Source organism: Hyperoodon ampullatus (assembly GCF_949752795.1).
Source record: "Hyperoodon ampullatus genome assembly, chromosome: X".
Taxonomy (NCBI): domain Eukaryota; kingdom Metazoa; phylum Chordata; class Mammalia; order Artiodactyla; family Ziphiidae; genus Hyperoodon; species Hyperoodon ampullatus.
Window position 1 is genome coordinate 97,738,952 of NC_136913.1, and position 72,089 is coordinate 97,811,040.

The window sequence follows — 72,089 nt, forward strand, 5'->3', positions numbered from 1 at the left end:
TGAACTCTAATAGGAATTTCAATAAGGAACCAGCAGAAACATCCTTGTCATCATCATTATGAATTTATGTTTATTGAGCACACAACAAATGCTAGTCTCTGCTCAGAACATCTGATGAACACCATTGCTGTATCTATAAGGGACTAGGGAATACTTGCCATTATTTTGATGCCAGTCGCCCAGCCAGAACACAAAATGAACTTTTATGAATATTCTAAAGCATAATGAGGAAGGGGTCTTAGACTATACGCAAGCATCCTTGATTAGTGTTTTCCCCATTGGGAGTCACCCTCCCCATAAGCTTGCTCACAACCGGCAAGGAAGAAAAACAGGAAAAAAGAGGACGAGTCAAGGTATAGTCCTGAGAAAGTCACAAAAATTTGGGCAGTGGCACTCCATAGATGTTTGGAGATGGCAATAAGTATCAGGGGATGACCAAAGGAATGGAGTGGTAGGAACCATCCCTGTCTATCTCATGGCCCCTTCATGCACAAGTGTTTTTACCCAAACTTTAAGCTTTGGGGTAAGTGATAGGAGCTGTAGAACTCTGAAGAGCTGTTTGACTGTGCAGTTACCTTTCAACTGAGGATCTTTCTTATTATTTTGTATGAAGGAGCACTTTGGGAGTTGGGGGCTAGTGGGCACTCACCAGCTAGGTAAACATTAGAGAGAATTATTGTTCTTTTTTTTGGCCACACCGTAGGATCTTAGTTCCCCAACCAGGCATCGAATCTGCGCCCCCTGCCTTGGAAGCACGAAGTCGTAACCACTGGACCACCAGGGAAGTCTGAGAATTATTGTTCTTGATGAATTTTGTAAATAGCCACTGACCCACTGGTTTAAGGGAAACTGAAAATGAATGACTGGGGAGTTAAAAAGCATGCAAACACTGGGTTACACTACTGGCAAGTGGGTAGGAACTGGCCTAGTCTTAGTACCTCTTTTCAAGGCTCCCTTTCCTCCTCTTTCCCACCCTCTCCAATCTTCTGCTAAAGCTCAAGGTTTGAGGCAGTGGTCAAGCTCCATGGCATAAGAATTGGTGTTCCTTATGATGCTCTCCACCAACATGGCAGGCTTGGGGTGTCTTCCAGCAAAGCAAGAGAGCCAGGTGCAGATCAACATAGCTGCAGCTGCTCCACCTCCAGCACAGTAATATGCCCAGCCAAGCCGACAGGTACCTGTGGAAACAGGGACAGAGACATGAGGGTTAGAGTGTCTTCTCATACATTCTCTTTGAGATGTTAGGGTTAAAGTGAGAGTAGGAAACAGTGAATGCGAGTGGGCTTACTCTTTCCTCCCTTGCTGATGGCTGGTATTAGCTTTAGCAAGAGGTTATAGGGCTTCCCTGGTGGCGCAGTGGTTGAGAGTCCGCCTGCCGGTGCAGGGGACACAGGTTCGTGCCCTGGTCCAGGAAGATCCCACATGCCGCAGAGCGGCTGGGCCCGTGAGCCATGGCCGTTGAGCCTGCGCGTCCAGAGCCTGTGCTCCACAATGGGAGAGGCCACAACAGTGAGAGGCCCGCGTACCGCAAAAAAAAAAAAAAAAAAAAAAAGAGGTTATAAAATTTTATTCTGTTACAGTAGGAACCTGGGGGTGGTGTTGGTGGTGACGGTGGTGGTGGTGCTAATGACAGTGATGACGAGAACAACTTGATCAAGTGTCAAGTACTAGGCTAAGCTCTTCAGACAGATATTTCATTGATCATTATAGTAACTATATGAGTTAGCTACTCTTATTATCCCTGTTTTATACAAGATGAGGCAACCAAGGCACAGGTTAAATTAATTGTGAAAAATCACACAGAAAGTGGTAGGGTCAGGATATAAACCCTGGCTCATCTTGACTCTGAAGCTACACAGTTTTAACCACACTGATATATTACAGTTCATGGACTGTTTTCAAAGAACTATATCCTGTATCATCAGGAAATTTGCAGGCAAAATCAAATCTGTTGCTCCATACCATGTGTCTCTATCCTAACCTAATTTTTCAACATCCGCGGAGGAAATATGCATTGGAATCAAGGCCAAGCTTCTAAGGGGTAGTTTCAGTTTGAAGGATAATGGGAAAGGTCACCTGCTCAAAAATATCCACCATACAACTTATCATTCATTCTACCAGAGGTAGGTTCTTTCCTTTGAAGTGTTTTGAGTTTTTTCAGAGATCGGTCAGAAAAGGTCAATGCCCAAAGAAAGAGAGCTATTATATTACAAGGGATCAGAGTAATAAATAACTGCTAAAATCAAGTGCTTAAGCAAATAGGACTCCAGAAATTGGAGTAGATGTCCAGTGATACAAAATTGCAGAGGAATTCTGAGAAAAAAAGGTGGGCAGTGACTTTCACCTACCTCACAGTCTTGCAGAATGTGAGTCCTGACTATAGTCAGTCAGGTGGGGATGTCAAGACTGATCTTCATGACAATTTACTTTTTTTAATTGAAGTATAGTGGAGTTACAAGATTATATTAGTTTCAGGTGTACAGCGTAGTGACTCAGTATTTTTACAGATTATACTCCATTAAAAGTTATTATAAGATAATGGCTATAATCCCCTGTGCTATAGAATATATCCTTGTTGCTTCTCTATTTTATACACAGTAGCATGTATCTCTTAATTCCATACCCCTGTCTTGTCTCTCCCCCCTTTCCTCTCCCCACTGGTAACAGAGTTGGTATTCCACATCTGTGAGTCTGTTTTGCATGTATGTTCATTTGTATTATTTTTTTTAGATTCCACATATAAGTGATACCCATACAGTATTTGTCTTTCTCTGTCTGACAAACCACTAAGCATAATATTCTCTAGGTCCATCCATGTATCTGCAAATGGCAGAATTTCATTCTTTTTTATGATGGAGTAATATTCCACTGTATGTGTGTGTGTGTGTATATATATATATATATATATATATATATATATATATATATATACCACATCTTCTTTATCCATTTATCTGTTGATGGACATTTGGGTTTCTTCCATATGTTGTCTATTTTAAATAGTGCTGCTATGAACATTGGGGTGCACGTATCTTTTTGAACTAGTGTTTTTGTTTTTCCCTGATATATACCCAGGAGTGGAATTGCTGGGTCATATAGTAGTTTTTTGAGGACTCTCCAAACTGTTTTCCATAGTGTCTACAGCAATTTATATTCCCACCAACAGAGTACAAGTGTTCCTTTTCCTCTATATCCTCACAAACATTTGTTAATTGTAGACTTTTTGATGATAGCCATTCTGACAGGTGTGAGGTGATGTCTCATTGTTTGTTTGACTTTAATTTCTCTGATAATTAGCAATATTGAGTATCTTTTCATGTGCCTGTTGGCCATCTGTATGTCTTCTTTGGGAAAACGTCTATTCAGATCTTCTGTACAATTTTGACTGGGTTGTTTCTTTTTATGATATTAAGTTATATGAGCTATTTGTATATTTTGGATATTAACCACATGTAGGCCATATCATTTACAAATATTTTCCTCCATTTCATAGGTTGTCTTTTTATTTTGTTGATAGTTTCCTTTGTTGGGCAAAAGCTTTTAAATTTAATTAGGTCCCATTTGCTTAATTTTGCTTTTATTTCTTTCGCCTTGGGAGACAGATACAAAAAAGACATCGCTACAATTTATGTCAAAGAGTGTTCTGCCTATGTTCTCTCCTATGAATTTTATGGTTTCAGGTCTTACATTTAGCTCTTTAACCCATTTTGAGTTTATTTTTGTATATGGTATGAGGAAATCTTATTGTTTTACATGTAGCGGTCCAGTTTTCCCAGCACCAGTTTTTTTTTTTTAACAGTTTACATCTCTTTATTCTCAAAACAAGATCACAAGACATTTGTTATAAGTTACTGAGTAGATTAGTTTTTTTAAACATCTTTATTGGAGTATAATTGCTTTACAATTGTGTGTTAGTTTCTGCTTTATAACAAAGTGAATCAGTTATACATATACATATATCCCCATATCTCTTCCCTCTTGCATCTCCCTCCCTCCCACCCTCCCTATCCCACCCTTCTAGGTGGTCACAAAGCACCGAGCTGATCTCCCTGTGCTATGTGGCTGCTTCCCACTAGTTATCTATTTTACATTTGGTAGTGTATATATGTCCATGCCACTCTCTCACTTTGTCCCAGCTTACCCTTCCCCCTCCCTGTATCCTCAAGTCCATTCTCTGGTAGGTCTGCGTCTTTATTCCCATCTTGCCCCTAGGTTCTTCATGACCCTTTTTTTCCCCTTAGATTCCATATATATGTGTTAGCATACAGTATTTGTTTTTCTCTTTCTGACTTATTTCACTCTGTATGACAGACTCTAGGTCCATCCACCTCACTACAAATGACTCAATTTCATTTCTTTTTATGGCTGAGTAATATTCCATTGTATACATGTGCCACATATTCTTTATCCACTCATCTGTTGATGGACACTTAGGTTGCTTCCATGTCCTGGCTATTGTAAATAGAGCCCAGCACCACTTATTAAAGAAACTGTTGTATATTCTTGCCTCCTTTGTCATGAATTAATTGACCATAAGTGTGTGGGTTTATTTCTGGGCACTCTATTCTCTTCCATTGATCTATGTGTCTGTTTTTGTGCCAGTACCATGCTGTTTTGATTATTGTAGCTTTATAGTATAGTCTGAAATCTGGGAGGGTTATACCTCCAGGTTTGTTCTTTTTTTCTCAAGATTGCTTTGGCAATTTGGAGTCTTTGGTAGTTCCATATGAATTTTAGGATTATGTGTTCTAGCTCGGTGAAAAATATCATGGGTATTTTAATAGGGATTGCATTAAATCTGTAGATTTCTTTCTTTCTGTGGTATGGCCATTTTAGCAATATTAATTCTTCTAATTCAAGAGCATGAAATAGGTTTCCATTTCTTTGTTTCATCTTCAATTTCCTTCATCAATGTTTTATAGCTTTCAGAGTATAGGTCTTTAACCTCTTTGGTTAAGTCTATTCCTAAGTATTTTATTCTTTTTGATGCAATTTTAAAACTGATTTTCTTTACATTCTTTTTATGATAGTTCATTAACAATGTATAGAAAAGCAACATATTTCTGTATATTAATCTCATATCCTGCAACTTTATAGAATTCACTTATTAGTTCTAATCGTTTTCTGGTGGAGACTTTAGGGTTATCTCTACGTTGTATCATGTCATCTGTAAGTAGTGACAGTTTTACTTCTTCATTCCAATTTGGATGCTTTTAATTTCTTTTTCTTGTCTGATTGCTGTGGCTAGGACTTCCAATACTATGTTAAATAGAACTGACAAGAGTGGGCATCCTTGGCTTGTTCCTGAATTTAAAGGGAAGGATTTCAGCTTTTCACTGTTGAGTATGATGTTAGTTGTGGGATTGCTGTAAATGATCTTTATTATACTGAGATACGTTCACTCTATACCCACTTTGATGAGAATTTTTATCATGAATGGATATTGAATTTTGTCAAACGTTTTTTCTGCATCTTTTGAGAAGATCATGTGATATATCCTTTCTTTTATTAATTCATGTATCACATTGATTGATTGATTTGTGAATATTGAAGTGTTCTTGCATCCCTGGAATAAATCCCACTTGATCATGGTGTATGATACTTTTTATATATTGTTGAATTTGGTTTGCTGATATTTTGTTGAGGATTTTTGCATCTATGTTCATAAAGATATTGGCCTGTAATTTTCTTTTTTTTTTTTAGTATCTTTGTTTGCTTTTGGTATCAGGGTAATGGTGGCCTCATAGAATGAATCAGGGAGTGTTCCCTCCTCTTCAATTTTTTGAATAGTTTGAGAAGGATAGGTATCATCTTTTCTTTATATGTTTGATACAATAGAATTCCCATGTGAAGCCATCAAATCCTGGACTTCTGTTTGCAGGGAGTTTTTAAATTACAAATTCAATTTGACTACTAGTGATCAGTCTGTTCAAATTATCTGTTTTTTCTTCATTCAATCTTGGCAGGTTGTATGTTTCTAGAAATTTTCTTTCTTCTAGGCTGTCTAATTTGTTGGCATATAACTATTCATAATATTCTCATTTCTTTTTGTATCTCTGTGGTATCAGTTTTTATTTCTCCTCTTTCATTTCTTATTTTGTTTACCTGGGCCTTCTCTCTTTTATTCTTGGTAAACAAATTTTATCAGTTTTGTTTATCTTTTCAAAAAATAGATCTTGGTTTCATTGATCTTTTCTATTTTTTAATCTTTATTTAATTATTTCCTCTCTGATCTTTATTATTTCCTTCCTCTGCTGACTTTGGGCTTTGTTTGTTTGTTTGTTCTTTTTCTAATTCCTTTAGGTGGTAGGTTGGGTTGTTTAATTGAGATTTCTCTTTTTTCTTGAGGAAGGCCTTTGTTGCTATAAACTTCCCTCTTAGAACTGCTTTTGCTGCATCTCATAGATTTTGGAGTGTTGTGTTTCCATTTTCATTTGTCTCAAGGTATTTTCTGATTTACTCTTTGATTTCTTCGTTGACCTTTTTTTTTTTTTTTTTTTTTTTTTTCTGAGCTGTGTGGCATGCGGGATCTTAGTTCCCTGACCACGGATCGAACCTGTGCCCCCTCCATTGGGAGTTCAGAGTCTTAACTACTGGACCACCAGGGAAGTCCCAACCCATTGTTTTTTAGTAGCATGTTGCTTCATCTCCATGTGTTTGGGCTGGAGATGGGGGGGCTAGAGCTGGAGCCAGTGTGAGGTGGGACTTCCCCTCTGCTCAGTGGCTGTCACCACCCTATCAAGGGTGAGATCTGATCCCATGTTGCTGGAGCAGAAGCCCTGAAGTTTGAGCCCAAGCTGGCTCTGTTGCCTTTATGTGTGTGTTTTCCCCTCTCCCCAAACTAGGACCCTCGCCCCAGAGATGGGGAGTGCTGAAGCAAAGGGGCCCTGTGCAGGCTCTCTGCTCAAGTCAGCCACAGACAGAGATCCAAGTTGTCTCCGATGTGCTGCCTGTACAGGCGCCTGCAATTGTTTCCTCTCTCTCCTCAGACACAGCCTCAGGTGTAAGTCCCCTTTGTCTCTCATAGCTGCCACCCATACCCTGTTGTGGAGCCACACCACAAGACAGGCAGGGCCCATGTGAACTGTCAGCATATACTGGGGGGTGAGCTATAGTGGAATGGCCACCATCAGAGGTCTAGGCTGCTTCTGATGCACTGCTTGAGTAAGCGCCAATGGTAGCCACTCCTGTTCCAGCCACTGCTGTTCCACCGAGGTTCTGCCCTGAGACCTGATCACCTCTGTATCCCATGGTCAAGTCTTCTCCTCGGTTGTGGCTGCCCCAGATCCAGTGCTGCACTATGATGTGGAGTGGGTGGGGCTGGAGTGTTTGCTTAGCTTGGGCTGGGAAGCAGAGGGGCAGTTGTGGGAAACTCGGCAGCCACCAGAGCAGACCTCTCTCTGCCCTGCTTAGGGGGCAAGCAAGTGTGCATACACAAGCACATGCTCCTCAAAAGCAGAGTCCACGCTTCCCACTAGCCCTCCTGTTAGCTCCTTTGGTTTTCAAACCAGCCAAGGTGGCTTGTCTCCTATGCATATGATCCTGGGACTGGGGCACACAATCTGTGGCTCTCACTGGTCAATCTTCAAGTTGGGTCTCCATCTTTGCATTCTCCCTTTTCCTCTGAGTCCCTTCCCAGGGATGTAGGTCCTGACCCGATCACTTTTCTTCCCTTCCTACCCAATTACATGTGTATCTTTCATACAGACTTGGTTGTGCAGGAGTCCTTCTGCCAGTTTCCAGATGATTTTCAGTGAGAATTTTTCCACATATGGATGCATTTTTGCTGTTTGTATGGGGGGAGGTGAGCCTCATGTCCTCTCACTCCACCATCTTGATTGATTTCCCCTCATGACAATTTACTTTTCAATAACCAATTATTTCTCTTCACAGGGTTCCCAGGGAACCTTAATTTTCCTTCTTTTAATTGTCTGGTTGCCATGTTATATAAAGAGTCTAAGATGCCCCCAAGTCAGGCTGCTTTGATTTTTCATTAGGGCCAGGCTAATTTATTCCAAATTTCCTACCTCAGAAATAATATTTCTACCACCAAGTCACCACTCATGCTGTCTCTCCTGCCATAAACAGCTTCTTTCCTCTTTTTCACCAATTCATATCTCCCTCAGAATACTCTTCAGGACTCAGCACCTCCAGGAAGTCTTCCCTGACTAACCCCAGTGGGCTCCAGTCACCTCAACCAAGTAGCCCTCCAGGAATTCATCTATATACCCCTTATGTAGGTGTACTTGTTAGGCAAAATGTTGGAAGGAAGATTTTTATATCATGTATTTTTCACCTACTCTTTACCCCCTTCCAGATTGTTGGCTCAACAGAGTGAATGCATTTGTTTCTTTCTTGATAATGCTCCCATGCTCTGTCAACACTGGGTGCTCAGTATGATTTAGCCTAACAATACTTCAAAGATGGATACACTTGCATTTTTAACCCTTAGCACCCAAACTTATGACTTAAATTTTGAATTAAAATTACAAAATCAGCTACTCTATTTGTTTCTGGAATGTACTATAAGGCCTATGCACATTCTGTTCCCTTTGCCTAAAATGCTCAGTGCATGTACACATGTACACATACACTTCCCACCACTCTCTTTGCCTAGTGAAAGTTCAACCATTCTTCAGAGCTCAACTCAATCATTAATTCCTTAGTGAAGCCTTGCCTGACATCCCTAAGTCAAATTCCATCAAAAGCCTTCATTAGTACAGTGTACCTTTCCTTCTGTACCTGAATGAATTAATGAATTCCTTATACTCTCCCATGGCAAGTGTCAAATCTTAGTTCTTCAGAGGAGATGGTACTTTACCAATAGACTTAGGCAGTCATATGATTTCCTGAAGTCCCATAGCCCCACCCAAACTCATGGTGAAAGCAACAACAGTACCTATTGAAACAATGCAATCTTCAGAGAGAGGGGGTAAATCTGAAAGAGAAGCCTTCTTAAAGAAAGGAATCCAACTATCTAAAAAGTAACCTCAATGTGAATAATAATATTGGAACTCTGGGAAGAGTGAACTGAAAAATAAGATGTTGAAGCAAGCAGCCAATAGATCTGGATCCCCCCCCTCCAACCTTGTCATACCTCCTTTTAGACACTGACTCACTCACTCAGTAAAAGTAGGAGGTTTTATATAATGCTTTGTGTATCACAGAGTGAAAATTCTAGAGATGGGCAAACCTTCAACTTTTACCATCCTTGGAAGGAAGGCTACAGGCTGTATTGCACCCACTTCACAGACAAGAATGTGAGGCTCAGTCAAAAGCCCTAGGAACCCTCTCAGAAGCAGAGGTTAGAGGCAGGGATCCAGACCAAGTATCTTTACTTTCAATCTGGTTCTCTGCCCTCTACTGTTTTCCTCATACTCCCAAAAGCCATTTTCCTCTTACAGGACACTTAACCTGTAAGCTCTAAAGAGGGAGCTCCTAAATCAATTTGCAATAGACTCACCTGAGCTTCTCTCCTAGCCTCCTCCAACAAAATTCTCCTGTGCTCACATAGCAGAGTAGACAGGAGCTAGCTCTTGGGGTGGGCCCACTGTTGGGAAGCTTCCTCCTCTCTGGCATGCTCCCAGTCTAGTCTAGAGAGGCATCAGTAGTCTCATTCTGTTTCCTCAGTTGCCTGTCAGTTCATCCCCCCACTGGAGTAGCAGGGCTTTTTCTATTAGGTACATGCACCCTGGGACCAGGGAAAGAGTTGTTTCTGTAAATGAAAGGAATAAATGCTTAGCATGCCATTGCTCCAAAGCCCTAAGCAGGAAGAAAGCTGACACAGTGGGCAGCTCCAGAGTGAAGAGCTAGCTAGAAAGGCCTTAATAAACCTTATTGAAGTCAAGTCAGAACCAGGTATCACTGGGCTAGGAACCAACACCAAAGTGCCCCCTTTGCCACCCCAAGTGCAGAGTTTCCTCTCACAGAGATGTCTATTAGGCCACCGAACAGCATCTAAGCCCAAGGCTGCTGCCAAACAGGAGACCAAAGAGAAACAGTGGAAATACATCTTCTATCCAGTCCTCTCCTTACAACCCTACCTGTTATCTGCTTGAGGGAACAGAGACGTTACATGACTAGCATTGCACAAGGGAAAAAAAAGCAAACCTTTTAAGAACTACATTTCCAAGTTGAGAGCTGCTGTCATTACTCACCTACTCCACAGAAAGCTTGTACACTGGTCTGATGGCCTACAGAGGAACTCAGGTTTTCTATGGAAGGATGCAAATGTAGGCAGTAGTGGCAATGAACTACCACACTTTACCTCCAATCACCTTTTAGTGAAGTCCCATGGACAATCACCAATCCCTAAATTCTATTCTTTGAAGTATAGTTGATCCTTCTATTCATCAGACAAATATGTATCAGGTACCTACTATGTGCCATACATTTTGAATACAACATCTCATTTGATTCTCACAACAGCCATGATTATTTCCATTCAGAGCTGAGGAAACAGAATCTCAGAAAGGTAAATTACTTTACCAACTTACAAATGTCAGAGTTGAGATTTGAATGCCAAGATTAAGTCCATGGTCATCCGTTTCAACCATGCCAGGAGAGTGGAGTCAAGGATACAAATTACTATGGTCCAAGTTTTATGAGACAGTATGATGCCTTCAACTAATCACTTCACTTTTCTTGGTCTCAATTTCCTTTTCTTAAAGTGAAGGGAATTTTACTGGAGAGATTTCTAAAAGCACCTTTTAATTCAAATTTTCCATTGTACTATGAATGTGATAAATGCTTTAAGAGACATATGAGTAAAATAGTCCAGTAACATCCAAGGAAAGAATTATTTGTAGCTGGGAGGATTCAGGCTCAGATAGGGCTTTATAGAGGAGACAGCATTTCAACCAGACTTTAATAGTGGGACGTGGGCATTCTGTGCAGGGGGAGAGGTTGGTGTGAGCAAAGTTATATAAGCAAGAAAGCAGATCACATGTTTCAGAAAAGAAGCTGTAGATGGCAAATAATAAGCTGAATCTAGACCAGGAAGGACCATGAAATCTGTTATCTTTCCCACAAGGAGTGGAGAACAATGGAAAGTTTCTGATCAGAGAATGATATGATACAGCAAGGCTTCTCAACCTTGGCACTATTGACATTTTAGGCCAAAAAAATCTTTGTTGTAATGGGGGGGGTGGGGAGTGTTGTTTTGTGCATTGTAACACCCTGACCTCCACCTACTAGATGTCTGCAAATTACCCCTCCACCACTGAACTGTGGAAACCAAAAATATTGACAGACATTACCAAACAGATGTCCCCGGGGGTGGAGGTGCCGGGTCAGGGTAGGGGGTGGATTGCTTTTCATTAAGAACCACTGAGTTGGAGGTACAGTTTGGGAAGATTAACCTAAAAGCTCTGTGTAAAAGGGATTGGAGGTAGTTTTATGCTACAGGCAGGGACCAGTTAACCAGAGGCCAGGGATGCTGTTGACACATCCAACAATACACAAAGCAGCCTCCCACAACAAAAAATGATCTGGCCAAAAATGTTAATATTTTCAAGGTTTATCAACCATCATTTAGGCAAACACCACATGTTTATACTTTGAATTACCTCCAAAACGAATCTTAGTGACTGAAAGATTACTAGAGCAGAATGGATCTTTCTCCCTTAAGAACAGCTGTGCATGTTTCCTTACTGACCTGGGAAGCTGGCTGAAAGTGGGGCCTGGTCAGCCTTGAGCATTCTAGTGTTCTAGCCCAGGGAAGCTGGAGAAGGTCAAGGAGAGAGATCTCATAAGATATTGAGAAGGAACTACAAATTCCCTGGGAGTCAAGAGATATATGACATTTCTTTCTTTGAAGAGATCTCTTAACCCTACTGGATCTCAGCTCTCTTGCCCTTAAAATGAGAGAAAATAATTAAGTACTTGTGTAAAGATAGAGCAATAGGACCAGATGAGGTTTTGATATACTCTTCAGAAATAGCCAGGCTCACTGCTGCCTTGCCTTTTAGATAGAATGCACTGAATGCAATCCCATGCTAGAATTGTTCAAGGACGTGTGTCCCCAGAAAATACTTCAGTGAGCTGACATCACACCTGGGGATTGTGTCTACATACATGCATAGGTATCTGTGAAGAGAAAGATTGGGTGGCAGGATAGGGAGAGAGTAAAGGTCCTAACTGCAGATTAGCTTTACGCAAAGCTTTTGGATAAGCCCTGAAATAAGCCTGTTCCTTTTTGTGCTCTTCTGTATCATTTCTAACACCCTATCTGTGAGTCATTCTATTCCAGTGTTGAATTTGCTGTGACAAGATCCCTCATAAAAGTTATTAAATCATCACTCAGCAGTGGGCCTGACATTTAAATCAAGACACGTTGCTTTTATTCCAAGTTGCAAATCAAATTGGCTTGGAGTTTGACTCTATTTCCTTTGATTTAGCATTAAGTTATGTTATTATAGCTCTGCTGTTTAGAGAACAAATTATCACTGTCTGCTACTTAAACTGACCCTCCCCCTAGAGCCCCAGTCCTATGCTCTTCAGGGACTTGGTGTCTGGCCAACTGTCAATGGTTCATTAGTGCAAAGGGTTAGCCACTAGCCAATGCTTTTTGTGGGGTCCAACATTGGTGTGGGTGTCAGAGTTGGGAATTAGAGTAAGAATGAGTCCAACAGAGAATATTTCTCTGCAGGAGGCATGGTCATAGTTCTAGCTCAGAAGCCATATATGCCAGAGAAGTAATCCAAAGAAAAGAGTCCTCCTTGGAGGAAGAGGGGAAAGGCATAAAAAGAGAGTGCGCCCATTTTGGAAGACAGTTTGACTGTCTCTTAGAAAACTAAACATATTCATACCATATGATCCAGCAATCATGCTACTTGGTATTTACCCAAATGAGTTGAAAACTTACGCCCACACAAAAACCTGCACACAGATGTTTACAGCAACTTTATCCATCATTGCCAAGACTTGGAAGCAACCAAGATGTCCTTCATTAGGTAAATGGATACATAAACAGTGGTACATCCAGACAATGGAATATTATTCAGTGCTGAAATGAGCTCTCAAGCCATGAAAAGACATGGGGGAACCTTAAATGCATATTACTAAGGGAAAGAAGCCATTCCCAAAAGACTACATACTGTACAACTCCAACTCTATGACATTCTGGAAAAGGAAAAACTATGGAGAGAGTGAAGAGATCAGTGGTTGGAGGTATGTAGGGAGGAATGAATAGGCAGAGCACAGAGGATTCTTAGAGCACTGAAAATACTCTGTATGATAAATACTGTAATGATGGATGCATGTCATTGTACATTTGCCCAAACCTATAGAATGCACAACACCAAGAATGAGCCATAATGTAGACTATCGACTTTGAGTGACTATGATGTGTCAGTGTAGCTTCATCAGTTGTACCATTCTGGTGGGGGATGTCGATAATGCGGGAGATTGTACCTATGTGGGAGCAGGGGGCATATGGGAAATCTCTGTACTTTCCCCTCAATTTTGCTGTGAACCTTAAACTGTTTTATTAAAGTCTTAATTAAAAACAAGAATGAGGTAAGTCTGTCTTTGGGGTTTCTCAAGTCTTCCATTTTAGAGAATCATCTGATGGAATTCTAGGCTCCTGAAAGGTTGGAGGAGGAGACAGAGAAGCAGGGATATAGAAAGAATAATAACCACTAACACCTTGAAAACTGACTATGGCTAGATGAAATGTAATGGAATTTTCAGATACATGAAGTTTTGATTTGATGCAAGAGTTGCCAAAAGTCAAGTTCTGAGAGCTAATACTCCAGAAAAAGGCTTATTTGTGACTTGGGATCAGTGGTAAAAGCCACAGATATTAGTGTGGTAGGGGAGAGGCTGATAGAGGCAAGCCTTAGGGTAGGGCAAGAAGGAATAAAGCTGTTTTAAGGAGTGTAGAGAGAAGACTGAATTCCTATATAAAGATGAGATACAAATTCTAGGAACTCATGGAGTCAGGATGTTGGGAGGTGGTTGAAGTAGAATGCAGAGAGTACCATATTAACATCTGTTTTTTTCATCTAAGATACTCCAATAATCAGGGAATTTGAGAGACACTATTGTAGCCTTAGAGAGGCAAGATAAGGGAAGGAGTGACTACATGAACAGAGGAGGACTTGAAGTGGGAACCAGCATATTGCCCTCAACCTCAGCACCCAGAGCAGAGGGACAGGATAGATACGAGATATGCCAGATGTCTGTCTGGGAGCCACCTGGGGGGCCTTCACAGCCTTCATCATATCAAATCAGGCTGCCCACACTGGCCCTGAGGGCAAGATACTCAGCTACAGAAAGACACGCAAGGTTCCTCTGGAATTCTACAGAGTAGATCAAGAGGGGAAGGACTAGAGAGAGATCAAAGGAGAGAAAGAGACTAAAGGAGGGTCAATGCAGTAGGTGGAAGAGGATGAGAATAAAGGCAGGGGGAGTTTGTGGAGATAATATTAGAAGATTAGAACACTCGAGAACACTGAGGAGTGAAGAGATTGAGCTCTTCAACAGACCTCTTCCTAATGAGAGTCCTATTTTTTCCAAAGCAGACCCAGCTCAGAAAAACCAGGTGCTGCTCCCATTACTGTGGCACCATCTAAGCTTATGAAACCAGAGCTCCAACCCACCACCCCTTGCTGTTTAGTGTGCATGGTTGGTGCGGGGTGGGGGGTGTGCTGAGGAAGAGGGCAGGTTGCTATTTGCTTATTCAACATATTTTTTGCCACAGGGACCTGAATTTAGTGCTAAGCAGACAGCAGGGTTTTGGAAGAGGCTGGTGGTCCCATCTGTTCCGAGAAATCCTGCTGACTTTAAGGTCTACATAGGTAGCAGCACAAAAACATTTTCAATGCAGCCAAGGCCAAGCTAAATGAGCAGAGAACTTTCTCTGCTATATTCAATACGGATGAATAATTGTTAATGATAAAGCAAAGCCAATGAATTCAAAGGTAATTGCCAAATACCCTTCCCTCCACACCCACAACAGACCCCAGTAAAAAGATAGCCAAAACCATGAGAATGGGGTCTCTTCTCACTCTCTAGGCTGGATATGAGTGTCAGGAAGAGCCCAGATTGGAGGCGCAGAGCCTACTGAAGATTCCAGGAGCCTATCAGGCTCCCTTGCCAGAGAAGAAGGTAACAAACAAACAAACCACAAACCAAACAAACAAACAAACAAAATCCTCTGAAAACTTCAGTAGTTCAGGTAACCATATTATTGCTAGTAGCCACTATTTGGCTGGCTCAGTCAGGTCTGCTAGGGAGGTAGGACATTGTGAGTTGCCAACTCTGTCTTGGTCAAACCCAATGTTCTAAAGGGTAAGGGCAGACCAGGGCACTTGCTAGGAAGTCAGGGTAGCACTCAGTAAAGTGTCAAATCCTCATGGTGACAGAGATGCCCTAATTTGGTCGATTTTGTTCTCTCTCTTACACAAACTTCTGCTAAACAAATTGAATCCTTTGACTGAACTCGTCCTCACCACTACTGAGCATTTGTTTCTGACTTAACTTCATACTTTGCCAGCCTGCCTTTCCTACTTATATCATTTCTTGCATAAGTAGCCTGAGGTTTAGCTACTCTGCTCATCTTTTTATTCCACTGGGGGTGAGGGGGAGGAATTATGTCTCCGGCCAATTGAAATTATGCTACTGGGTCTTTCCCAAGATTGACTCCTACTTGCCCCTGAAAAACACCTCCATGTCACTCTGTGTTGTCCTTCATACTGCCCATCAACTACACTTGGAGCAGCTTTTCAGAAGAGCTTTGGGAACTGCCATAGACTAAAAGTCCGTGTTCCCCCCCAATTCATATGTGAAACGTTAATGCCCAGTGTGACAGTATTTGGAGGTGGAGGCTTTGGGAGGTGATTAGGTCATGAGGGCAGAGCCTTAATGAATGGGATTAGTTCCCTTATAAAAGAGACCTCAGAGAGCTCCCTTGCCCCCTTCTGCTGTGTGAAGACACAGAGAGAAGATGGCCCTGTATGAAATCAGGAAACATTTCCTCACCAGACACTGAATCTGCTGACACGTTGATCTCGGACTGCCCAGCATCCAGCACTGTGAGATAAACATTCTGTTGTTTATAAGCTACCCAGTCTTTGGTGTCTCTATAGGAGCCCAAACAGACTGTCACATACTCTCCCCAAAGAGACAGGTTTTAAAAAAAAATCTAATCAAGTATTGGACCTCTCTGACTCAGCATGAGCTCTCTAGGATACTAGACCTCTAAAAAACTGGCCTATAGGGCTTCCCTGGTGGCGCAGTGGTTGAGATCCCGCCTGCCGATGCAGAGGACACCGGTTCGTGCCCCGGTCCGGGAAGATCCCACATGCCGCGGAGCGGCTGGGCCCATGAGCCATGGCCGCTGAGCCTGTGCGTCTGGAGCCTGTGCTCCGCAACGGGAGAGGTCACAACGGTGAGAGGCCCGCATACCGCAAAAAAAAAAAAAAACAACCCAAAAAACTGGCCCCTCTTCTCTAACATCTGCTCAATAGACCTCTTCTTGCATCCACTTGAACTTTCTCAGCTAATTAAGTCTGTAACTGGAATAGAAATAGCCAATATTGGTCAAATGCATCTATGTGCCAGGCACTGTGTTAAGTACTTTAAACATGTTGTTCTCAGATATGTAAGATCAACAAACCAGATGAGTGAAAGGGCACCAGAGACAGACGTGGAACAACTAAACAGAGTAGTAGTGTGACAAGTGTTATAGCATAGAGTGATATAAGGATACAGATGAGGGACATCAAACCCAGTTTCAAGGGAGCAGGGAGTTTTCAAGAAAAAGTAAAAAGTTAGGTAGGTGAGGAAGGGGAGAAGGGTATTTCTAATAAGGGAAGAACACATGCAAGGTTGCAAAGTTTGAAGGAACATGGTATTTTCAGGGTGACTGGGCAAGAGAAGCTTGAGTGGTGATGGAAATGATGGCCAGGGTCCCCATAGACCATGCTAAGGAGTCTGGAGTTTATCCTGAAGGCCATGGGGAACCATTGCTAAAAAATGAGAGTGACATCAGATTTGCCCTTTTGAAAAGCCACTTAGGCCACAGAGCAAGGCAGCAGTGTGCAGTAACTTGAGGAACAGAGAGAGAGAGAGAGAGTCAGGAACTGTTTTCTGTTATCCAGATAACTGATACTAAGGGAAAGAAGACAGATTATAGAGTTCTCATTGTATGCCTTTGCTGGCAGTATTTATTCCTTCTGATGACTGACATTATGGTCGTATTTGTTAGATGTCCATTGTTTTATATATATATACATATATATATATATATATATATATATGTATGTATATGTATATATATATCATGTCTCCTCAAATAAACTACAAGCTCCTTGAAGACTGTATTCTTGAATTCTATGAATTATATACAGTTGTCCATTTAGCATCTTGTATATAGTAAGTGTCCAGAATATGCTTATTGAGTGACTGTTATCTATTTTTGACATACTATTCAAAAACTTACGAGTGTTAAAAGGTCAGACCTGACCCCTCATTCCAGCCATTGACTTTACCCCGTATCAGCAATGCCAGCCTTGAACATCAGCTGTTTCTATCCGTGCTCCATTGGTCAACACGTATTTAGATCATAGAGACTTTCCTGGGACCCAAGTTCCCTGAGCAATAACCAATGCCACAAATAATACAATATGTGTGTAGCACTTTACTATTTTACAAGGTAAGTTTTCCATCCATTATTTCATTTAGTCCTTTTTCAGTTATTTTATTCATTTATCACCTCCCAGCCAGAGACAGAAATATTGTTATTAGGAAGCAAATGAGCAGCCAGATGAAGTGTTTGACCAAGGTTCCCACTTAGTCAGAGGGTAGAGACAGGACCAGGCACATGTGTGCTCGGTAAGTCATGTGGTGCAGGGAGAAGGGCCTGGGATGAGGGTTACAAGGAACTGCGTTTGAAACCATGCTCTGTCATTTATAGACTAAAGCTCTAGGCAAGTCATTTAACCTTTCTGAGTTTCAGGTCCCCCATGGGTAAAATAGAAGTGACACCACCTACCTCTCAGGGTAGCTGTGAAGATCAAATGAGATGACACATATAAAGCACTTAGCATGGCACCTAGAATGATCAGTACTTCTCAGCTCCTTTTTCTCTCAGCTAAACACTTTTCAACTAGTCCACAAGTTCCCAAAAATGTCTGGGGAGAACTTTACAATTCGGATTCCTAGGCCCTACTCCATATCTACAGAATCACTATCTCTGAGGAGGGGGCCCAAATGATTTTGATGCAGAGCACAGTGGGGAACCACCTGAATCAGACCGTATCATGAGCCCAAACTGGTCTAGCTTTTAGATGAAAAGTAGAAGGGAATCAACATTTATTGGGACCTACCTAGCTCGATGCAGTGCTTGAAAGGTATGTCTGATGCAATTTTTCTCAATTCACCTGGATGGGGCTTGGTGAAGATGGTTTGAAAAAGTCATATGAAACAACACAGAGACATATATTTTCACCCCTGTAACATTAATTTAGCCAGAGAATTGCTCCTAGGATGTGAAGGAGTTGTCCCTGGTTTTCTTTCTGGCTCCTGACTTTGAAACCCATTTCGTTTTACTTAAAAAAAGAAACTTCTGGGTCAGTCTAAACTATAAAAATAATAACAGTAATTATAATAGCAGTTATTGTTAACATTTATTGAGTACAGACCCTGTACTAAATGTTTTAGGTATATATCATTTCATTTTATCCTCACAAGAGCCCTGTGAAATGGTTGCTGCAGTATTAACACCTCCAATTAAAAAATGATTTCTGGGCTTCCCTGGTGGCGCAGTGGTTGAGAATCTGCCTGCTAATGCAGGGGACACGGGTTCGAGCCCTGGTCTGGGAGGATCCCACATGCCGCGGAGCAACTGGGCCCGTGAGCCACAACTACTGAGCCTGCGCATCTGGAGCCTGTGCTCCGCAACAAGAGAGGCCGCGATAGTGAGAGGCCCGCGCACCGTGATGAAGAGTGGCCCCTCCTTGCCACAACTAGAGAAAGCCCTCGCACAGAAACGAAGACCCAACACAGCAAAAATTTTAAAAATTAAATTAATAAAAAATGATTTCTGATTTTAAAACAGAGGCTTAGGAGATAGTATCATCCCAGAATAGACAGGGAAAGACACTCACTCACTAAAGGTGAGGGGAACAAAGAAAGCTGATGATGAAGTTTATAGAAGGAAATTGTGTGGAGGAAATGGAAGCAAGGAAATTAAGCGTGAATCATGTTCTTTGACCTGAGGACCAGGCAGGACCGAGAAAGAAACAGAACAGAATGAATCCGCCTGACTTTACTGCCATCGCGTGGTGGTCTGATGTATAAACAACTGGTTCACAATTCTGCCTTCACTGTTTCAGTCAATGAGCCCACTAGACCCTCTGTGGGACACTGGGTGGGAAAATAAGGCCAAGTAAAGCTGAGGACCTGCCCTTGAGGCCTTTTTAGAGCCTTGCCTCCCTCTGGAGTCACCAAGCTGGAAGTCACCTTAGGGATCCACTACTCCAGGGGTATGCACCCTCCTCTCATATGGGGAATTTCAGGAAAGACTGAAATGTTTATAAGCACCATTATTTTTTCTATTCAGAATAAAAATAGTTTAGCATTCCATGTGATGTATAGAGTCTCATTACTTTAAGTTCTCTCTTTTTTTTTTTTTTTTTTTTTTTTTTGCGGTACGTGGGCCTCTCACTGTCGCGGCCTCTCCCCCTGTGGAGCACAGGCTCCGGACACGCAGGCTCAGCGGCCATGGCTCACGGGCCCAGACGCTCCGCGGCATGTGGGATCTATCATGGACTGGGGCTCGAACCCGCGTCCCCTGCATGGGCAGGCAGACTCGCAACCACTGCGCCACCAGGGAAACCCTAAGTTCTTCTCTCTTTTTAACAGGAGATGGTCAGTGAGAAAACTAGCACTGAATTTTAGCTACTGAAATGACAGGGAGGAGGAAGTTAATGGTAGATCAGCTTTCTCATTTTTTACCCCTTACACCTGTTGGGCATTTTTTTCATCAAGCACATTCATGTAAACTTTGTCATTTCATGGCCAAAACAATCTCTGAAGGTAGATAAAAATCATCCTCACTTTAGTCATGGGGAAATATGTCTAAAGAGCTGAAATCTGTATGTAGAATCTACAAAAGCCAAACTTGTAAAAAACAGAGAATAAAATGGTGGTTATCAGGGGCTGGGGGGTGAGAGAATAGATGTTTAAGGATACAAACATTGCAACAAGTACTAGATAAGCCCTAGAGATCTAATGCACAGTACAGTAAATATAGAAAACAATATTGTATGATAATCACCAAACTTGCTAAGAGACTAGAACATAATTATTCCAACCACTACAAAGAAATTATAATTACGTAATGTAATATAGGTGCTAATGATCACTGCAATGGCAATCATATTACAATATATAAATGTATCAAACTAACATGTTGTAGAGCTTATATTTATACAATGTTATATACCAAATGTATTTCAATTAAAACACACAAAAAATAAAGAACTGAAATGACTTGGCTATGGTCACACAGTAAGATGGCAACAGAGCCACCCTACAATTTGTTCATTCCACTCAATGCAACATTTAGAGAGTGCCAAAAGTGTGCCCGGCACCAGGGATCTGCAGTTGAATTAAGTTACTCTCTCACTCACTGATTCCCTCCTCCAGCTTGGCCCAGCTTCTCCTCTGGGTGGAGACTTCTCTCTGTTTAGGCTAGGAGGGCAACTGAAAAACCTTAAGCAACACCTGAGCCATAAGTTTTCCAGAAGGATTGGCTGCCCAGGGCTTTCTAGCTGATGTTGCCCAATGAATGAGTTGCTTCTGGCAAGCCCTTTGGCCAATCCCTAGCCCCACCCCATGGGTGAGTGATACTAAAAGGCTCCTCTCCTCTAGGAGGGTTGCCTTAAGAAGACTGGTTTATTTCTTCACTATCCTTCTGGTTTTTAAGAACAAAATAAATATGAAATTAGATCCAGGGCCTCACCACAAAGGTAGGTAGCTCACGACAGGGAGTTAGGTAGGTATCTGTGGCCTCTAGTTGTTCATCAGTCTAGTCCAATGCGCTCTATGTAAAAACAGGGAAACCAAGGTTCAGAGTGGGAAAGTGACATGCCCAAGCAAGCTTAGGAAAATTAAAACCCAGCTGTTCTGATACCCAGGCGAGGGCTGTTTCTACCACACTCTGCTGCCCCTCTGTGGACATGAGAATGTATTAAGCTGTTTTATTATGCTCTGGTGAGCACAAGAAAACGTTGTCCATAAAGAAGGAAACTGACAGAGAGGAAAGGTAACAGGAAACGCCTGTAAACTGAACCCATAAAGGCCAAACCCCGAGTCACCATAAAAGGCTTTGAACTGGCAAGAATGAAAGGAAATGATGGGAGAAAAAAGGAAATGGGCCTCTGAGAGAGGAAACACAGGGCACATACACAAGGCCTTTAGGTAGCCTCTGTTGTGGGCCTTTGTCAAGTTGAGTGGGTCCCTCCCTCCCTCCCTCCCAGAAGTCAAGCCTGGGGCATCCTCTCCAAAGAGGCTCTTGAGAACTGGTCTCATTACCTACTAACAACAGGTTACATTTAGTGCAACCTAGTGTGCTAAATATTTTTAGGTGTGTTTTACTTCACTTAATCTTCTCAATAACCTTAGGGAGAAAAATATTTTTATCCACCCCATTAATGGAAATGCAGAGAGGTTGAGTAGTGTGCCCAAAGATGCACAAATAGTAAGTGGCTGGGCTCACATTTGAACCCAGGTCTTTCTACTATTAGCCTGTGTTGTTATTCATCATGCTATGTGCAAGTGGCTCCTTGCTTTTTTCTGAAAACTAAAGTACTGGGGATCTTTTCATTTCAACAATCGGTATCATTATAATGATGATGATACCAGACAACAAATGTTGACTGGTTACTATATACCAAACACTGTACTAGGGGTTTTGCATGTGTGATGTCATTTGATCCACACAACCACCCCAGGAAGTAGCAATAAGCTCCAAATGCTGAAAAACTTGCCCAAGGTCACAGAACTAAGGGTGTAGCTATGATAAAGCCCACTCTTACCACTAGGCAATCCTCCCATGGGTTCTTCCCTGGCTCCCATTCTTGGTGAGGCCAATTAAAGGCTTGGTGAAGTAACTAGAACGTGGAGTTAAATGCATCAATTTAATGTTGAACCGAGATAGATTCATTTGTGTGGGATCAAGTCCATGAAATCTTCATTTGATGTCTAGAGTTCAAATAACAACCATCAAAACAACTTTCTCAGCTTAAATCTTTCATTTACTTAATCAAATTAAAGTGTGGGAAAGTTGGCACTTGGCTATTGCTGGGAGCCTTTGTCTGACTTTCCCCTTGTTACTGAATAGGTGATTCATTCAACAAACAGATATTGGATTGCCATTGAGCAACATCTCAGTGTGCGTGAGAGTCAGTGAGCTAGGCCCAAGTCCCTAGTGGGGAATTGAGATAGTCACTGTGCTTATTGGGTCTCAGTAGCTATAAATGAGACCACTGATTGAACTACAACGTCCCTCCCATTGTAGGTTTCAGTTCAAGTTCATGATTATTGTTTATTTTTCTCTTTAAAATATTTGATTGTTAATTTCTTATTTTTATTGAGATATAATTGACATATGACATATATTAATTTCAGGTGTACAATATGTAATGATTCACTATATGCATATATTGTGAAATGATCATGAAAATAAATCTAGTTAATATCCATCACCACACATAGTTATACATTTTTTTTCTTATGATGAGAACTTTTAAGATCTACTCTTTTAGCAACTTTCAAATATACAATACAGTATTATTAACTATAGTCACCATGCTGTACATTACATCCCCAGTACTTATATATTTTATAACCAGAAGTTTGTGCCTTTTGACTCCTTTTACCCATTTCACTTAATCCCCACTCTCTGCCTCTGGCAACCACCAACCTATTCTCTGTATCTGTGAGTTTGTTTTTTTCTTTTGTTGTTGGTTGTTTTTTTCAGATCATACAGTATTTGTCTTTGTCTGTCTGACTTATTTCACTTAGCATAATGCCCTCAAGGTCCATCCATGTTGCTGCAAATGGCAATATTTCCTTGTTTTCTGTGGAAGAATAATGTTCCATTGTCTATATATCCACAGTTTCTTTATCCATTCATTCATCAATGGACATGTAGGTTGTTTCTATGTCTTGGCTACTGCAAATAATTCTGCAATGAATATAGGGGTGCATATATCTTTTCGAGTTAATGCTTTTGTTTTCTTTGGATAAATACCCAGAAGTGGAATTGCTAGATCATCTGGTAGTTCTATTTTTAATTTTTTGAGGAACCTCCATACTGTTTTCCATAGTGGCTGCACCAATTTACATTCCCACGAGCAGTGCACAGGTGTTCCCTTTTCTCCACATCCTTGCCAACACTTCTTATTCCTTACATATATATATATATTTTTTTTAAACATCTTTATTGGAGTATAATTGCTTTACAATGGTGTTTTAGTTTCTGCTTTATAACAAAGTGAATCACTTATACATATACATATGTCCCCATATCTCTCCCCTCTTGCATCTCCCTCCCTCCCACCCTCCCTATCCCACCCCTCTATGTGGTCACAAAGCACCGAGCTGATCTCCCTGTGCTATGCGGCTGCTTCCCACTAGCTATCTATTTTACGTTTGGTAGTGTATATATGTCCATGCCACTCTCTCACTTTGTCCCAGCTTACCCTTCCCCCTCCCCGTATCCTCAAGTCCATTCTCTAGTAGGTCTGTGTCTTTATTCCCGTCTTGCCCCTAGGTTCTTCATGACCTTTTTTAAATATATATATTCCATATATATGTGTTAGCATACAGTATTTGTTTTTCTCTTTCTGACTTACTTCACTCTGTATGACAGACTCTAGGTCCATCCACCTCACTACAAATAACTCAATTTCGTTTCTTTTTATGGCTGAGTAATAGTCCATTGTATATATGTGCCACATCTTCTTTATCCATTCATCTGTTGATGGACACTTAGGTTGCTTCCATGTCCTGGCTCTTGTAAATAGAGCTGCAATGAACATTTTGGTACATGACTCTTTTTGAATTATGGTTTTCTCAGGGTATATGCCCAGTAGTGGGATTGCTGGGTCATATGGTAGTTCTATTTTTAGTTTTTTAAGGAACCTCCATACTGTTCTCCATAGTGGCTGTATCAATTTACATTCCCACCAACAGTGCAAGAGGGTTCCCTTTTCTCCACACCCTCTCCAGCATTTATCGTTTGTAGTCTTTTTGTTGATGGCCATTCTGACAGGTGTGAGGTGATATCTCACTATGGTTTTCATTTGCATTTCTTTGATACTTAGTGATGTTGAGCACCTTTTCATGTACCTGTTGGACATCTGTCATCTGTATGCCTTTTTTTGGAAAAAATGTCTATTTGGATCCTGTCACCATTTTTAAATCAGATTGTTTGATTTTTTGCTATGGATTTATATGACTTCTGTATATATTTTGGATATTAGCACCTTATCAGATATATGATTTGCATATCTTTTCTTCCATTTGGTAGGTTGCCTTTTCATTTTGTTGATGGTTTCCTTTGCTATGCAAAAGCTGTTTAGTTTGATGTAGCTCCACTTGTTTATTTTTGCATATGTTGCCTTGGTTTTTGGTTTAAAATCCAAAAAAATCATTGCCAAGATTCATGTCAGGGAGCTTACTGCCTATGTTTTCTGCTAGGAGTTTTATGGTTTCAGGTTTTATGTTAAAGTCTTTAACCCATTTTAATTTTTGTGTATGGTGTAAGATAGTGGTCCAGTTTCATTCTTTTGCATGTGGCTGTCAAGTTTCCCCAATACCATTTATTGAAGAGACTATCATTTTCCCATTGTATATTCTTGTTTCCTTTGTCATAGATTAATTGACCATATTTGTGTGGGTTTATTTCTGAGCTCTGTATTCTCTTCCACTGATCTATGTGTCTGTTTTTAAGCCCAATACTATACTGTTTTGACTACTATAACTTTGTAATATGGTTTGAAATCAGGAAGTGTGATGCCTCTGGCTTTGTTCTTCATTCCCAAGATTACTTTAGTTATTTGGGGCATTTTGTGGTTCCATACAAGTTAATTTCTTCTTTAACTGAAGAAAAAGAAGAAAGAGAGTCAATTACCTAAACTTAACTGATGACTCTTGTGGGTAAGAGCCAGCTAAGTGAATTTCTGGGGTGGGCGGATATAGAGCAGGCACTGGGGGAGGACTGGGATGGCAGGGAACCTGGAAGATGGACTGAGAGACAGGAGACGAGATCCTAGAAACAGGAGAGGCATTGGAAAGAAAGAGTTCAAACTTTTGGAGGGCAAGGGGTTTGAGATTCCTTTCATAACTGTAAGTTTTTGTTTTGAGATCTGTATCTTCCCCATCCCCTTCAGATTGTTTATCTGACACTCCCCCCAAAAAACACACACAGTCTCCTTCTCTCAGGAAGAGAGACTGAGATAAGACACACATAAGGAGTAGATATCCCAGAAGACCAGAGAGAGGTCCTAGGTAGACTGCATATGATCTTAGAACATGGAACACAAAAACTTTTCTACACATCTTTATATTTTTCTTCTATGATCAAATTTTGCTGGGCAATTTAGGTGCCTTTATTAGTGCAAGTCAAATCTAGAGGCACTTTAAAATTTCCCACACATATTCATTCCACTGAGGAACTCTTTGAGAATCCCATCACGTCCAGCCACTGCCTTATTTATTTGTACTCTGATTATACTAAAAGATTGACAGGGAACTCAGGCTGAGCGCAGGTGGTGAGGGTGGGGGGAGACAGGATGCAATACTGGGTACTTTCCATGATGTTTCAGACATTTGTTTCTGAAAACAATAGAGCTAAAGCATATCTTAAGGAAAAAAATTCTCAAATGACTCAAGATACACCATCACCAATAGAGAGGAAAAAAGTCATCGTAGCACACACACGGCAGTGAATTAGGAGATAAGGCTCTACTCACAGTTCTGCCTTTAACTTGCTGTGTGACCTTACACAAATCACTGTACCTCTCCATATTTCAGGGTTTCCTCATTATAAAATGGGCACACTACCATCTGCTATGCATGTACTTTCAAGGATCAGATTAGATCATATTCATGAGAACATGTTGCTAATGTGATCCATTGATAAGGTAGAGACCTTACCTTAGAATTATGTGCTCCTGATAACACAATGGTTTTATAAGCTTGCTTGAAAACAGCTATGTGCCATTAGAAGTATTTAGCTTCTCTAAATTCTCAGTGGGGCTCATTTGTGTGTCCGATGCTTATAGGCCTTTGGATATGAAGGAATGCCCTAACAGTTTTATAGACCTAAGAGAATTTTGAAAATCACAGCAAAGCTGAAATATGTGTGTAGGAAATCAGTTGAAATCAACTGAAATCTCTGTTCACGGGTCCTGCTCATTGCACCTTCACTTTGTCAAGGACCTTGCTAGTCTACATCAATCTCTCTCCACTATAGGATCATTACCATCATCATTCAACTATTTGGTCATCTTAGTAAAAGCCTCTCTTCATCCCACATTCTCCTTCAGTTACTACACAGTTTCTCTGCTCTCCTTCATAGCAAAACTTTTTGAAAGAATCGTCGTCACGTACTGAATTCATTTCCTCATCTCACAATACCTCTAATATCTATAAATCCCAAACTGCTCCTCTGGGTCCCTTCGTCTGGCTGACTCCAGTGGCCACTTCTCTATCCTCATCCAGCAACTTGCAGCAGCATTAAACACAAATGACCATGCCCCTTTCTTTTTTTGACATACTCTCTTTCTCTTGGCTTTTGTGACACCACACTCTTCATTTTCTTTACATCCCTCTGGCTACTCCTTTTGAGTCTCCTCAATAGGCTCTTCTCTACAGAGGAGCATAGTGGCTAAGAGCACAGACTTTCAAGCCCTGCTGTCCAAAATGGTAGCCACTGGTCACATTGTGACTATGACATTTAAATTAATAAAATAAAATAAATTACATTCATAAAATTAAATACATTAATATTTATTAAAATTTAGATTAATAAAATTAAATTAAAAAATCAGTCCCACAAACCTAACATTTCAAACACTCACCAACAAGTGGCTTGTGGCTAACACATTGGACAGCAAGACACAGAATATTTCCATCATTGCAGAAACTTCTACTGGATGGTGTTACCTAGACCAGGTTTCTAGAATTTGAATCTCAGCTCTGCCACTCTACCAGCTGAGTGACCTTAGGCAAGTTACTTAATCTCACAGACAAATATCCCTGCCCTCGTGGAATTTATGCTATTCCTACAATGGAAAAATTAGGGTGTGTCTAAAACACAGGGTGGAGATCTATAAATGTTAATAGCTCTTCAAGAGATATTGGTTAGTGGAAAATGCAAAGTGCAGAACAGTATGGATAGCTAGATAGTTAGATAGATACATAATATGATTTTGGTTGGACAAAATAAAGATACGCATAGAAACACATATTTTTACATTTATGAAAAATTCTGGAGAGATACAAAAGGAATGTAATGGTCTCTTTGGGGAATGGTATTGGTGTCAGGAAAAAGACTGACTTTGCATGTTCAACCTTTGTGTACTGTTTTATTTTGTCACATACATAAATTACTTTTGATTAAAAATAATAATCTTAGAGCTTCCCTGGTGGCGCAGTGGTTGAGAGTCCGCCTGCTGATGCAGGGGACACGGGTTCCTGCCCCGGTCTGGGAGGATCCCACTTGTCGCGGAGTGGCTGGGCCCGTGAGCCATGGCCGCTGAGCCTGCGCGTCCGGAGCCTGAGCTCCACAACGGGAGAGGCCACAGCAGTGAGAGGCCCGCGTACGGCAAAAATAAATAAATAAATAAATAAATAAATAAATAAATAAATAAATAAATAAATAAAATAATAATGGGCAGAGGGCTTCCCTGGTGGCGCAGTGGTTGAGAGTCCACCTGCCGATGCAGGGGACTCGAGTTCATGCCCCCGTCTGGGAGGATCCCACGTGCCGCGGAGCGGCTGGGCCCGTGAGCCATGGCCGCTGAGCCTGCGCGTCCGGAGCCTGTGCTCCGCAACGGGAGAGGCCACAACAGTGAGAGGCCTGCCTACCGCAAAAAAAAAAAAAATCTTAAATCTGTATGTATATGAATTGGCATTTTCCTGGTTGTCTCTTATTGTATAACAAACCACTCCCAGAACATAGCAGCTGAAAACAATCATTTTATTATATTTCATAAATCTGTCAGTCACAATTTGGTCAGGGCTCCGCTGAGCAATACTTCTAGTGCAATTGGCATCAAAAAGGGTCATTCAGCGGTATTCATATGGCTAGTGTGGAGGGTCCAGGACTGCTTCACTCATATGTCTGGTGCCTTGGCTGGAAGTTTGGACTCAACTGGGCCTCTCTGTCTCCAATTATCTCTAGGACTTTCGATGTGGTGTCCAGCAGAGTAGTCAGATTTTTTTATATGATGGCTCAGAGCTCCAAGAAACCAACATGGAAACTACAGGTTCTTTAGATGTTAGGCCTAGAATAAACTTGATGTTACTTCTGCCATACTGTATTGTTTAAAGCAGTTGTAGGTAGGCCAGCCCAGATTCGGAGGATAGAGTGTAGAGATTGACTTGGCTTCTATATGGGAAGAGTATCAAAGCATTTGTGGCTATCTCTAATGCAACACAGATATCAAGATTGCTGTCTTAATACAAGTCATATCTTTGATAATTCAGGCTAGGACTAAAAATCATAACTGTGGATAGTTTAGGATAACTTGACTGGGAAACCTAGGGAAAGAGGAGTTGAAGACATGAGTGTAACCCTTTCATACTGGAGGCTGCAGGAGGCCATTCAAAGTATCAGAGTGAGAAATCTACTTACTCTAAGAATCAACTTCCCTGACTGGCAATGCCTTCTTCTATTGTCCTCCCTATCCCCTTCACCCCTCTCAAGCCACTCAGGGTAAGAAGCTCAGGTAGGGTCCATGTCTTTCTTGGCTCTGTGTCTCTCCCTTCCCAAAATACAGAGCATATAGTAGGGTACAGAGCCTACAGCAGAATCAAAGTAATGCCATCATTTGACAGTCTACCCCCCAGCACATTCTACTCTGCTGTCTATTAAGGAAGCCCATCATCTATTTTAAGTCAAACCCTGTGTTAGCTACTTCAATATACTTTTTCTTATTTCACCATAACAACAGCACTGATATGGGTATTATTAGTATCCCCCATTTTACAGAGAAGGAAACTGAGACATAGATATCAAGTGACTTTACCCCATACAACTACAAAGATGGCAGAGCCTGGATACCAACCGAGATCTTTGACTCCAAACTATGATCTTTCAGTATACCATGCTGCCTCTCAAGGAAAAGGGAACAAAGGCCTATACACTGGACACTCAGTACTTTTCTCCTATTTCATTCATATATCCTACTAATATCTAAGGTGTGTGAGGATGCTTCCACACTGCCAGAACCTCCAGGGTATTAAAGAAAAGTCTAAGGAGAAAGGCTGTACTTCTAGCATTGGCATTCCCAAATCTTGGTATTCACAAGCTTGGCATTCCCATCACATCATAAAAGATTTCTTTTTAATTCTACTACAAGTTTTACTGCTGCTCCTGGCACCTCTATATTGCAAGGGAACAACTGTTAATAGAGTTGTCATTGTCATGTATGTTTGGGCAGCTGACTAGAAATGGGTCAGGAATGGCACAGGTTATCTCATTTTTTCAGTACTAACCAGAAAGGTGCTAATATACAGGCATGCAATTGGAGAATATGGGCAGCAAATGTGGGCAGCAAATTCCTTCAGAGGAATAAGAGACACAGGGAGTTGGAAGGATGTGACAGTGATTCAAAAAAGGAACTAGGAGGGCTTTACTCAAGCAGGATTCTTCAATTCCTTCACCTCTACAGATTCACAGAACAACACAGTGTCCAGTGCACTAAAGAGAGGGGAGCTAGAGCCCTTAGGCAAATATATGGTGTAGGAGAGAAGGGTAAATAAAGGAGAAGAATGCAGTGGAGAGGGAAACAGTAACCAAAGGGGGAAAAAAAACCCTGAGTAAATGAAGGAAGAGAAAAGTAATGATCCTGTGGTAAACACAATTGAAGCCCATCAACTTGGGACAGAGGCAGCCAAACACAAAATTGCCCATTTGGGAACTAGGTCCTTAGAGGTGGTGATTGGTGCAGAAAACTGCCAAACGACTACATGCAAATGACATCTGCAGTTTTTCACTCTGGTATTTTACATTAATCAAAGTAGCAACTCATTTTATTAGAAAAATATTATCCTCATACCAAAATCCAACCAACACATCACAAGAAAGAAATCTACAGACTAATATTCCTAATAAATATAGATGCAAAAATTTTCAACAAAATATGGCAAACTGAATCCAGCAACATATAAAATGGATTATACACCATGACCAACTGTGATTTATCCAAAAAATTCAAGGTTGGTTTAACATATGAAAATCAATAAAATACATATGATCATCTCAGTAGGTGTAGAAAAAGCATTTGACAAAATCCAGCACCTTTTCATGATGAATACACTTACACTAGGAATAGATAGAAAGGAACTTTCTCAAACCTAATAAAAGCCATCTATGAAAATAGCCTAGCCAACTTCTTACTTAGTGGTGAAGAACTGGATGCTTTACCCCTAAGATCAGGGATAAGACAAGGATGTTGAATAGAACTCGTCCTAGAGGTTCTAGCCGGGGCAATTACACAAGGAAAAGATTGGAAAGGAAGACGTAAAACAATCTCTCTTCTCAGATCATGTGATCCTGTATATAATAAATCCTAAGTAATCTACTAAAAGTTCATTAGAATTAGTAAAGGAGTTCAGCAAGTTTGCAGGATATAAGGTCAATACAGAAAAATTATTTGTATTTCTATACGCTAACAATGAGTGATCCAAAAATAAAATTAAGAAAGCAATTCCATTTACAATATAATCAAAACAATAAAATACTTAGGGATATATGTCACCCAACAAATCGCAAAGCTTATATAATGAAAACTACAAAATATCATCAAACGAGGTTAAAGATAACCTAACTCACTGGAACATCATCTTGTGTTCATGGGCTGGAAAACTTAATATTGCTAAAGAGGCAATACACTCCAAACTGATCCAACCTCTATCAAAATCCCAACTGATTTTTTTGCAGAAATTGACAAGCTGAACCTAAAATCCACATGTAAATGCAAGGGACCCAGAGTAGCCAAAACAGTCTTCATGACTTTAGATTTGACAATACTGTATTCCTAGATCTGATACCAAAAGCACAAGCAACAAGAGAAAAACTAGATAAAAGTGGATTTCATCAAAATTAAATAATTTTGCATTTCAAAGGATGTCATCAAGGAAGTGAAAATACAACCCACAGAATGAGAAAAAGTACTTGCAAGTCATATAACTGAAAGGGGTCTAGTGTCCAGAATACATTAAGAACTCTTACAACTCAACAAAAAAGGGCAAATAACCCAGTTAAAAATCAGCAAAAGATATGAATAGATATTTCTTCAAAGAATATATAGAAATGGCCAATAAGTAAATGAAAAGATGCTCAACAAAATCGATCATCAGGGAAACATAAATTAAAATCACAGTGAGATATCATTTCACACACATTGGGATGGCTATAATTTAATAAGTGTAAAATAAGTATTGGTGAAGATATTGGAAAATTGGAACCCTTATACATTGCTGATGGAAATGTAAAATGATGCAGTTTCCAAAGTGATGTTTTCACTTTGGAAAACAGCCTGAAGGGTCCTCAGAAGTCTTAAATATAGAGTCACCATTTGTCCCAGCAATTCCACACCTACCTAGATACATACCCAAGAGAAATAAAAATATATTTTCATACAAAAATGTATACACAAATTTTTATAGCAGTATTATTCATAATATCCCCAAAGTAGAAAAACCCAAGTATCCATCAACTGATGAGTGGATAAAATATGTTATATCTATACAATGGAAAATTATTCAGCCATGAAAGGCAGAAGTACTGATACAAGCTACAACATGGATGAACTTTGAAAACATCATGCTAAGTAAAAGGAGGCAGACACAAAAAGCCACATATTATAATATGATTGCATTTATCTGAAATGTCCAGAACAGGCAAATCTAAATTGATGGTGGTTTCTGGGGGCTGGGTACAGGGAGGAATGGGGAGTGGCTGCTAATGGGTAAGGGGTTTCATTTTGGGGTGATGAAAATATTCTGGAATTGGATAGTGGTGATGATTGCACAACCTTGTGAATATACTAAAACCCACTAATTGTACACTTTAAAATGGCAAATTTTATGGCATGTGAATTATATATCAATAAAGCTGTTATTTTAGAAAAGTAGAATTATAGGACTAACAACCCAACACCTGCCCCCAAGTATTTATTCATTCCTTCATCTATGGCAGAATTATTATATTTACCAGTCAGCCCTGCCCTGAGCCAGGAACACTGAACATGCCGGGGTCTACATTTGTCATGTCTTCTATATAGCCCTTCCGTTATGTTATGTTTGTACAGTAAACAGCTCCTTCCTCCAAAAATGAGTCAGGTGAGACTCAGAAAACAATCTAAGGCCACAGAGAAAAAAGGGAAGTATTGGAGCATAAGCTATGGGGAATGGGTGGCCTCATTGTTTCAAAATCCTCTCCTACAACTGAGAATACTCAAGGAGACCTGGACATTTCTCCTCCTATTCTCTTCCACCATGGTAGGTTGGACAAATATTTTGAAATCTTCCAGGGAGAGTCCAATCTATTCCCAATTCACAATAATGAACTTAAGCCATTCTCAGTGAAGTTGGTCACCATAGAAGAGCCCAGAGCTACTTCTGTCACCCATTTTAATATTTAACACCTCTTGTCATTAACATGCCAGTAACAATGTAAAAATGCCAGTAACAGTTCCCAGTGTTTAACCCAGGTTCCTAATGCATGATGTAAAACAAATTACCTCTTGTTATAACCTCAGTGGGGAGCAAGAAGAGATACTATTGATTTGTATTTGGAAAATAGTGCCTAGAAGGATATACAACAGGGACTAGGATTTATTCAGAGGATGACAGATTAGCAGTCTCCAAGCATTTGGAATCCCTCTATAGATAGGGTTGTCCCAAATCGGTCGCAAGACTCTGGGTAAAATTCCATAAAGGGTGTGGAGAGACATGGTTAAAGAAGTAGAATTTATGTTCAACCCTTGTAAATTAGCAAGGCCACATTAGTCTGACCAAGCCACCACTTCCCACAAGCTCACATAGTGAGAGACTCAGGCAAGCACCACGAGCAAGCACAGGCCCCTCCAAGAGCACTTTGAAAAACAGATTCCCACTGAGCCATCACCGCCATCCTGCACAGGCCACCTTACCTAACTGAAATTGATTGGAGACATTCCCACATGTTTGCATTATCTCCGGGCTATTCCATCCTAAGGGGTATAATGCACAGCCTGAGCTTATCAGCAGTCCTGGAAAAAAAAAAAAGCATACACACAGGTAGAAAAAATATAACTGGTCTTCTATCACCCCAACATTCCCTCTGGATTAGCTCAGCACTAATTCTCCCTCCTCCACTCAGAGCTTACCATTCCCCTTTTACCCTAAATGTCTATGACACTACCAACTCAACAGGATTTCTTTGCTGTGCCATAGGTGGTGAGTTGCAGTAGACAGTAGAGGGGACAACTCACAAAGAAAGGACAGTATTGGGGATTGAGACAGGCCAGTATGCTTTTCACAGCCAAAATGTTTTTGCCAATGACTTACAAAGCTGAATTGGCCTCTCCAACCAGACTCCTCTTCTATCTTGGTCTGATTTACAAAGAATAAAAAGGTAGGAGCTGCTACTCTTTCCTACAACTCATCGTTTTCTAAGAGTCAAGTCAGTCCTTACTAGTCGAAGGTAGGTCATGATTTCTGTAGCTTGAATTCAGCTGCCAGACTGGGATCTACAGAAAGCATCCACGTTATCTAGGCTTCTCCCGGTGAGCAGGGCACCAGACTCCCTCTTCCAGAAACACTTCCTTCTTCTGAGAAACCATTCCAGCGTCATGCTAAGCATTCCTGCTTTCTTTGGCTTCCAAAACCTTCCACTGTGCCCCTTGCCTTCACCTCCATTTTGTTTAGGTCATTTGGTTACTACAGGGAAAATCTGTGTGACCTTAGTGATAACCTTACTCTTCTGACCAGAGATACAAATCGGGGTCTGCTTGCTGACACTGTCTTTTAAGGACAACTGCCTCATCCACAGCTCTTGTTTACTGCCTAGGTTTACATTTCATAACCTATGACCACCTCTCCCTTGCCTTTGCAACCATAGATTGAACTAAGCATTGGCATCTGCCACAAAAGCAATCAAATTCATTGGCTGGCCAGTAATGGATGACACCATATCGTGCTCTGAAGAGAAGAGCCGGGCCAGATTTTTGTTTCTGGAAATTTTAATCAAGAAACACAGATGCTGGACTTCCCTGGTGGCGCAGTGGTTAAGACTCCATACTCCCAATGCAGGGGGCTCAGTTTCGATCCCTGATCAGGGAACTATATCCCACATGCATGCCGCAACTAAGAATCAGCATGCCACAACTAAGGAGCCTGCCTGCTGCAACTAAGGAGTCAGCCTGCTGCAACTAAGACCCAGTGCAACCAAATAAATAATAAATATTTTTTAAAAAGAAAAGAAACATAGAGAAGCTGAGCTAGTTAGCAGATGGAGCAGAAGTTAGGAAAAAACACCAGGAGGTAAAATCAAGTGTGTGTCAAGCTAAAGCCAAGTTCAGTCCAAAGTTATGAATAGACATCAATTCTGGGTAAGCTGAGGAAACTGATTGGTAAAAGAAGAGAATACAGTGGCAGGAAGCAGATATATCATGAGGGAAACCTCCATACTGCTCCTGAAAGAGCTAGAGAATCTAGTCCTTCCCAATGGCTTTCCAGTTCCATTTTTCTTATGTTATAATAAGTCCCCTTTTCATTGGAGACCTCAAGCAAGTCTCTGCTGCTTACAGCCAAGAGAGCCTAACTACAAGAACGCTATACTTGAGTACTACACCAAAGTTCATAGGAAGGTCACCTACCGTGAGTGTGGATGCAGAACCTAACACATAACACAGAGCCTCCACAAAGCAGGTATTTGATTAATGATGACTGGGTGGCATATTTAGAGGTTCCAGAAAGGTTCCAGACAGTGAAAAACAAGCTGCTCCAGGGACTGCCAGCCTCACCTTCGTTTCTCTTTCCTCACCGAGGAAGACTCCATATACACACTGAGAAGCTAATAAGCCCACTTTGCCTTCAGCTGCAGCCTTTTAGAAGAGCTCAAAGTACTCGCTAAGCTTGTCAGCAACATGACAACCAGCTGTTCTCAATAGTCAGTGAGGCCAGAGGAAAAGACAAGGTCCTAAAGAAAAATCAAGAAAAGTTTAAATAGGAAAACAGAGAGAACTTTCTGACGGTGAGAGAGGGTTTAGAAACTAAAAGAATGACCAATTAAGGTTCGAAATTCCCTTCAGTGGAATGCTTAAAATTAGAAGACACTCTTATCTGTCTGATAGTCTTAAAGGAAATGAAACTGGTCCCTCAAAAGACTTTTCTAGGCTCTGGAATTTATCCAGTGGCAATGGAACAACACTCCTATTTTTTCTCACCACAGATAAACTGAAATCATAGGATATGAGGATGTATGAGCCAGAGTATGTAAGCCCAGAGTATGTACAATGGGTTAAGGACAAAATTGGAAACAAAACCTCAGCCTTTTCCTGCTTTCAGTGTGTACCCTTTGAGAGAAGAGTTAATAAAAAGTGAGCTTTCCCACACAGACTAGGAAGAAAAGAACACAAGTTTATAAAAGAACAGCAGTTCTGTATTCCAACCTCCACATTCAGATCCCTGGGACTGGCATGAGCTCTGACTTCTCAAGCAGGAGCTTGTGCTGGCTAAGTGCCTTTCCTGACACGGCAGGAGGAACCTTTCACCTTTTCCAGCCCCCCCCACGAAGACAGGGCTTGATTTAAAAGCTGCCTGATTGGAGTTGTTATCTTGTAATTTTTCACAGGCACCAGGCCAGAGACCAGGAATCTCTGCCCAGGTATGTGTTTTGCCCCAGCACATGTGGCTCCATGCTCTGCCCAGCCTGCCCTACCACACCTCCCATCCCCTATCCTCCCTCCTGCCTTTTAGACAGATGAGCACAGTAGGTTGTAAACATACTTCATGGAGACATTGGACCGGTAACTGACAGAAGATTCATTACATTTGATCATAGACGGAGAAAGATGTCCTAGAAGACGTGTTATTTTAAAATGAAGTCATAGGATAATTTATACTCAATTATATTTGTCCCCAACAGTTCTAACGAATTTGGGATATGAAGATGTGCTTCAAATAGCAACATAAAAGTCATTTTCCAGTGACAGGCTCTGCCACCTTCTGGAAGACCGGGGGCTTATTTAAAATGTAGATTCTTGAACTTCACCCACAGATATTTGATTCAGTAATTGTAGCCCAGGAATATGCCTTTCAAAAGCACCCTAGTGATGCTGACGCATCAGGTTCTGGTACCAACACTTAAGAAAAACACCACTATTTGAAGAGATTATAGTTGAAAACTTCCCTAATATGGGAAAGGAAATAGTTAATCAAGTCCAGGAGGCACAGAGAGTCCCATACAGAATAAATCCAAGGAGAAATACGCCAAGACACATATTAATCAAACTGTCAAAAATTAAACACAAAGAAATTATATTAAAAGCAGCAAGGCAAAAACAACAAATAACACACAAGGGAATCCCCATCAGGATAACAGCTGATCTCTCAGCAGAAACTCTACAAGCCAGAAGGGAGTGGCAGGACATAATTAAAGTGATGAAGGAGAAAAACCTGCAACCAAGATTACTCTACCCAGCAAGGATCTCATTCAGATTTGATGGAGAAATTAAAACGTTTACAGACAAGCAAAAGCTGAGAGAGTTCAGCACCACCAAACCAGCTTTACAACAAATGCTAAAGGAACTTCTCTAGGCAAGAAACACAACAGAAGGAAAAGACCTACAATAACGAACCCAAAACAATTAAGAAAATGGGAATAGGAACATACATATCGATAATTACCTTAAATGTAAATGGACTAAACGCTCCCACCAAAAGACACAGATTGGCTGAATGGATACAAAAACAAGACCCATATATATGCTGTCTACAAGAGACCCACTTCAGACCTAGAGACACATACAGACTGAAAGTAAGGGGATGGAAAAAGATATTCCATGCAAATGGAAACCAAAAGAAAGCTGGAGTAGCAATTCTCATATCAGACAAAATAGACTTTAAAATAAAGACTACTAGAAGAGACAAAGAAGGACACTACATAATGATCAAGGGATCGATCCAAGAAGAAGATATAACAATTGTAAATATTTATGCACCCAACATAGGAGCACCTCAATACATAAGGCAAACACTAACAGCCATAAAAGGAGAAATCGACAGTAACACAATCATAGTAGGGGACTTTAACACCCCACTTTCACCAATGGACAGATCATCCAAAATGAAAATAAATAAGGAAACACAAGCTTTAAATGATACATTAAACAAGATGGACTTAATTGATATTTATAGGACATTCCATCCAAAAACAACAGAATACACATTTTTCTCAAGTGCTCATGGAACATTCTCCAGGATAGATCATATCTTGGGTCACAAATCAAGCCTTGGTAAATTTAAGAAAATTGAAATTGTATCAAGTATCTTTTCCGACCACAATGCTATGAGACTAGATATCAATTACAGGAAAAGATCTGTAAAAAATACAAACACATGGAGGCTAAACAATACATTACTTAATAACGAAGTGATCACTGAAGAAATCAAAGAGGAAATAAAAAAATACCTAGAAACAAATGACAATGGAGACACGACGACCCAAAACCTATGGGATGCAGCAAAAGCAGTTCTAAGAGGGAAGTTTATAGCAATACAATCCCACCTTAAGAAACAGGAAATATCTCGACTAAACAACCTAACCTTGCACCTAAAGCAATTAGAGAAAGGAGAACAAAAACATCCCAAAGTTAGCAGAAGGAAAGAAATCATAAAAATCAGATCAGAAATAAATGAAAAAGAAATGAAGGAAACAATAGCAAAGATCAATAAAACTAAAAGCTGGTTCTTTGAGAAGATAAACAAAATTGATAAACCATTAGCCAGACTCATCAAGAAAAAAAGGGAGAAGACTCAAATCAATAGAATTAGAAATGAAAAAGGAGAAGTAACAACTGACACTGCAGAAATACAAAAGATCGTGAGAGATTACTATAAGCAACTCTATGCCAATAAAATGGACAACCTGGAAGAAATGGACAAATTCTTAGAAATGCACAACCTGCCAAGACTGAATCAGGAAGAAATAGAACATATGAACAGACCAATCACAAGCACTGAAATTGAAACTGTGATAAAAAATCTTCCAACAAACAAAAGCCCAGGACCAGATGGCTTCACAGGCGAATTCTATCAAGCATTTAGAGAAGAGCTAACGCCTATCCTTCTCAAACTCTTCCAAAATATAGCAGAGGGAGGAACACTCCCAAACTCATTCTACGAGGCCACCATCACCTTGATACCAAAACCAGACAAGGATGTCACAAAGAAAGAAAACTACAGGCCAATATCACTGATGAACATAGATGCAAAAATCCTCAACAAAATACTAGCAAACAGAATCCAACAGCACATTAAAAGGATCATACACCATGATCAAGTGGGGTTTATCCCAGGAATGCAAGGATTCTTCAATATACGCAAATCAATCAACGTGATACACCATATTAACAAATTGAAGGAGAAAAACCATATGATCATCTCAATAGATGCAGAGAAAGCTTTCGACAAAATTCAACACCCATTCATGATAAAAACCCTGCAGAAAGTAGGCATAGAGGGAACTTTCCTCAACATAATAAAGGCCATATATGACAAACCCACAGCCAGCATCGTCCTCAATGGTGAAAAACTGAAACCATTTCCACTAAGATCAGGAACAAGACAAGGTTGCCCACTCTCACCACTCTTATTCAACATAGTTTTGGAAGTTTTAGCCACAGCAATCAGAGAAGAAAAGCAAATAAAAGGAATCCAAATTGGAAAAGAAGAAGTAAAGCTGTCACTGTTTGCAGATGACATGATACTATACATAGAGAATCCTAAAGATGCTACCAGAAAACTACTAGAGCTAATCAATGAATTTGGTAAAGTTGCAGGATACAAAATTAATGCACAGAAATCTCTGGCATTCCTATATACTAATGATGAAAAATCTGAAAGTGAAATCAAGGAAACACTCCCATTTACCATTGCAACAAAAAGAATAAAATATCTAGGAATAAACCTACCTAAGGAGACAAAAGACCTGTATGCAGAAAATTATAAGACACTGATGAAAGAAATTAAAGATGATACAAATAGATGGAGAGATGTACCATGTTCTTGGATTGGAAGAATCAACATTGTGAAAATGACTCTACTACCCAAAGCAATCTACAGATTCAATGCAATCCCTATCAAAATACCACTGGCATTTTTCACAGAACTAGAACAAAAAATTTCACAATTTGTATGGAAACACAAAAGACCCCGAATAGCCAAAGCAATCTTGAGAACGAAAAATGGAGCTGGAGGAATCAGGCTCCCTGACTTCAGACTATACTACAAAGCTGCAGTAATCAAGACAGTATGGTACTGGCACAGAAACAGAAAGATAGATCAATGGAACAGGATAGAAAGCCCAGAGATAAACCCACGGACATATGGTCACCTTATCTTTGATAAAGGAGGCAGGAATGTACAGTGGAGAAAGGACAGTCTCTTCAATAAGTGGTGTTGGGAAAACTGGACAGGGACATGTAAAAGTATGAGATTCGATCACTCCCTAACACCATACACAAAAATAAGCTCAAAATGGATTAAAGACCTAAATGTAAGGCCAGACACTATCAAACTCTTAGAGGACAACATAGGCAGAACACTCTATGACATAAATCACAGCAAGATCCTTTTTGACCCACCTCCTAGAGAAATGGAAATAAAGACAAAAATAAACACATGGGACCTAATGAAACTTAAAAGCTTTTGCACAGCAAAGGAAACCATAAACAAGACCAAAAGACAACCCTCAGAATGGGAGAAAATATTTGCAAATGAAGCAACTGACAAAGGATTAATCTCCAAAATTTATAAGCAGCTCATGCAGCTCAATAACAAAAAAACAAACAACCCAATCCAAAAATGGGCAGAAGACCTAAATAGACATTTCTCCACAGAAGATATACAGACTGTCAACAAACACATGAAAGGATGCTCAACATCTTTACTAATTAGAGAAATGCAAATCAAAACTACAATGAGATATCATCTCACACCAGTCAGAATGGCCATCATCAAAAAATCTAGAAACAATAAATGCTGGAGAGGGTGTGGAAAAAAGGGAACACTCTTGCACTGCTGGTGGGAATGTGAATTGGTACAGCCACTATGGAGAACGGTATGGAGGTTCCTTAAAAAACTACAAATAGAACTACCATATGACCCTGCAATCCCACTACTGGGCATATACCCTGAGAAAACCATAATTCAAAAAGAGACATGTACCAAAATGTTCATAGCAGCCCTATTTACAATAGCCCGGAGATGGAAACAACCTAAGTGTCCATCATCGGATGAATGGGTAAAGAAGATGTGGCACATACATACAATGGAATATTACTCAGCCATAAAAAGAAATGAAATTGAACTATTTGTAATGAGGTGGATGGACCTAGAGTCTGTCATACAGAGTGAAGTAAGTCAGAAAGAGAAAGACAAATACTGTATGCTGACACATATATATGGAATTTAAGAAAAAAAAAGGTCATGAAGAACATAGGGGTAAGACAGGAATAAAGACACAGACCTACTAGAGAATGGACTTGAGGATATGGGGAGGGGGAAGGGTAAGCTGTGACAAAGTGAAAGAGCGGCATGGACATATATACACTACCAAACGTAAGGTAGATAGCTAGTGGGAAGCAGCCGCATAGCACAGGGAGATCAGCTCGGTGCTTTGTGACCGCCTGCAGGGGTGGGATAGGGAGGGTGGGAGGGAGACGCAAAAGGGAGGGGATATGGGAACATATGTATACATATAACTGATTAAATTTGTGATAAAGCAAAAAAAATAAAAATAAAAAATAAAAAATAAAAAAAAAAAAAAAAAAAATAAAATAAAATAAAAAAAAATAAAAATATTAAAAGCAGGAGCTCCGGTGGCAGAGAAAATTAGTTTAAATCCCAGCCCTGCCATGTATGAGCTGTAGCCCTGGCTCCTACTTTTCTACATGCCATTCGTAACTACAGGTTTTAGTGCCCCTCCAGACACACATGCCCCTTGGAGAAGTCTGTCCCAACTGCACCTGGCTCTAGAAAGGGAAAGCCCTTTAGAGTGTGTTACCACCCTTACTCCCCCACTGAACATGTGCAGGTGACCAGTGGGCTGCCATCTTCCTTCCCTTCCTCAACTGCTCCTTCCACAAGAATCCCCTATCACAAAACATACCAAGTGTCCTCCCGAAACACGGTTGCTATAGTTTTCATTCATTGCTCTGACCAAACAGAGGCCTAGAGTTAGACACTTTGCTCGGCTTCAGCCCTTGTGGCAACCTCAACACCAATACAAACCTTTGGGCGCACAATCTCGGACAGACCTCAGAACCCTCCCCGCTGCTACATCCCAGCTGCCCTCAATCCTCCCCTGCTGCCAGAATTACTACTTCCCCATATCGCAACAGCTGTATAACCCCCTCCCAGCTGCACATTCTCAATTAGGTAGATGCCTAGTTTTTGTCTCCGGGTGGGGAAAGCCTCCTCAGCTGAGTGTTATCAACCCCCTTTGTCCACCACAACCTCCCATTCACAAGTGCAACTGTTGGGTGGGCAGCCATCTTGTTACACTTCACACCCCACTCCCAAATATCTGTCCAAGTATGGCTATTTGGTAGTTTGAATTTACTACCCTGAGCAGAAGTCTAGTATGGGTTAATTTGTTATTAATTTGTTCAATTTATTGCTCTTGTAGCAACTTCAACTCAAACATAGTGGAAAATTTATGTCTGCCGTCCAGCTATAGCTCAGCTTTCCCTTCCCAGGGAACACTCCCACTCAACTCTCCTATTCATTTCACTGAATATTCTCTCTCAGAGTTATAAGACAGTTCACCTCTGCCAGAGATTTCTAAAGTATGTCAGGAGAGGCTTCACAGAGAGGCTGCATTTGACCTGGCCTTTGACAGAGAGATATTTACAGGCAGAGATGGAAGAAAACAGAATTTCAGAAAAAAGCAACACTATGAACAAAACTGAGCAGAGGTTTTCAAATGTTAGTGTGTACTGGAATCATGTTGGAAAATGATAAATAACAAATCCAAGACAGTAGTTAACTTTGCTGTGAGAACAAGGGAATACTATCAGGGTATGAAGGAGATTTCAACAACATTGGTAATATTCTATTTCTTAAGCTGTATGGTGCACATATCTGAAATATTTCATACTATACTTTCAAAAATAAATCAGCATGAGAGGCCGTGTAAAATGCAGAGTGCCAGGCATCAGTTCTGATTGGGTAGGCTTAGAAAGGCACTAAGGTATCTGCATTTAACAAGCACCCCAGGAAATTTCTTATACAAGTGCTTCATGGACCACTCTGAAAAACATTGTGATAGAATTTCTTCTCCAAACGGAAAAAGAAAAAATCAATGACATCAGTGCATAAAGCCCAGGGCTGAGAGTCAGAAACCCTGAACCACAGTCTCTGCTCTGCTTCAAATTTGCTACATGTTTTTGTTAGTAGGTTAACTTCTTTAAATACCATTTTCCAAACAGAAAGCCACTTTTATAATCCTTGTTCAGCATGGTAAGAATAAGTTAAATTATGCCTGATGAAACTTTGGAAGACTTTCCAGGAAATGCTTGGTTTCCAGAGAAGATAATGGTTTTTAGAAAACAGCACTCTTTCCTTGAATCAAGTTCTCAGTGATCCGTCTCCAGTGGCAACTTTCATTCAGCTTGAAGCATGTAGCATTAGGACCTTCCATAGAGAAAAACATTAGTGCCTGTCTGGGTGTGTTGAATTCTATCTGCTTAACCAAAAAAAAAAAAAAAAATCCAGAGTGGTAGTTCTCACTTGGGTTGGGGAAAGGGAACACATCAGAGTCACTGGAGAGATTTTCCAAAACATGCAGCCTTCCACCTGTTGCTGTGTGTATCAGTATGGGAAAGAGGACTGGAGAGTTGGGTCCACATTTTTTAAGCACTCCATGTGATTCTGATACATTCCCTGATCTAGAAAGATTCTTGGCCTCCCTCAAGGAACCTGATCCAAGATCTTACACTTTTTCTTGCCAAGAGTTCCTTATATTTACTTCTCACGTATTTCTTCTTTGGTTAGCTCTCACTGAAGGTAGAGGATAATTCACAAGCATCTTGCATATGTATACACAGGGGAATGTAAATAATGACCTTGTTCTCAGGGACTGGGGGCCAGCTGGTTAGAAACCTCAGCATCCCCAGGGTTGAAATAATCTCCTGGCCAGATGTTTCCTTCACCGGTTAGAGGAGGGCATGAAGGTCCCAGTGGAAGGCTCTCTGGACCCTACACTTGTCCAGCTGGATCAGCTGCAGGTGGAGCAAATGGGACCCAAGGGTCCCATCAGGTCACCTTGCTAAGTATGACTCAGGCCAGCAACTCTTTATTTCTTCCTGTCTCTCCCACTTCCCACCGCTCATCTCTGTGGGCAGCCGCCAAACGGGGGAACAAAAGTCAGGCAGGGGGAGGGAGTAGTTCTTAATGGATCCTCCATCTCTTCAGTGGTTTGGGGTCTGGCAGAGATAAACCAGACCTGAAAAAAATGGCTCCTCCCCCTGATGTATTTTGTTTAATGCACTAGCTGCCGAGAAGCAGCCAGGCCTGGAGCAACAAAATCAATTTCCCTCCGCTGAACAACAAGCTTAAACTTAACCCTCACAGCTCTTTCTCTTATGTCCTTTATCCATGGAGCTCAAAATGCTGTTCAGGCTGGGCTTTCTGCCACAAGCAAAGCCCATCTCTGAGGAGTGAGACACCAAGATCTCTGAAGAACTTTGGATAATGATTGTATGCCAAGGGGTGCCTAGAAAATATGATACATTCAAGAAGCCTTCACCATTCCTTCACATCTGATGCAACTTTGACAGGCACCAGTTTCTAAAAAGGAAATGAGAATGACACTTAGTTGGCTGGTATTATGGATGAGGAAGCTGTAGAAATTTAGCAATCTGTCCAATATCCCCAGGGATAACCCTTGTAGCACACCTTGGATCTTGATTCTTTCCATGAGTACTGTCAAATGGAATTTTATTCTTGAACTTTAAAGACCCCCATCTAAGTGTAAACACTGTGACTATGTTCCTATGAGCAATGGTCGATGGGGAATGTAAAATAGCAGAATCATATGAGATTAACATGATACTGATGTTTCTATTGCCCCTGTATTATATCTGCTGCTCAATTAAAGCTCTCCCCCACTCAGTCCATGAGTGTCTAAATCTCCATTACCTACCCACATCTCCCTTCAACAATTTCCTTTGAGTTTCTGGACCTAGAAGGTGAGATCAACCAAAATGTGTTATATGGAGAACCATAAATGTTTTGTGAAAGTCTCACTCAAGCCTAAGATAGGAGGCAAGGTGGGTGTAGGAGCCGGTGTTAATGCTTGGAGTCAGATGGAGGCTGTTGCTACTGACCTTCTAATTCCTAACAGTTAGTCCCTCCTCACCCTCTGCTGGAAATTCTTAGAAAACAAGTGAAGCTAAGTTATCACTCTTAAGTCAGAAGAGAAGAGAACTCAGGGTGCTAATACCTTTGAATGGAAGCCTGGAAAAAAAGCAAAGGATGTGAATGAACCCAGCTTTCACATGACCAACTTATCCCAAAATACACTAACATTGCCTTAACTATACGTTCATTCTTTCTACCATTACTGAATAACTGCTCTGTGCCAGGAACTGAACTGGGCTCTGGGGCTATAAATATGAGTTGTAAGGAGCACCCCTTTCACTTGCCAGCTAAGTGTCACTTCATGAAATCATGTGCCCATAGAAGTACTGAGCTAGCCATAGTAAGCCCAAAGAATGCAGGTGAAAGGTGAGCCTACTTAAGGTTCATTCTGTGGAGCCCCCAAAGGGGGATAAAGTCATAGGCTTAAACCAGCCTTAATAACTGGTTCTGTACCATGGTTTTGAAGCGGAAGAGAGAAATTAACCCAACGACTTTCCAATGTAGCCAGAAAATCATTAGTAGCTAAAGAGTGGGAAAATTCAGAGATAAGGGAGGTTAGAATGTGAATTCAAATAGGAGAAAGACCATATGATCATCTCAATAGATGCAGAGAAAGCTTTCGACAAAATTCAACACCCATTTATGATAAAAACCCTGTAGAAAGTAGGCATAGAGGGAACTTTCCTCAACATAATAAAGGCCATATATGACAAACCCACAGCCAACATCGTCCTCAATGGTGAAAAACTCAAACCATTTCCACCAAGATCAGGAACAAGACAAGGTTGCCCACTCTCACCACTCTTATTCAACATAGTTTTGGAAGTTTTAGCCACAACAGTCAGAGAAGAAAAGGAAATGAAAGGAATCCAAATCGGAAAAGAAGAAGTAAGGCTGTCACTGTTTGCAGATGGCATGATACTATCCATAGAGAATCCTAAGGATGCTACCAGAAAACTACTAGAGCTAATCAATGAATTTGGTAAAGTAGCAGGATACAAAATTAATGCACAGAAATCTCTGGCATTCCTATACACTAATGATGAACAATCTGAAAGTGAAATTAAGAAAACACTCCCATTTACCATTGCAACAAAAAGAATAAAATATCTAGGAATAAACCTACCTAAGGAGACAAAAGATCTGTATGCAGAAAATTATAAGACACTGATGAAAGAAATTAAAGATGATACAAATAGATGGAGAGATATATCATGTTATTGGATTGGAACAATCAACATTGTGAAAATGACTCTCCTACCCAAAGCAATCTACAGATTCAATGTAATCCCTATCAAACTACCACTGGCATTTTTCACAGAACTAGAACAAAAAATTTCACAATTTGTATTGAAACACAAAAGACCCCGAATAGCCAAAACAATCTTGAGAACGAAAAACGGAGCTGGAGGAATCAGGCTCCCTGACTTCAGACTATACTACAAAGCTACAGTAATCAAGACAGTATGGTACTGGCACAAAAACAGAAATGTAGAGCAATGGAACAGGATAGAAAGCCCAGAGCTAAACCCACACACATATGGTCACCTTATCTTTGATAAAGGAGGCAGGAATGTACAGTGGAGTAAGGACAGCCTCTTCAATAAGTGGTGCTGGGAAAACTGGACAGGTACATGTGAAAGTATGAGATTAGAACACTCCCTAACACCATACACAAAAATAAGCTCAAAATGGATTAAAGACCTAAATGTAAGGCCAGAAACTATCAAACTCTTAGAGGAAAACATAGGCAGAACAATCTATGACATAAATCACAGCAAGATCCTTTTGGACCCACCTCCTAGAGAAATGGAAATAAAGACAAAAATAAACAAATGGGACCTAATGAAACTTCAAAGCTTTTGCACAGCAAAGGAAACCATAAACAAGACCAAAAGGCAACCCTCAGAATGGGAGAATATATTTGCAAATGAAGCAACTGACAAAGGATTAATCTCCAAAATATACAAGCAGCTCATGCAGCTCAATAACAAAAAAACAAACAGCCCAATCCAAAAATGGGCAGAAGACCTAAATAGACATTTCTCCAAAGAAGGTATACAGATTGCCAACAAACACATGAAAGAATGCTCAACATCTTTAATCATTAGAGAAATGCAAATCAAAACTACAGTGAGATATCATCTCACACCAGTCAGAATGACCATCATCAAAAAATCTAGAAACAATAAATGCTGGAGAGGGTGTGGAGAAAAGGGAACACTCTTGCACTGCTGGTGGGAATGTGAATTGGTACAGCCACTGTGGAGAACAGTATGGAGGTTCCTTAAAAAACTACAAATAAAACTACCATATGTCCCAGCAATCCGACTACTGGGCATATACCCTGAGAAAACCATAATTCAAAAAGAGTCATGTACCAAAATGTTCATTGCAGCTCTATTTACAATAGCCCAGAGATGCAAACAACCTAAGTGTCCATCATCGGATGAATGGATAAAGAAGATGTGGCACATATATACAATGGAATATTACTCAGCCATAAAAAGAAATGAAACTGAGCTATTTGTAATGAGGTGGATAGACCTAGAGTCTGTGATACAGAGTGAAGTAAGTCAGAAAGAGAAAGACAAATACCATATGCTAACACATATATATGGAATTTAAGAAAAAAAATGTCATGAAGAACCTACGGGTAAGACAGGAATAAAGACACAGACCTACTAGAGAATGGACTTGTGGATATGGGGAGGTGGAAGGGTAAGCTGTGACAAAGCGAGAGAGAGACATGGACATATATACACTACCAAACGTAAAATAGATAGCTAGTGGGAAGCAGCCACATAGCACAGGGAGGTCAGCTCAGTGTTTTTATTTTTTTTAAATAAATACAATTTTATTAGTAGCTCCGTACTTTGTGACCACCTAGAGGGGTGGGATAGGGAGGGCGGGAGGGAGGAAGATGCAAGAGGGAAGAGATATGGGAACATATGTATATGTATAACTGATTCACTTTGTTATAAAGCAGAAACTAACACACCATTGTAAAGCAATTTTACTCCAATAAAGATGTAAAAAACAAAGAAACAAACTAAAAAAAACTTTGCACAATGAGCCTAAGGAAAGAGGGAAACAGAAAACATCACCTTAACTGGCACAACAAAGAGAATCTGGTGCTTTTCCTAAGAAGGCCAGGAAATTATGATACCTTAACTCAGTGTTTCTCAACCTTGGCACTACTGACATTTGGGACCAGATACTTCTTTGTGTTGGGGAGTGGGCAGCTGTCTTGTTCTTGTGCATTGTGGGATATTTAACAGCATCCCTCACCTTTATCCACTGACTGTCAGTAGCACCCTCCCCAATTTGTGATAACCAAAAACATCTCAAAGACATTACCAAATGTCCCCTGGTGGGGGATGATGTATGTAAGGAATCAGCCCCTGTTGAGAGGCACTGTCTTAGCTCATCACTAACATCTCACCCCAAGGCCGCATGAATGCAGTCATTGGAGAGAAGAAAGAAAATTAGGATCTGGGTTATCTTGCCAATGAACAAATTTAAGGAAAGAAAGGAAGTGAACAAGAGAGAGGTCCCTGTCATTTGCTTACAGCCACAGGGCAACTTAGTGAAAGCCAGAAGTGGGATCCAAGTTTCCTGGCTCCAGGCACCCACATTGCGCTGCTAATGGAGATGACAGTGATAATGAATAATGATTCTAAAACTTTAGGAACAGCAGCAACAAACTTCAGCAATAGGTTCTACCAGCACATTTTTCCACTGCCCCAACTAGGTGTAAAATAGATCGCATATTCACGCACACATTTGCCTGTCTGTCTTAAACTTGCTTTTTCTTCTCCGTTCAGATTAAACTGCTCCCATTGCTTTCCCACAGTCTGCCATTTTTGCATTTTGCTCTTTCCTAGCCCATCCACACACTGCCAGCATCCAGGTCTCCTGCACTAAATTTAGAGGGAGGCTGAATGAGGGAAAAGCTAAGTAGGGTGCATCAGGGCCATAGGAAACCTGGATAGTCTGCTAATGGCTACTAGACAGGGCTAGCCTTAGATGTTGTCAAATAAGCAGTCACCTGAAGTCTGCCTGGTACCTAGCATTTCATTATTAGAGATGTATTTTTTGGTGAGGACTGTACATTAAATTCTTATTAGTAATTAACACCTGTGTGTATGTGTTTATCAGATCACTGTCCTCTGAGATAACTACCAGAGAGCAGGGATCTTAGAGGTCAAGTTTATTTTGGAGCAGTAATACTAGAGTATAAGTTGCTGCCCCTGGAAAGCAGACCTGGATAATATTCTTCAATGGGTACTCTGCAGGGAGAAGAAGGTGATGAAAATCAGGGCTAAAAAAACCAGATATCAACTCTGCCTACTAGCCAATCTTGCTGAGAATAAAACCCTGATGTAGATTGCACTTTGGGGAGTCCCAGGCTACGTGTTTCAAACGAGTCCCCATTCATAGCCCTAGAGATGGACAAAGGGGAGAAGCTGAGAGTGGATTTCCCCATGAGACAACATCCCCACTACCCACACCACTGCAAAGCTCCCCAACCTACCCAATCCCAGCAACACCGTCTTACCTCCCACGAACTGTGCGGCTCCCATGCAACGTCCCATCATTCTGGAGATGAGTTCCTCCATGCAGCAGCCTAGGACAGCAGCCATTGCCACCAGGAGCAGCAGAGCACAGCCGGCACCTGTCACCACTGTGCACATCTGCCAGGCCAGGCTTGGGATGGCACTGAAGCTGGCATAGCGCCCACACTCTTCCACCATGATCAGACTCTGCCCCTCTCCCCTCACAGGGTAGTTGCACCTCCGGAATGTGCTGAATGACACTGGCTTCCCCAGCTGGGATCCAAAGAGCCAGTAAGGCAGGAAGTAACTGGTAGAACTGGCCACAGCGGTAACAAGGGACAGGAAGGCCCAGAGGGTCCCCGCCAGGGTCAGGCTGCTCCGCATGGTCCCAGGTTTCTCTGCGGGGATGGGGAGATGAGTTGGGTCACAGCACCAAATGTAGAAAGTTATCATGTAGGCTTCATTGGCCTAGTTTTCATCTGCCTGGCCAGTCCTGGGGCTCAGTCATGTGCTTCTTGGCCCTTACTTCTGGATAAGATTATTGTCTCAAGGACCATTTGGGTCCCTATGGGATTCTGCTCTGCAGCACTTTTCCCATCTTCCCTTCCTTCCGCCTGATTCAGAGTTCTATGGTCTCTAGGCTGCCATGGAAGAAGTGTAGAACTGAATTAGTGACTGTTCTGCCCACTCCAAGGCAGCCTGAGCAGACAGCTTTTAGCTCTTGACATCCAGCATGGAACAAGTGACAGGACGGAAGTCTGAATCAAACCAAGGCTCTCTGGAGAGACCCCAACTTCTGGTGGAATGGCCTTGTTGACCTGAAGGCCTGGAAGGAGGCAGTATCTCAGGAGGGCCAGGAACCAAGTTGTTTTCAGAGAGTTAAGAAAGAAGGAAGATAACTCACAAGGCCTGCCTCTGCTCCAAGGGAGAAGAGGGAAGGAGAGCTCACCATGGAGTTAGAGGATGTGCCCATTTGACCTTGGTAGGATGTCCAGGAGAGCATTAATGTGGGCTTTCACAGTACTACATCAGCTAGGTTAAAATGGGTAAATAAAATAAGGGGTGCCTAGTCTCATACCCTTTGCTTATCACTGAGTGAGCACTGTTCAGTCACTTTTTCCCAAAATCAAAATGGGAGGCACCTTCCCAACCAGTGACAGTTGTCTAACACTAGGCTGTCTACCAAGAAAACCTGTCTGGTCCTTTGCTGAATAAAGTTAAGAAAGCATCTCATCTCTCTGAATTGGATCAGGTACCCCCTGTCTGGCAGCAGGAACATAGATCTGTAGCTGTAAGGGCCTTTCAAGGTGCCTTTTGGAACAAGTCATCTCAGATTCAAGACAGTGAGAGTCTTTTTAGATCTAATCTCCTCAGCCCAGCTCACAGATGGTTTTCACACACCCCTCTGTCAAAAATCAACCACTTCCCTCCCAACTCCATTAATCTGCCATTGCTTTCTGGCCTGTTTCTCAATGAGGGCAGCCAGAGACCACACTGAAGCTTGCTGACAGCACTGTGAACATCTCCAGCAAGCAGACGGTGGAGTTTGTTTCAGAAACTTCTCCATGATTCATCACCACGGCTTAAAGTTACAGGTGGTGGGAGAGGGGTTCATCGGTGGGGGACTGAATGCACGGGAATTACAGGAACTGGCTATATTGCCAGTTTGGGACATTGTCAGGAGCAAGCAGCAGTTGTACTCAGGGTCTCAAGGACCTTGCCCAGCCATGAGCTCTGTCATAACCATCATCAAACAGTACCTGGCACAGAGCTGGCACTGCAATCCATATTTGTTTAATGAAACCCATTTTATAGAAACATCCAATTTCCAGGCTGGCAGGGATCTTAATGAATCACCTAATTCAACCTTCTTGTTTTACATATGGGGGAGTACAGCCTTGTAAAGGGGGAAATAATTTTCCCCAAGTCACAGAGTAAGTTAGCAAGCAGCCACACTGGAATAAGAAACCCAATCTGCAGATTCCTAGGTCAGTACTTTTGTACTACACAGTGCTAATCACCCCCCTGCCCTATCACTTTACAGATGGAAATATGGAGAGGAAATGATTTACCCAAGGGTAAAGAACTAGTGAAGTACACTGGCCGGACTAGAGCCCAGTTATTTGATTCTTAGTATAATGCTCTTTTTTCACTCCACCACAATTCCCCTCCTGATACATACGTATTGTGTGCTATGTGTTTCGTGCAGGAAGGGAGCAGAGATCATAAATTGCAGGTGCTTACTTTGGAATGTTAGGGCTTCGGGAAGAGAGTGCCCTGAGCTGGGCCCCAGGGAATGAGGCTTTGTGCCTGGGAGTGGAGGGAATGAGAGAAAGATGTGATGAGGGATTGAAAGCCAACAGGAGGAGAAGTGGAACTAGTTTTGAGTAATTGCTGTTAGAAAGCAGGTACGCTTGGACGCAATGAGGTAATGCCTCTGCTTGCTATATTAGAGCATGTAAGATTATGGAAAATGCAAGCAGCCCTCTTTTATGAACTTACTTCTTGGTGAAGAAGCCCAGGCCAGAGGATGAGAGGAAACAAGCTGATAAACAGCTGCTGGCTGTAGCATCGTATTCCCTTCCAAGTCCATTATTTCATGTGCTCTGCCCAACAATCTTCTTAGGTTGGTAAGAAAGGTATGAATAGTACCCCCAGTTTACAAATGAGCAAATTGAGGGTCAGAAAGCTAAGTGACTTGCCCAAGGTTACACAGTGATACAATGGCAGAGCCATAATTTCCCACTTCTCCTTCACCTGCAATTTTCCCCCATATTCTTCCTCATCACCCCAAAACTGTTTCAATGAAAAGCCTCCATGGTTTCCCACCCATGATGCCAAAACTGTTTAAGGATGGCAAAAGAATTAGAGGGGAAGGACAGGGAAGGTAGGAGGAAGGCCACTTTCTCTAAGCAGCATGGAACCGTTAGGACCCGGGTATTCACTGTTTCAAGTTTGTAGTCAGAACTAACCACATATGTCCCCCACAAATGTCATCACCTTGAGATCAGAAGTACCAGTATGACAGCCAGTAGAAGGGCAGAGAGCTTAAGGCAGAGAAAGGGACCATATCAGTGAGTGGTACCTACAACTATACTAAAATAGGAGGAGGGCTTCTGACATAAGGTTATCACCATCCATGGCAAAGCAGGATGTTTAAAAAACTACAAGACTGCCAACCACTGTTACCATAATTTCATTTTTAAAAAATGGCATTTCGAAGCCAAGAGGTAGGAAGGCAGAATTACAAAATTCCTTTTAAATAAAATAGGTTTAGCTTTAGAAAAAATCATTGGCCTTCAGAATTTAAATACTTTCAACTTCAGGAAAAACTCATTGTCCTTACTTCATTTAGAATGAGGATGTCCAACCATGCTAGTTCACTTGGGACTGAAGGATGTGGGATTGTCAAGGATGAAACTAGGAAAGTCCCAAACTTGGATGGGTTAGTCATTCTCTTTAGGACTAGAAGTGTGGTGAGTCAGCACTATCCACGGACAGCAAGTTGAGAATCACTGCCACAGATAATTTTCTCATGTTCTCTCTCCAGGACCTAAACGATATGAAGTTAAAAGTGACCATGGAATTAAATAATGGAGAGATGAAATCTTTATATTTTGAAGGTAAACCTTTCTGAATCATAAGCTTGACTTCATGTAGTCAAGAAAGAGAGGTCAGGAATCCAGTTGCTCAATATTTTCTGTTCACAAAATAAGCCCCAGCCCAGCTTCTCCTATGGCCAGATAAGGAGGCAATGGGCCACGTGGAGTCTGCATGTACATTGCTACATGTTCACATGTACAGACAGGGAAGTGCATTCAAGCAAATGCTTTGAGTTACTGCACCACCTGCAATGGAGTAACCTCCCTTCATGACAGCCCTCCAAAGCAATCCAAGTTCATTCCCAGGGGCTATCCAAGTCTCTTTACATTCACATTAATAAAAGTCACACACAACGCTATACTTCACTCTATCTTTATCCCTCTTGTGTATTTCATGTAGCAATCGCTTTGTTTCCCTGTCCTGGAATGCCTAGCCACAGAGCCACACTGGATTTCAGAAACCAAGAACTCACCCTGGTACTCCTGCTAAGTGGTCCAGTAACCAGGTATTGATAGGATTGCTATTGACCCCCTTTCTTTGGTTACATGGTCCCTCACCCTTAGTTGCTCTATCTCCTAAATGGGTCACATGCCTGTTTCTGAGAGCAGTGTATGAGATGCAGTGAGTGTGGCTAGAAAGTTATAACGACCAGGGTAGAAGTATGAGGTCTGTTCTAAATTTGTTGTTCTTACTAAAGACTAGTGGTAAAGATACAGTGGTCATTCTAACACAGACTCATGGATAGAGGTCATTTCAACCTGTAAGATGCAGGAAACCCACCTAAGCCATACATGCCAAACAGTTATCTATATTGCTTTCAAGGAACACTAGAGAAGAGAACTCTACAATTTTTCTCAGTAGCTTGATAACTCTCACTGTCAATAAATCATTTGTTATGTCTCATTTTAAACCGTTTTCTGGTGCAACTTAAGGCCAATTCCTTTGGTCCGGGCCTCAGAGGGAATGGAGAACAGCTTGGCCACTGTCCTCCAGACGAGAGCCCTTCATCAACACAGATTAATTCAGATTGCTGGTAGCTTACCTTTAGACTTTTTCTCCCCAAATGAGCACTCCACCTCACCCTGTGGTGTCTCATTGCCAAGACTGTAATCATTTGTTCTCACCTTTTCACTCCCATGTGTACCTACTCATATGTGGGCACTTACTTAGTTAGTATCAGTGAAACTGGAAACATTGCTCTTATATTTTTCTTGGTGGAGAAAAACAAACCAAATTCTTCCAATACCTTACCTCCTCCCCCAGCCCCCACAGAAAAAGACTCAAATCCTTTTGTTCCCACTCAAGCTTGTCATACAACTTCTGGATTAAGGACAGTGCTATCTTGGCTAACAGGGTCCAGGCAAAGAAGCCAACAAGTTAATGACCAGAATATGAAGTGGTCAGAAAGGGAGTCTCTGACTTGCATCTGCTGAGGAAAACGTGACTGCAACACTACCGGTTTTGGACTGCTTTGTGAAGAGCAGCTTTGTTGGCAAAGGAATATGAATGGACTTTCTCCTCACGCCCCTAGACTGTGCACATAGCCTACCTGCCAACCCTTTTACAGATACATCATGCTCAGTGTTGAGACTTTAGGAAATAAGCAATATGCACAGGCACATGGTTCCAGTGGGTAAATAGAGTCCTACTCCAGAGAAATGTCTTGCCATTGTATCAAATTGGATATATAAGCAACCTGACCATTCTAGATCTTTCTGCTTCAGACGCAGCCTCAAAAAGAATCTACGACCACTTCCCAAACATTTCTCTCTTTATTTTCTGCCACCTGAGTTCCCCAGAAGTTTCTCCTCCTCTGTACATCTCCACAATGGGGGTGTCTCCAGGTTCTCCTGTGCCTGAAATCATCTCATGATTTATCTACTCCCAGAACTTTGTTTCCCATTTGCATACCGGTGACTTGAAGAAGACCTCACTTTTTATACACTTTATTGAGGTATAATTGATATATGAAAACGTGTACATATTCAATGTATACATCTCTCTGAGTTTGGACATATGCCTACATCTGTAACACCATCACCACAGTCAAGGTACTAAATATATTCATAAACTTCAAAAAGTTCCTTGTATTGTTTTGTGGGTTTGTGTGTGTGCTAAGAACACTTAACATGAGATCTATCCTCATAATGAATTTTGAAGTGCATATTGTTAACTATAGGTACAAAGTTGTACAGAAGATCTCTAGAAGTTATTCATCTAGTGTAATTGAAATGTAAACAACTCCTTGTTCCCCCTCCCTCCAGCCCCTGGCACCCACCATTCTACTCTATGCTTAAGAAGACCTTGCTTTCAGTCTAAGTCTTGTCTGTCAAATCCTCAGCTTTCTTGCTTGCTGATTGTCTTTCTAAGCCTTCTCCCTCCTTCCATCCTCTTTTAGTCTGGGGTAGAAAGACTAGCAAAACTAGCTGTGTTGGGTTTGTTTATTTATTTATTTGCATTGCTCCATCCTGAGGTGAAGATGTCCACAAGCAGGTAAGGCACGAGGAGGCAGGAAGCCAGGGAGTGAGTGCAGAGACAGGACCAACCAAGTCATCAACAACCTAGAAGGCCAATTCTAAATAATCAAGTTGGCCAGGCAGAGACAGAGAGAGCCCATAAAAAGAACCTCCGTGTCAAGTCCTGGGCTATTCCCCTTCTCCTGGGTCTGAGGTTAGAAAGGTGGGAATTGGAATGATTTCCCTAAATTTCATATGAGCTTCTCCCTTCTTTGTAAAAAAAAAAAAAATACTGCTCACTGAGCTCTCTGTCTTGTCTTCTGCTTTGGAAAGTGGCATATCAATTAGAGATCTTCACCCCAGTTCTTATTCTGGCTGGAACGATGCCACCACCTTTAGTGATCAATTGATTGGCTAGGAGTCCTATCTCACTACTCCAACCAGCCTGCTCTGGCAAGACACTGTTAAGTCCTATCAACAATGGACTAACTGGTAAAGCATTTCCTCACACCCTTAGGTTCATAGCCCCAGGCCTGCTATTGTTGCCCAGGAGTCCCTCTACCCATGGCCTCAATAGTGAATAAAATGCCACCATAGTCAACCTCCCCCATTCAGTGAATCTGGCCAGTGTAGGAAGAAGGTGGGCTGAAGGCTTCTCCTCTCACTTCGGCAGACGTGAGAGGCAGCCTGGCATATGAGGGTGTTTTTCAAAATGGGGTCCCTAACGCCTCTGCATCAGAATCACCTTCAATGCTTTTCCAAAATGCAGACTGTCACACCCTTTTAGGATTCACTGAATTAAATTTTATGGGATTTTCATTTTTCAAAAATCCTCAATTGATTCTGATGGAAATTAATAATTGAGAAATAGTCTTTTAATGGACAAGAGTCCAGATTTTAGAATCCAGATCTGGGATAGGGTCTTAAGGTCTGCCCCTTACAGGTTATATGAACTTGAAAGGATCAATTAAAACCTCTGAGTTTTAGTTTCATCTATAAAATGGAGATGATGGAAGATAAAGTTCAAGTGAAGTAACATCTGTGCTATGTATACCTAACACCAGGATAGGTGTTCATTCCCCCACCTATCAGAGAAGACTCCATTCTCCCATAAGTAATAGAGAAGACTCAAAGTCACCCAAGAAGTAGAATATCATTCCTCTCCCCTTTCTCTGCTAACCAGTCTTTCAGTGATTTCTCCTCACCCCTCGACTTCTTTCTGTTTTCTGTTTCCCACCACAAAACAGAATCATTTGGCCCAGTGTTCCTTTCAAGAATGGATTTATAGTTAAACTATTTCAGGTTTTTCTGGAAATCATCATACTTTGGCACACAGTAGGAACTCAAATATTTACTGAGCTAATGCAATCTTTTATTTCCAGCCCAACTCACTTTAACATCTGCATTTCAGTTTAACCCCAGCACCCCATTTCAGTACCATAACCCCAATTTAGGCAAGTCTAAGAGATCAACCCAGCATATCAGCAAACCCAATCCACTTTTATTTCAATAGACAGGTCAGAACAAAATCCTTCCCTCCACTCCCAGAGACATGGACTTCCTCTCCTCAAATTACCATCTCTCCTGGGGAAACCAACTAGCATTTAACCCTTAGGTCTTCACACCATGTCAATATGAAATAGGAATTCAGCCCTGATTCCTCTTAGCCTCTGCGCAAACAACAGACTTGAGGAAGTAAAAATGCACCAGGCTGCCTTTGGGAAGAAAACAGATTCTCTGAGCTGTGAGATGAAAGGACAGGAAGCCTGAGGAAGGAAGGGGAGAAGGGGGGGTTGAGCAAGGGGAGAGCAAACAGTTTCTTCTCCAGCTGTTTCAATTGCATTTGGCCCAAGTTGCAAATTTACCTTCTGACCACGAAGGCTGATTGACTTGTTTCCTCTCTTCGGACTCAGATCTGAGAAACAACTTCTTACAGCTTGTCAGAAGGGGATGGGAATCCCAGCTGCTCTTTGCAGTGATGCCTGAAAATCTTGCTTTACCTTTGGGAGAGAGGGGCGGAGTCCAACCTAATGGGAATTAACTCCAAACACGCTGGAGGCTTCAAAGTCAGCCTCAGACATGCAGGTACTTGAAGTAGCTTAGCGGGCACTGAGTCCCCCACCTCCATCCTCACAGCTGCCAAGTTAGCTGTGTGTGAGTGTGTGTGTGTGTGTGTGTGTGTGTGTGTGTGTGTGCCCACACTTGAACTGCATATCTATCTCACTTCCTCACCTGTTACCCAAATGCCTGCTGAGGAATAGAGGTTCTCCCTAACTTCCAAAGCCCTGAATAATCTCACCATGTATATTAGGTAGCACCTAATGTGGCTGGAAACAACTCAGAAGACACAAGCCTGAAGGGAGTAAGACAGAATAACCTCTTTTTCCCAAACTGATTTCCACTATGTGATAGGGAAGGTGCTCCCACAGAGCAACCTATGGCTCAAAGCTATGACAAGATTACATTTCAGAAACTTAAAATCACACATTGAAAAAGCTTAACAATAACTTTTAAAAAAATAACAGTACTACCAAAAGTCAGTGTCTAACTTATCCCAAAGCACCAATAACTGTTTTTGTGATTGAGAAAAGAGCTGAGAAGACTGGAGATTAATGGAGCTTTGCCTAACACTCTGCTCCAACCTGATGTCATCTCTCCCACCTATAATGGCCCTGGCACTCCATATTTATTTTGGTAAACTTATTACCTTCTACCTTGTATTAGTTTTTTTGCATATATGTCTCATTTCACCTCTGAGTTGCCTTGTGAACAGGGAACTTTGCTGAACAAAATGAGCTAGAAGAAGGAATGGTAGCTAGCTTAACTTAACAGAGCATACTAGACTGATCCAAAACATCTTCGCTTCCATAATGGTCCACTTGCCTTCTCAGAATGCAATGAAGTTATCAAGTTTGTTATCTAGCATTTTGTTGTAACAATTCAAAATATGAGAGTAAATGAACCAGCAGTTTAGCACATTCATTGTACGCTGATAATTTTATGTAGTTGCTGAAGGTTTTCCTGCACGCATCCTCTCTTTTATCAGTGATAAAGGCTTACATTCTTCTATGCCTGCTTTTGTCTATCTTGCTACTTTCTATCAGTAGTTCCTAACCATTTTTTCTGCCCCAACACACTGATAAACCACATTCCCATCTGTAATAATGGCTTATTATGTCAGTTTCTGGGGGAGCAAGAGATGACCCCATAGGTGGAATGTCAGACTTTCAGCAATATAAGCTCCCGAGATAAGTTTTATAATCTCCCTGATCGTGTCCCCTTAAGAACGACGGCTTCAGATATAGGGCTATATAAAAAGAAATGCTAGACCCTCTCTCATTAAAAATAGTCAGTATTGGGCTTCCCTGGTGGCACAGTGGTTGAGAGTCCACCTGCCGATGCAGGGGACACGGGTTCGTGTCCCGGTCCCTGGAGGATCCCAGCCAGCGGAGCGGCCGGGCCTGTGAGCCATAGGCCGCTGGGCCTGCACGTCCGGAGCCTGGGCTCCACAGTGGGAGAGGCCACAACAGTGGGAGGCCCACGTGCTGCAATAAATAAATAAATAAATAAATAAAAGTCAGTATTAACAGACATATAATAACTGTGTGTGAGACATGGATGAAAATTTTGTCATCAGAAAGATAGTGATTCCACTCTATGCACTGATAAACATTGCCTTTTGCTTAGTGGCTACACCTGACATTTGGGTAACTGATCCCTATTTGCAACTCTAAGAGCTCATTTTTACTTACGTCTTTTTATCCTCTTTTCCCTGTGCCTCCAGTTTCCTTAAGTAAATACTATGGAAACTTAAATGTATGCTAAATAATGATCAAATTTATTGGGTAAAGTTTTGCTTTCTGTTGTTAATTTAACAGTTGATAGTGGTCTCAGAAAAAAAATTGCTGGTATCTTGTGGCTCTTGATATATTTTCATCTAAAAATGCTTTTCAGCCCTGCTTCCAGAAGATCATATGGGAAGGATTGAGAAGGGAACACTTCTTGTTATTTATTTAGGGGATAGGATGATATATAATATTTTAATAATGCTAAAATGGGCATTGGTCAGGGACCCAGGGAATACCTACATTCTGCCTTTGATCAGTATGGAATAAGAGATCCTGCAAAGACAAGATATGGTGATAGGTGATTCTGATACATATCCCCACCCCCCATTCCTAGTTCGCAAAACACTGCTCTATACAATAGAATTTCCCAAGCAAAATCAACACTCCCACGACATTTTGCAGTCTAGACAAGGGGTCAGCAAGCCAGAGCCTGTGCTATGCACCACATCCAATAGGCTGCCTGTTTTTATAGTTTTATTGGCATAGAGCCACAACTTATTCATTTATGTATCATCTATGGCTGTTTTCATGCTACAACTGCAAAGTTGAATAGTTGTGACAAAGATCTTATGCTCCACAAAGCCTAAAATATTTACTCTTTAGCTATTTACAAAAAAAAAATGCTGACCACTGGTTTAGACCCACACCGATAGATTATAGTAGAGACATTAAGTTAATTGTTATGAGAAAGGCATTGAAAAAGGAGGAAGGGAAAGTGAAATAAAGAGAAGTGCTGCTTGCTTTCAGCTTTGTTAAGGTGCCAGTCAACCCTTGCCAGTCCTTTAGAATCTGTGAAGTTAACAACGCACTAGAGATCAGTATAAGCCAAATATTCGGTAAGCTTGTGAAAATGTATTTCTCTGTTAACTATCCTTTGAACCTGTGTTTATGTGGTTCTCCAATATGCCTTAAGTTTTTTAACTGACCATTTTATTGAGATATAAGTCACATATCATGAGGTTCACCCTTTTAAAGTATAGAATATGGTTTTCTTAGTATATTCACAAAGTTGTACACTCCATCACCACTATCTAATTCCAGAACATTCTCATCACCCCCAAAACAAACCTCATACTTATTAGCATATAACTTAATTTATTTATTCCTCTTTTGTCAGAGCTGCTTCTCCTTTGGGGGCTACTTGTTTGTTTGTTTGTTTTTAAACTTTCTTATTAATATGGCTCTATGTTTGTTCTAGTCTTACAGGAAGGGACCATTTATTTCCAGAGTCCCATTGCCCTTGAACTTTGGAGAATTTGCACTATGTGCTTACAAATTTAAAACCACATAGACTCCATGACCTGTCACCCATGCAGGTTGAATATGGAAGGTACACCTTTCTAATACTATAGTTTCAGTTCTAGACTGAAAACCTAGAGATGAAACTTATATATTTCTTTTTTGTATAAAACTTAGAACTGACAACTCTTTTGGTGAATGTCCTTATTCAGCTCAGAGGATGGCCTTATTAGTGTTGTGATGTGGTGTGCAGGTAAATATTTAATAACTGGCTTCACATGGCAGGGGAGCAAGTGAGCCCTGATTGGTGGCATTTGCTGATCACTGTGTTGTAAATACTCCCACCATGGCCAATTTCAAGCTACCAACTTGAAGTCAGTGAAAGTGGAGTTGGGAAGACATACACACAGTCTACTCTCGTGAGCTGGTACAATCCAATTCCAGCACACTACTGGAACTCAGATTCAAGGAATTACTTCAGTCTTGGTTTGTGTAGATTTATAAGCTATAAACAATACTAACCAAAATACTATCATAGTTGTTTATGTGTTGCACACAGACTTCTCCCCACTCTCTATACACTATGTTAGCTGGCACTGAAACATTTCAAAAATATTTTGCTGCCCCAACTTAAAGCCTTTAGAGTGCAATGTGTGTATTATTAAGAAGTAAACCAAAGATAAATTGTTCATAGATCTTGTTGCCTGCTTTAACAACTTTTTTTTTTTTTTTTTTTTTTTTTTGGCAGTACGCGGGCCTCTCACTGTTGTGGCCTCTCCCGTTGCGGAGCACAGGCTCCAGACACGCAGGCTCAGTGGCCATGGCTCATGGGCCCAGCCACTCCGCGGCATGTGGGATCTTCCCGGACTGGGGCACGAACCCATGTCCCCTGCATCGGCAGGTGGACTCTCAACCACTGTGCCACCAGGGAAGCCCCCTGCTTTAACAACTTTTGAGATAGTATCTTTATTATATTTATAATAGATTAAAAAAACAGGTCACAATCCCTTTTTTAAAAAAAACTTAAAAATGTACCATATTTTTAGTCCAAATTGTGCAGTGTAAATTAAACTAAATTACATTATATTAACCACTATGAGCATCTTTCTGTAAGCATATTTATATTGAAATTAACTTTCAAAAAGAAAAAAATATGGAGAAAATTTGTCAACATATTAAATGAAATTCTTTTGAGTCTTACTTTTATTTTCAAAAGTCCTATATATTAGGTGGGGAGGATCCATCACCCATGCTGATTGTTTCCCTCTTGGAGAAGGGCAACCTGCCAACAATTACTTATTAATTGCTAACATGTGCCAGGCTCTGTGTTAGATGCCGGCAACACAAGAGTTAAGAAGATAGACAGGATCCCTTATGATTTTTACATTCTACTCAAAGAGATGCAAAAGATTAAACAAACAAACAAACATGATAATAATGGACAGTGATGAATATTGAGTAATTTAAAAAATAGTGATATTGATAGAGTAATGAGGTTGAGGGAGACCTACCTTAAATAGAGGAATTAGGGAAAGCTTCTCTGGTGAGGCTTGGAGCTTAAAAGCTGAAGGATGAGAAGCAAGAGAAGAGCTGGAAGAAGTTGGGTGAAGACTGTAAATTCAAAGGCTCTGAGGAGGGGAGGATCTTGGCATGTTAAGGAACAGAAAGTCCAATGGGGCTGGAACATGGTGAACCAAGCAGGAGTGGTACCAGGTAAGGCTGGAGAGGTAAGCAGAGGGCAGATCATGCAGGGATTTATAGGATTTCTTTTTAAGTACCATGGCTAAGACCACACAACTTCATATGTACTTCTATGAAAACAGGAGCAGCTACAAGGAAACAGTGACCATCATCTTCTATTTTTATCTCAGGGTTTCTGACGTACTATTGTTCACAGATTTGTTAGTAGTAAACTGAGGTTTATTACTTAGGCCTGAGATTTACTACTTTATCATTTAAGCTGCCTTGACCTAGTCTAAGTCATTATCCTCACCAGTCTTTGACCCTTGACCCGCCTTTCTGATCTGCCCAGCTCACAGCAATGGGAAGACACTGTGTGGTTTAAAGGATTATCTGATTCATATTTGAAAACTGTCTCCTTTTAAAGTATAAAAATTTGTAATATTAGCGTTTCCAGGCCCCAGGTCTTCCTCAAAGCTTTCATCTTCTTTCGGAGATCATCTTGCATTTACAACAGCCAAACTTCACTTTTCATTTCCCTTTTGGCCCCTGCATTCAAGGTACCCCAGTGCTGACTAATTATGAGATTGATTTGCCTAGGAACAGAAGGTCCACTCTCTCATGCTCCAGTTAATCAAAGTTTGACTAGAATTCTATTCCTAGGGCAGTGTCCTAAATGATGGTCCACACAGCTGAAAGAACAAACGGTCTCCTCCCAAGTCTCTCAACAGTATTTCCTCTGTCCTTCTCCACCTCACCTCTCTTACCACAAAGCCATCAGTGTCTTTTGAAGCCTTCCTAGCACTAGGACCCCTATCTTCACAGTTGGCCAAACCATGTGGGAGAGTGGCCTCTGGCAGCATAACTGATTTTCTAAACCACCCTGATTCATTTCCCAAAGGATAATCTAACTGGGTTATGAGTTTCAGTGAAACAAGAAGCAGCATTCCAGAACCAAGAAATCCTTGTTATCCTTGCCTCTGATTCCTGAAGCAAGTCACAGAGTTTTGTCAGTTTGGGGACCTCACTCACAAAGATTTGTTTCTGGGCATTCAATTGGTTATCACAGCATTACTACCATTTCCTGGCTTTGCTGAATTGTGTAGCCAGCCAGGCTGCCCCAAAACAACTGAGCAATCACACTACAGAAGGACATTAAAAGAGCTGAAAGGATGAGTGTACCTCCTGCCAGTTCAGTGCTGGCTTAGAGGCTGAAGGAAAACTGAGGGTTACAGTATAACCAAAAAATGCTCAGGAAATGAGATGTAGAGCTCAGGAAATACACAACAGCCTTTTCCACAGGGGTAATCTGATAGGGCTAGTGGCTGGCCAGTGGAGACAGTGCTACGAGCCAGACTACTTGCCCACAAAATCCCATGAAGCAACAGCTGCAGGAAGGAAGGACCACACAATAAGAAAGGCCCTTCTCTATGAACCTCGGCTTTGTTCTCTGGGTAAGTATTTGGGTACTGGGGTAAAACCACCCCAGGACATATCTGAGCATTTGCCTAGTGACCTTCAGTATATACCATGTTTTCTTGGCAGCTGTGGGTAAAATACAATTGGCAGCCAAAAAAACTTTGTTCATTCTCTTGCTGGGATGTAATTCTGCTTTCTGGGGACATCATAGGCACATCTGTGATTCTAAAATGACTTCTATCTAGAAGAGGCTGTCGTCATGAATACTTGCTGGACATTTGGAGCAAACATTGCCTAATCTTTGCAAGCAGGACTTGCCTTTTACTTAGTAACTGACCCTTAAATTTGAATAGTGAAGTTGATCCTCACAACAGCCTTATGAAGTAGACATTACCTCCATTTTCAGGGCAGAAAACTGGGGCTTAGAAATGTTAAATGATTTTCCCAAAGCCACAGAACTCTTAGATGACATATTCAGGAAAACACTTGGAGACAGAAGACAGGTTGCATGGGAAAAGAGGGGAGGGGCCAAAAGGGGTATGAGGGAAAAGAAGAAATATGGCATGAACCCTACATTTCTACTTTGAGAAACTGGGTACATGCAGATAGCCTTTATTAAAATAAGAATAAAGGCAAATTGCAGTGTGACCTCCCTACACCCCTTCTCTTTGGTGATGGACAGTGAAGAGCAGGGAATAATTGAGTTCAGTTTGGCTATTAGGTTAGAAGCATCTCTGGAACATCTTAGTACATAGTAAATAGTTATATGAGTCTGGAGCTCAGAGGGAAGTTCTGGACTGAGAGTTCAAGTGTGGAAGATACAAGCCCTAAGAGTAGATTACAAGACCAAGGTGTTTGTCAAACATTATGGCCAAGGACATGAATAACCCTGATAAAGGTTATCCCCACATTTAAAGGATGGGTAAAGAGACAAGGACCTATGAAGGAAACACAAATTGCTCAGTCCTTCCCTTACCATCCTGTTCCCCACACATCACAACCTCTCAAGAACAAGAGCTGGCTCAGGAAGAACTGGCTCAGGAAGGATGTGGGGTTATGGAGGTTGAGGCTGGCAGTGGTTAAAAATCCTTCAGTGTTAAGTGCTTTATCGACCAACCATTGTCTGGAGGTAACCAGGGATGAGCTGTGAGAAGCCAATCTCACTCAAATGCGACAGTATTTCCAGCTTGTTTAACAAGTCTCTTTCATTTTTAATGAGTTTTAAGGGGCCACTCAGTAGCTGATGCTTGCTGTGCTTGGCAAAGAGCCATCAACTCTGGTACCACCTGGTTTTCTTTCTTGAGTTTAGAGAAATTTCGAGGAATGGCAGGGAGGCTGAAAGCAGGTTCAAGCACCTTGGATTTGACCTTGAACAGTCTCCTGTGCCTTTCTCCTTTACTCTTGTGGGATACCACAAGCTAAATTAATGCTGTGGGAGTCACTCCACAAATCAAAGACTCTCTGTTTGATCTTGAGGAGTCATTTATATCCTTCCCAGAACTTAGTTTTCCTATCTAGGGAAAGATTTTAGAAAATTAAAAACCAGCCTCATCCACAGTGGGAACAGATCATTTATTAAGTTCCAAAATGACTTGGAGGACATTGTCGTCAGTATTATACTACTGATGGACACTGTTGTCAGTATTATACTACAGATGGAACCATTCTGTTCATTCTACAATGAACTGTTGACCATTTGTTATGTATCAGGCACTGGAAATACAGTGATAAATTGTATCAGACAGAGAAGGCGCTTGCTCTCACCAAGCTCACATTCTAGCGAGGAAGAAATTTTTATATAAGTGAACAACTAATGAACTAGAATGATAAGGTCTAAAGCAAAATTAAATTTGATCATAAGATAGGGTGTTGGGGTGGGAATAAGGGCAACTTTAGTTTAGATGAAGTAGTTGGGAGAGGCTCTGAGCTGGTATTTGACAAGACATGAAAGATCAGAAGGAGCCAGGCATGCAAAGAGCCAAGGTAAAAATCTTCCCCAGAGGGAAAGTAGAGGCAGAGGACACAGAAAATTAAGAGGCTTTAAGTCATAAAAATGCTCGGAGTGTTTAAGGAATTGAAAGCAGGTTAAGGACAACTGGATGTCCATATGCAAAAGAGAGAAGTTGAACCCCTACTTCACTTCACACCATAAACAAAAATGAACCCAAAATGGATTAAATATCTAAATATAAGAGCAAAGAACATAAAATTCATAGAAGAATACTTAAACATAAACCTTCTTGACCTTGGATTATGCACTGTATCTTAGATATGACACCAAAAACACAAGCAACAAAGGAAAAAATAAACTGGACTTCATCAGAATTAAAAACTTTTGTGCATCAAAGGATACTATCAAGTTAGTGAGAAGAGGGAATTCCCTGGCTCTCCAGTGGTTAGGACTCTGTGCTTCCACTGCAGAGGGCCTGGGTTCGATATCTGATCAGGGAACTAAGATTCCGCCAGCCATTCAGTGCTGCCAAAAAAAAAAAAAAAAAAAAAAGAAAGAAAGAAAAAGAAAGTGAGAAGACAACCCACGGAATGGAGGGAAATGTTTACAAATCATATATCTAGTAAGGGCCTAGTATCCAGAATATATAAAGAACACTTACAACTCAACAACAAAAAGACAAACAACCTAATTTTAAAATGGGCAAAGAACTTGAGTAAATATTTCTCCAAAGAAAATATGTAAATGGTCAATAAGCTGGTGTGAATGTAAAATCATGCAGCTGCCATGGAAAAGAGCTGGCAATTCCTCAAAAAAGTTAAACACATAGTCACCATATAATCCAGCAATTCTACTCCTACCTATATGCCCCCCCCCAAAAATTAAAACAAGTATTAAAAAACTGTGCATGAGGGACTTCCCTGGTGGCGCAGTAGTTGAGAGTCTGCCTGCCGATGCAGGGGACACGGGTTCATGCCCCGGTCCGGGAAGATCCCACATGCCGCGGAGTGGCTGGGCCCATGAGCCATGGCCACTGAGCCTGTGCGTCCGGAGCCTGTGCTCCACAATGGGAGAGGCCACAACAGTGAGAGGCCCGCGTACTGCAAAAAAGAAAAAAAATTGTGCATGAATATTCACAGAAGCAATTTTCATAGGTGCCAAAAGGTTTAAACAACCCAACTATCCATCAATTGATGAATAGATAAGCAAATTGTGGTATAGCCATCAATGGAATATTAATCACCTATAAAAGGAATGAAATTCTGACACGTGGATGAACCCTGAAAACATTATGCTAAATGACATAAGCCAAACACAAAAGATCATATATAATATGATTTCATTTATATGAAATGTCCAGAATAGGCAAATTTATAGAGACAGAAAGAAGATTATTGTTTGCTAGGGGCTGGGGGGAGGGGATGGAGGACTGATTACTCAATATGCATTGTTTCTTTTAGGAATGATGAAATATTCCAAAACTAGGTAATGGTGAAGGTGTCAGTGTCACAGCTCTGTGTTTATACTGAAAACCATTTTAAATGAGTGAATTGAATGGTATATGAATTATATGCCAAAAAGCTGTAATCACAAAAAAGCAGGCTGCTATAGGACAATAGTGAGGGAAAGTGATAGAAGGGGCAGAGATGTAAATTACCTGAGGATACTATCCTCCTACGGTTTCATGAAGATCTAAGGCTTATAATGATAAATGTATGCTGAGCAGCTTCTTTGGCCTCTCTGTGCTAGACCCAAGGTCTCTAAAATCAAAGATCAGAGAACCCTCTAAGTCGGGAAAAGAGAATACTTTCCCCACTTGAAAGTAGTGGAGAGAGGATACAGTATGCTTGTTCCAAGGACATGGAAGTTTAATGGTTCCAACTGCATAACATCAAAAGCTCTACTGTCCGGAACTGTGGCTCAAGGATCCCCTTGCTAACATTAACAGCTACATTTTATTAAATGTTTACTCTGTGCCAGCATTATGTTAGATAAATTCATATAGGTTATCTCATTTGATCAACACAACAATCCAGTGAGGATTTTACACATTTGTATCCCCGATTTGACAACTGAGGAAACTGAGGCATAGCTGGGTGAAATCCTTGCCTAAGTTTTCATAACTAAGAAAGAGTACCAAAGCTCTGTCAATCTAAACTTGCTCTTAAGCTCCACATCATACTACCCTGCCTCCTCTGACCCCCAGGAGTGCTCCTCTTTGTGGTGTTAGAAGAGGGGGCATTGAGATCCTTCTAGAAGTTAGGGGTATGCTCCTAACACCTTTTATTCTTTCTCTGGTAAATTTAGTGGGCTAAATAGACAACATTTTGGTCAACCAGAGGTGTAGCTGGCTGCTTTAAAGGAGATAGGCAGAGTTATTAGAAACGACCTGTCTGTACACATTCATGGTGCTGCTTCTGTGACCCTTTAAGGTCTGTGAGAAAAGAGAAGAGTATGTTGGTCATCAGAGTTCAGGCTTTGTTTCCCTCATCACATAAAGAACTTTACTCTAGAACTGTAGCTTAAAGGTGTCCTTAGATAGCAATCACTGCAAAAAATACTAAGCACTTACTATCTAGTAAGCACTGTGGTAAGTGCTTTTACATAGTTTATCTCATTAGATCCTGGCAGCAACCTTGTGTAGGATATACTGTGTTATCCTCTTTTTTATAATTGGAAGTACTGAAACATAGCTAGAACAAACTTGTCCTAGATCTCTCAGCTCGTGAAAATACTGAAGCCAATATCCACTTTCAGTCAGTCAGATCTCAGGGCCCTTGACTTTTTTTTTTTTTGCGGTACGCGGGCCTCTCACTGTTGTGGCCTCTCCCGTTGCGGAGCACAGGCTCCAGACACGCAGGCTCAGCGGCCATGGCTCACGGGCCCAGCCACTCCATGGCATGTGGGATCTTCCCGGACCGGGGCACGAACCCGTGTCCCCTGCATCAGCAGGCAGACTCTCAACCACTGCGCCACCAGGGAAGCCCAGGGCCCTTGACTTTTTAAAGGCTTTAAAAAAAATTATGGTAAAAACACATAAGTAACAATTTCCATCTTAACCATTTTCAAGTGTACAGTTTAACAGTGTTAAGTATTTTCACATTGCTGTGCAAAAGATCTCCAGAACTTTTTCATTTTGCAAAACTGAAGCTCTATACCAGTTAAACAAAAACTTCGCTTTCTCCTCTCCAAAGCCCCTATTAATCATCACTCTACTTTCTACTTCTATAAATTTGATTAGCTTAGATAGCTTATGTAAGTGTATTTCTACAATATGTCTGTTTTTGTTATTGGCTTATTTCACTGAGCATGCTGCTTTCAAGGTTCATTCATGTTGTATCATGTGACAAGATTTCCTTCCTTTTTAAGGCTGAATAATATTCCACTATATGTATGTCTTAGTCTGTTAAAGCTGCTATAACAAAATACAGTACCATAAACTGGGTGGCTTAAACAAAAGATATTTATTTCTCACAGTTCTGGAGGCTAAGAAGTCCAAGATCAAGGTGCTAGCAGATTTAGTCTCTGGTGAGGGTCTACTTCTTGGTTCATAGATGGCCATCTTCTTGCTGTGTCTTCACTTGAAAGAAAGGGCAATGAAGATATTTAGGGTGTCTTATATAAAGGCACTAATCCCATTCATAAGAGTTCCACCCATGACCTAATCACTCCCCAAAGCCTCCACCTCCAAATACCATCACATTGGGAGTTAGGATTTAGCATAAGAATTTGGTGGGTGGGGACACAAACATTCAGTCTATAGCAATGTATATACCACATTTTGTTTATCCATTTTTCTGTTGAAGGACATTTGGGCTGCTTGCGCCTCCTGGCTATTGTGAATAGTGCTATGAACACAGGTATGAAAGTATCTCTTCAAGACCCTGCTTTCAATTCTTTTGGATATATTCCTAGAAGATTGTTAAATCATATAGTAATTCTATTTTTAATTTTTTGAGGAAGCTCCATAATGTTTTTTATAGTGGTTGTAACATTTTACAGTCCCACCAATGGTGCACAATGGTCTGGATTTCTTCACTTCCTTACCAACACTTGTTACTTTCTGTTTGTGTTTTTTAATAGTAGCCATCCTAATGAGTGTGAGGTAATATCTCATTATGGTTTTGATTTGCAATTCTCTGATAATTAGAAATGTTTACCAACTTTTTATATGCTTGTTGGCCACTTGTATGTCATCATTGGAGGAGTGTCTATTCAGGTACTTTGCTCATTTTTAAAATTGGGTTATTTGATATTTTTGAGTTTTAGGAGTTAATTATATATTATTGATATTAACCCCTTAGCAGACATATGATTTGAAAATGTTTTCTCCCATTCTAAAATTTGATTTTTCACTCTGTTTTGATTGTGTCCTTCAATGTACAAAAGTTGCTAAGTTTGGTGTAGTCCCATTTGACTGTTTTGCCCTTAGTGTCATATATAATAAATCATCACCAAATCCAATGTCATGAAGATTTCCCCTATGTTTTATTCTAGCAGTTTTATAGTTTGGGGTCTTATGCTTAGGTCTTTAATCCATTTTTAATTAATTTTTGTATATAGTGTAAGATAAGTGTATAACTTCATTCTTTTTCATGTGGATACTCAGTTTTCCAAATCAGTTGTTGAAGAGACTATCCTGTCCCCATTGAGTGGTGTTGGGACCCTTGTCAAAGATCATTTCACCATACACATGAGTGTTTATTTCTAGGCTCTATATTCTATTCCATCTGTCTATATGCCTGTCTTTATGTCAGTAACACACTGTTTTGGTTGCTGTGGCTTTGTATTATGTTTTAAAATCAGGAAGTGTGAGGCCTCCAACTTCATACTTTTTCAAAATTGTTTTGCTATTTGGGATCCCTTGAAATTCTGTATGAATTTTAGGATAATTTTTTCTGCAAAAATAGACAAATGGGACTACATCAAACTTAGCAACTTTTGTACATCAAAGGACACAAACAACAGGGTGAAAATGCTACCTATAGAAGGGGAAAAATATTTGCACATCATACATCTGATAAAAGGTTAATAACTACAATATATAATGAACTTCTTTGACTCCTTTTCTGCAAAATTGCTATGGCAATTTTGATAAAAATTGCATTGAATCTGTAGATTGCTGTGGGTAATGTGGACATCTTAACAATATTAAGTCTTACAATCCATGAACATGGCTGTCTTTCCATTTACTTTTGCCTTTTAAAATTTCTTTCACCAGTGTTTTGTAGTTTTCAGTGTGTAAGTCTTTCAACTCCATGGTTAGGTTTATTCTTAAGTATTTTATTATTTTTGATGCTATTGTAAATGCAATTGTTTTCTTAGTTCCATTTATGGATTGTTTGTTAGTGTATAAAAATGCAACATATTTTTGCATGTTGATTTTGTATCCAACAACTTTGCTGAAATAGTTTATTATTTCTAACAGTTTTTTTTGTGTGGAATCTTTAGGGTTTTCTACATTTAAAATCATGTCATCTACAAACAGGGATTATTTTACTTCACCCTTCTGATTTGGATGCCTTTTACTTATACTTATTGCTTAATTGTTTTGACTAGAACTTCCAGTACTATGTTGGATAGAAGTGGTGAGAGTGGGCATCCATGCCTTATTGCTGATCTTAGAGGAAAAGCTTTCAGTTTTCACGATTAAGTATGATGTTAGCTGTGAGCTTTTCATATATAGTCTTTATTATGTTGAGGTAGTTTACTTCTATTCCTGGTTTATTGAGTGCTTTTATCATAAGAGGATATTGGTTCTTGTCAAATGCTTTTTCTGCATTGAGATAATCATATATGTGTTGTCACTCATAATGCTAATGTGTTGTATGACATTTATTGATTTGTGTATGTTGAACCATCTTTGCATTCAAGGAATAAATTCCACTTGATCATGATGTATAATCCTTTTAATGTGCTGTAGAATTTGGTTTGCTACTATTTTGTTGAGAATTCTTGCATCAATATTCATCAGAGATGTTGGTCTATTTTTTTTCTTGTAATGTCTTTGTCTGGCTTTGATATCAAGGTAATACTGACCTCATAGAATGACCTTAGAAGTGTTCCTTCTATTTCTGTTTTTCAGAAGAGTTTCAGGAAGATTGGTATTAATTCTTCTTTAAATATTTGGTAGAAATTTGCAGTGAAGCCATCTGGTCTTCGGCTTTGTTGGTTAGGAAGTTTTTAATTACTGATTGTATTTTCTAACTTGTTATCAGTAAGTTCAGATTTGTTATTTCTTCATGATTCAGTCTTGGTAGGTTGTGTGTTTCTAGGAATTTATCTTTTTTTTCTAGGTTATCCAATTTTTTGGTACATAATTGTTCAGAGTATTATTTTATAAGCTTTTAGCTCTACCATCACTTGTAATATCTCCTCTCTTATTTCTGATTTTAGTTAGTTAAATCTTCTTTGTTTCTAAGTTAAGCTAGCTAAAGGTTAGTCAATTTCGTTGATC

The 72,089-nt window shown here is 40.7% G+C and overlaps 1 protein-coding gene across 1 annotated transcript; it reads right to left on the minus strand.

The window, feature by feature from the left end:
• Positions 1-996: 996 nt before the first annotated feature.
• Positions 997-49,915, minus strand: LHFPL1 (LHFPL tetraspan subfamily member 1; the record flags this gene model as incomplete). The annotated part of the gene is made up of 3 exons (XM_079727941.1): positions 49,439-49,915; positions 33,402-33,500; positions 997-1,178 (listed from the first exon to the last, which is right to left on the minus strand). The coding sequence occupies exons 1-3, from the start codon at positions 49,887-49,889 to the stop codon at positions 997-999; spliced, it is 732 nt and encodes a 243-aa protein (XP_079584067.1). The 5' UTR covers positions 49,890-49,915.
• Between the last annotated feature and the right edge of the window lie 22,174 nt (positions 49,916-72,089).